Here is a 72089-nt window from a genome sequence, read left to right on the forward strand (position 1 = left end):
GATTAATCAGACATGTGCTCCGTAAATTCACAAATATATGCGATGTAGCTTTTCCTGGTTGTTTAATGTTTATTTTTTTTTTACAGCTTTTCTAGAGACCTTGCTTTTACAAAAGGACTCATGTATTTGACTGAGTATGATATTTATATACTTTTGAATTAAGCCATACATAGCAGATAACATATTAGGAACCTCCACATAACAAAATCTATAAATAACTTCAAGTATCACAGTGTTTTTAAACTGTTTATAGTTGTCTTTCCAAATGGCAGTGCACAATTCCCTATATTTTCAGGAGAGGATATTGAAGGTAAGTGGTGATTGTTTTCCCCCATACCTAAATCACTTTAGGCCAAGAGGTGATGGGTGTTCTGCAGCTACTTCCAGAAACATTGTTATTCCTGCCTCCCTCCCTAAACCAAACAAAGCAAAAGCAAACTCCTGTCAATTACCTGCTCTCCTTCCTTATTATAGTCATCTATTCACAGCGCCTTGTGATGTAAATAAGGCACCTGCTTACTAGTACAGTCAGGAGTTTTTGAAGTTATTGGTGATTACTCAGTTTTGTTTTCACCCCCACTTGGCCACCACTCATTGTTATGATCATTCCCTAGGCATGACTAATTGCTGCCTCCTGTACTTTGTTTCCACTCTCTACTACTTGTAGGTCAACTGTTGTTGTTTTTCCTTCCTCCACTAGGAACTGGGGTGCATTGATCCTAACTTTGCCTTGTCTATCATCTTCACGTTCTCATTTCATCCTTACACAATTTGGATTCCAGACCCTTCATTATGGTCACTCCCAAACACACAGCTACGCACTCCCAGTTTCCTCCCATCATATTCACCCGGCAAATTCCCAACACCGATGACCTTCAGTGTTTCCACCAGCTCAATATCTGTACATTAGAGTTAAAAATGGTTAGAGAAAAATACAGTGCAGCCATCCAACTGGTCCCATTTGAAATTGTGACTTCATACTCCAAGCGACCTCTCAATACTGTCAAGGCAATCCTACATCAATTCTCCATTCTTCAGACAGCCCATCACCACGCTGCCTCCCTCAGCTCTTAGTTCATGACTTTACTTTTTCCTTAAGACAGTGGTAGCAGTTAAAGTAAATTTTATATCAATCACTTCCCCCTCACATGTATCAACCAATCTACCTCCTACCTAGACCCATACATTCTTTTCTTCTCTACTATTAGAATGGGTGAACGTTGCCAGATTCTCTTTGAGGTCAGCTTCTCTATTGCTGCCCTCAGATCTGACACACACTCACATATTTTAAAAAATCACTGATGAAATTGTGTCTCCTCCTGAAACTTGAATTTGTTCCTCCTACTGTACTATTTTCATCAATATACAGGTGAGATATTCCATATTGTAATAGCCCTACTTAAACATCTTTTAAACTGACTTCCTCTGAAACAGGAACTTTTAGGGGTGAAAAAGACAGGTTTTAGTAAATTTTAGAAATTTTAAAAATTAAGGGGACCATGGAAGAAACACAGGTGTACAGAGCAGCAGAAGGTGTATTTTCATAGAATAGGGGAGCTGAAAAGCTGCAACAGATACATTTCCATAGACTAAAGAAGCTGGGAACAGCAAAAGGTTTATATTTAAAAAATAAAGGGAAGGAAGCCCTTCCTCCAGAAGAAGAGAGTAAAGCTCCCCCAAAACAAGAAAACAATAAGGAAGGGGGGGGGGAGGGGGGAGGACCTCACATGTCCCATGTGAGGTTCAACCTTTAAGCCCAGGAGTTACTATAGTAACCAGTCCAAGGGAATAGTGACCAATCAGAGGGGATAGCAAGGTACAAGAATCTGTGGCCTTTATAAGCCGTAGGGCAAAGAAACTCGATGGGACTCTTCCCCTCCCCACGTGGTAGTCTGTGCTGTGGACTCTCTCCCCCTCCCCACATGGGAGTCTATACTTGTTCTTTAATGAATTTCCACCTTTACTATACCACCTTCTGTCCTTGGGCAAAGAATCAGGGACATCCTGCCCAGTCCAAAAATTCTACTTCACCTCCTTGTCCCTTCATCTACCACCCCATTCTCTTTGTCCCTTTTCAGCAAATTCCTCCATTTATCTCTAGTTCTCCTAGTCTCTGTTAACCCACTCCAATTAGGGTCTGTAAATCTCTCCCTCTCCCCTCTCCCCTCTCCCTCCTCCCACCTCCTCTCTCCCCTCTCTCCTCTCCCCTCTCCCCTCTCCTCTACATTCTCATCCAGACCTTGCCCTATGTGTCTCTTCTTTATAATAGAACTGTAATCATACCGTAGCGCTCTCCAGAGTTCTGTGAGTCATTCTAATGAATTATTGAATCTGAGGGGGTCATTGGAACCCCTGAATTTGTAGCCAGTTGGTCAGAAGTGCGGATGGCCTGGAGCCCCCCAAAACTTGTGGCTGACATCTGAAGAAATGGCAGTGTTGTTGGGGACTGTGCCCTTTAACCTGTGGAGTCTGATACTAATCCTGGGTGGTCTGTGTCAGAATTGAATTGCAGTGTTTCTGTTTAAAGATACCCTAGTTAACATATAGTGCTGCTTCATTAACAGCACTACCACTAATACCCGTACAGATCTCGTTTAACAGGTATTTTTTGTGTCATGTCTCTGTGCCTTCTTCACTCAGCTACTTTCAACAACGATTCAGTATTGCACTTGGGGGGCCATTTTAAACAGCAGCATCACCAAAAAAGAAACCACAAAAATGTGAAAAATGTAGCACTAAATAAACTGCAAAAGATGTTTATATTATGAGAGCTAACACAAGAAGGCAGAGCGTTGCCATGGTCAGCCTCAGCTGGAACGCATGTATTGGGTGAGTCAAATTTTTTGCTGCTCTGTGCATGTCTGCAAATGACTGCAAAATGTCATAAGTATTGTTTGGGGCTACAGATAAATTTTAATGATATGTGAATTCACAAGTACAGAACCATGAATAATTAGGCTCAACTGTATACATATTGTGTGTGTGTGTGTGTGTGTGTGTGTGTGTGTTAGCCAGTGTACTAATAATTTACATATTATTCCATCTATAACCCAGTTCTTTTAGTTTGGGATATAAACAGTGCAATGTGCTTCCCCAGACTTCTGTGAAATCATAAGAAGTTCAATGTGCTTCTCAAGACCTGTGTTCAGTAAGAGCTAGCCCCGAGATGGTCTTCCTCCTAAGACTCTGAACTTGTTTGTCTCTGCAGCTGCTCTTTCTGCTCCACACAAAGCCAGGGGTGGGACTCAACTTCTTTGCCTTGATTTTCTCTGAAACTACTCACACAGGGCTTTTGTTTGCATAGCGGATTTTAGGGGAGGCTTGGGAATGAAAAACTTGGTTACGATACAATAACAAACAGATAAGAATAGAATATGAAACATCCTTGTCTTAAACTCGAGTGCTTTAGTCCCTCCACCCCAACCCCTGGAATTTGTAATAGTTGTTATATCTGCGTCTTTATTTAAAATAAGAGGCTATTTGCCTACTTCAGATTGTAAACTTAACATCACTGGCCAAGGCATTCGGACTTTGTTTGTTTCCTCTTTCCCAATAGTATCTGTAAATAGAGCACAGAGATTTAGTTTTACTAAATAGAATTATGATAACACTCTTTGAGAAGCATAATTGCCATGTAGTTTCAGTAACATTCCCCCCCCCCTCCCCCATGTTACTGATGTCAAACCAGTAAATCCCCACAAAATCTCTATGAGAAAGTTTTATTCCAAATTTACAGATTAGGTAAAGGGCCAGAGAGGTTAAGTAACTTGTGCGAGTTCATAGAGCTTATTACAAGTTCATCCTAGAACTAAAAATCAGGTTGTTGCAATTTCTATAGTAGTTTATAACTCAGGAAAAGCGACACTAAATATGTATCATACTGGTTAATTAGTTACATGTAGCATTATGCTGATTTTCTGATGTTGTCATGCCACTTTGAAAAGATGCTGATTAAAGGAATAAAAGTACAGTGGTCGAAGCATTTCAGATTATATAAATGAATTTAAAATTTTAACTTGTAGCTAAGTGGAGAGCTTTTTTCTGAATATGTAAAGTAGTATAAGAATGCTCTCAATATATACCATGAATAGAAAAGTTTATTTTAGCAATTTTTTCTTTTTATACTTTTATTCACTGTGATTCAAGGCTTTTTAGTAAGTTTGTGATTTAAATTTGCGAGTCGTCGGCACAATCCAATTTTAGAACTTTTCTATCACCCCCCCAAATTTCCCCCAAGCCTATTTCCAGTTTTTCGCTGTTCTTAATAGCCTCGAGGGAGGAAAACACAGTCACACACAATGATTTTACTACTGGAAGAGAAAAGAAAAATCACCTGCTACCACCTAGTGTTGTTTAAGTAGATAGCACGTTGATATTAGAGTTGCTGAAATTCCCATATGTGAGATTCTTCCTAGGGGCTCAATAGATCAGCTGCAAATACTTATGATTTACAATTGAAGTTCAACTTAAAAATATCCACAAGTTCAGATAAAATCTTTACCTGATAGAAATTTAAAGCTTTAATTTAAAAAACTAATGATACATTTTCTTCAAATGACAGTTTACTTGAAGCCCTAATATGTTTAGCTAATCAATGCTTAACTTTTTTAAAAAAATGTTTTTATTGATTTTTAGAGAGAGGGGAAGGGAGACAGAAAGAAATATCAATCGGCTGCCTCTTGCACGCCACCTACTGGGGATCAAGTCCACAACCTGGGCATGTGCTGTGACCAGGAACTGAACAGGCAACCTTTCTTCCTTCTTCTTTTTAAAAAATCTTTATTGTTGAAAGTATTATGTATGTCCCCATTTTCCCTCTATTGACCCCTTCAAGTCCCTTCCACCCCCAAACCCCAGACCTTCACCACCCTATTGTCTGTGTCCAGGGATTATGCATATATGCATACGTTCTTTGGTTGATCACTTCCCACCCACCTACCTTCCCCCACCTTCCCTCTAAGATTCTGCATTCAGAACAGGCTACCTTTAGGTGCAGGGAAGACACTCAACCAATTGAGCCACACCGGCCAGGGCAATGCTTAGCAACTTTGTTCGAAGCAGGGATGGGGGAAGGGGTCAGGACCTTGACCCACTTGTTCCCATACTTATTGCAATTAACTTTATAGAAAAGGCTATGGTTGAATAAACACAAATAGAGTGGTTGTCTTTGGGTATTGAAAAAATGAATTTTTCCTTTTGGCATTTTCCCCCTCTTGAATATGTATTTATAATGGAAAATACTTTATTTTTAAAAGTAAATATTAAATTTCAAAACATTGCAAAAATGCTAGCAAAGTCTCCGAAAGATAGTAATTTTCCTTGACTTTCGTTCCCCTCTTGGATTCCTCCCTATTGGTGGCAGTAACTCACAGGGTAAGATTGAAGGCAGTAATTAAGTGGGGGATCCTGCTTCAGTCTTTTTTTATATATATAAATATATTTTAATTGATTTCAGAGAGGAAGGGAGAGGAAGAGAGAGAGCTGGAAATATCAATAACGAGAGGGAATCATTGATTGACTGCCTTGTGCACGTTGGACCCAGCCTGCCCTTGATCCAGGCATGTGCCCTTGATTGGAATTGAACCTGGGACCCTTTGGTCCGCAGGCCGAAGCTCTATCCACTGAGTCAAACTGGCTAGGGCCTGCCTCAGCCTTAAAGTATGACTCCTTGCTTGGGACTCCACCTATTACCTGGCTTCATGGGAGCTCAATATCTCAAGATTAATTATATTTTAACTAACAGTCTCATATGGTAAAGTGCACATAATTCTGATAGTGTTACTAGAAAACAGTGCTTTATTACAGAAAAATTATTCAGAGAATAATTTTGGCAAGCAATTATGTAATTAGAGATGTCAAATTCAATAAAAATAATAGATGCCTAATTTATATTTTAATTCTGGCTCTAATATGTACTACCCATGTGACCTTAGACAAGCCACTTGACCTCCTTCTGAATTTCCCAACTATAAGCTGGGAAACTTACAGGGTTGTTATGAGAATTAAAGAAAACAATACATGTATCGCTTCTATTATTTTATATTACTAGCATTATTTTCTTAGAGTGATTTGTGAGAGATCTGACTTAACCTGTGACTTGGGGGAAATTTGATCACACAACTCCTGTAGGTGTAGATAGAAACGGGAGAGGTGGGACACGGGCGCTGTCCTTGGTTCTGAAACTACCATTACTCAGCAGTGCAAGCCTGTTTTGAAACCTCAGGATACTGGTGTTGCTGTCCGACCTCTTCCAAGAATTTTGAAGCAGGCGAGGGCAGAAATGAATGCAAATGCAGGCATGCGAGTGTGTGTGTGTGTGTGTGTGTGTGTGTGTGTGTGTGCGCACGCACACAACACACACACACACACACACACACACAGGGAGGGGAGAGAGAGAAAAAGGGCAGAGCACTTCGGTATTTCTTCTTTTAAGGACACTAATCCTGTCATGCAGATACCACCCTCATGACATCACCTAACCCTAATTGCCTTTGGGGGAAGTGTGAGAATTAAAAATTTCACTTAAGCATGTCATATGTGACAGAGCATGTTGGCTATCCATTCAGTACCTATTCTCTTTTCTTTTTACAGTAATAAGAACCTCAGTTTTCACCTGGTAAATGGGAGCCTTGCAACAAAGTATACATTTCCCAGACACTTGGAACACTATGAGATGTGGTCATGTGACCAACTTCTGGTCCACGGAATGTGAGCTGTGGTTAGGTATGTATCTTTCAGGCCATGCCCCTTTAAAAGGAAGGGTTTCCTTTTCTTCTCCACTTCCTTCTTTTTCTGATGGCAGGTTTGCAAACACTACAGCAACAACTAACTTGGGCTATTCGGACGCATGTAACAAACCAGCCTCTATCTCATTGTTTTGATTTACTCATCTCTGAATACTAGCAAAGTTGAGCATATTTTTTCATACACTTAATAGTCATTCAAGCACAGCATTGAACTAAATGAGTTGAAAAAGAAAAACAAAGCACATCCAAAGAGATAAGGAGGAAAGAAATAACAAAGATGTCTATTTTTAACCTTCATTAATTTCTAATGAGTACATGTAAAACAGTAATTTTTTCCTAAGTCTCTCTTAGCTATGTCAAACATATTTTTATATGAACAGTGTTTCATTTTATTCAGTTATAAGTAGATCTTAATTTCCTTTAGGATTTATTTTTAACCCTATGGCTTGCTTGGTCATATGTTATTTGGTTCTCAAACATATGAAACATCTTAATAGCTATATCTGTGGCATTAATTTCTAATTTTATTGCAATATGGTTGGAGTAAATAGTCTGAATTATATACAGATATATTTTTTTAAAAATATATTTTATTGATTTTTTACAGAGAGGAAGGGAGAGAGATAGAGAGTTAGAAACATCGATCAGCTGCCTCCTGCACATCTCCTACTGGGGATATGCCCGCAACCCAGGTATATGCCCTTGACCGGAATCGAACCTGGGACCCTCCAGTCCGCAGGCCGACGCTCTATCCACTGAGCCAAACCGGTTTTGGCAAGATATTTTTTAATTTATTGCCTATAATCAATAGGATTATTTCCAGGGCCTAAACTGATTTATTTGTATAAATGTTGCATGTGTATCCAAAAAGCACATACTCCTCATTGTAGTATGTTTAATAGATCCAATTTGATATTGATTTGTCATGTCTTTGATAAGAAGGTTTTTGACGAATAATAGCCTTAATCTTGTCTGCTTGTTATATCAGTTTCTGAGAGGATTATGTTATAAATCTACAACATAATTTTAGAATTATAGGTGTTCTTTTCAAATTTATCTTGACAAGCATCTGATACTTAATTTTGTTTTTTCAAACAATTACAGAAATTGATTGCATTTATAAGTTGTCTTGATTAGTTTTTTTCAGTTATTGTGGCAAAAAGCCTAATAAAACAATTTTGGAGGGACACAAAATTTTTCCATATGACTACTATATCCCCTATTTATTTAGATCATTACGAATGTTTCATATGTGTCATTTTACTTTAATTCTCAAAACATATCTATCAAATAGGTAGGCAAACAAAGACTGAATCTTGTTCATTTTCATACTTCTCACCGGGCAGAGCACTGTTTCTTCAAAAGAGGAGATGCTTACATGAACAATGGCATGATCGACAATTGTCACACATCTAATTTTATTTCAACTGGCTAGCACTCATAGAATGCCTGTTATTATTTTCAGAGTATTTACCTTGGGCTCTTTAAACATCTTTCAATAAATATTACTGCTACTGAGTATTATACCTGGAGAAATAGTCTTATGAATTACCTTCCATATATGAGGCATTTTTTTTCTTTGCAATTCAATAGTGATAAATCTTCACCCTATGAAAATGACTTGACTTCTATACATAGCCAAACTTCTGTTGAAATTAAGTCTGCTAAGTCTGGAAAGAAAGAGGCTGAAGGGTAGAAGTGAAATAAGAGGAAGTAGAAAGGAAATGGACTTTTATTAGGTTTTGTTAAAAAACCTACAAATAGGCATTATTATCTCTGGATTACCTATGGGACATTGTATGAATGGTCTGAGGATACAGAGTCCATGTTGCCAGGACTCAATCCCAGATCTGTCTCACTCCAAAGACTGGGCTTTTCCTTTCTATCCTTCTGACTCCTTACAGTTGACTTTATTTGGAATAGAAACTACTATAAAGGGAGGAGACTCATTCCTCTTGAGTTTTGTCAGGTAAGTGTCATGCCATCAGTCTGGAGCAAACACAAGGGGTAAGGTTTGTGACAAAGTGAGGATTATTGGGGAAGATTTAGCAAAGGTCAGCTCGTGAGTGTCGGGTGCTTAGTTTAGGCACAGCCGGATGCACCTTGGGGATGTGCTCCACGAGAAGAATCCTGCCTTGGTGCCACTTCACATATCTAGAGAGAAATCTGTGGTCTGAATGTTTCTGGCCCTCCAAAATTCATATGTTAGAAAGCTAATGCCCAAGGTGATGGTACGGTAAGTCTGTACTTAACATCACTGATAGGTTCTTGGAAATGGAGACTTTAAGCGAAAGGACATATAACAAAGCCAGTTTTACTACAGGCTAATTGATATAAGCATGAGTTAATTTCCTAGGGCATATTTATAGTCACAAAAGCATCACCAAACTTCTAAATAAAGATCCAAAGCCCTCCTAATGGTCAACATTAAAATAAATGTGAGCTGTACATACACTTAAGAAAGATGAACGAATCATTAATCTTCAACCCACTTATTCCAGTTCAGGGTCACGGGTGGCTGGAGCCTGCCCTGATAGCTCAGGGAGCCGCAAGGTGGGGTCCACCCTGGACAGGACGCCCTCCACCACAGGGCCCCTCACACCCACCCACACTCACTCAGACTAAACAAGGTAGGCACTAGTTCACCTCACGTGCACAGTTTTGGGATGTGAGAGGACACCAGAGTCCTCAGACAAAAACCATGCCCACATGGGGAGAATGTGCAAACGCCACACAGATGGTGACTCTGGAGGGAAGTTTTTTTTTTTTTTCTTCTTTTCAATGTTATAAGGAAACAACACTGAATACAACAACGTTATTTGAGGAAGTGCTGTATTTAGGAGGTGGGTTTTTGGGATTAGCCACAAATCTGGCTCAGCCCTCCTGAATGGGATTAGAGCCAGAATAAAAGAGGCTCTACAGAGCTAGCCCACACAGCGAAAAGTAAAAATGTTGGCCATCTGTAGCCCAAAAGCAGGCCCTCACCAGACCCTGACCGTGCTGGCCTTGACCTTGGACTTCCACCTCCAGAACTGTGAGGAACATTTCTGCTGTTTATAAGCAACCCAGCCTGTGCTATTTTGTCTTAGTGGCTTGAACGGACGGAGACGGTTCTTCTGGTCAGAGTGGCCTTGCTGAAAGAAGGGCGTGCCCAGAGGTCAATAGTTTGGGGAGTTCACTAGCCACACCTGAGCGAGCTGGTTACTTTAGTGTCGTCAGTGTCAGCCAGGCCCGCTCAGCCAGCTCCTTGCTAGACTGTCCAGAGGGCAGGCATGTGCGGGGCACAGAGGGCTCCGGTGCAGGTGGAGCCACCACAGCCTCCCAGCAGGCACACGGTCTGTCTCTTTTCAGCAAGTGTGTAGTTTCCTGACATGACTATTTTATTTGAATCAACATGTTTGTCTTTTTTGGGGGGATCTCATTCATTTTCATCTTATCTTTTTCTATTACTTGCTCGACATTGCATATTTCTAGGGTGTGCCTCTAGTATTAGATTCAGTTCTCTCTTGAAAATGAGCTTCTGGAAAGTGCCTCGGGCACATACTGTCCTGGACTCACCATTTGCTATCTATTTGAAAGTCTCCCAGGAGATCCAACAGAGAAAAGGAGTGAGTATCTCATTCCGACCTTGAGCATCAATGGGGATAATCAGTAGCCAGCACACCTCAGGGTAACAAAGACTCAGGGTTCTCTGATAGCATCGTAGTCTATTTACTTCTCTGACTAATCCAGAGACTGGAATAGAGGCAATGAGTCAGGTGTCCTGATGGGTGCACATGCTGTTCTCTGCAAATAGAGGTGGATGTTGTTGTTTAAAAGGACAGCTAGCACTCTGGGCAGGAGGCTTTCATTTCACCCGCTTCTTCGCTACCACTCGATGAAATAAATTTCCCAGTGGTGACTGGCCCGTGGAGCACTGTCACATTCTGTAACACTGTGTGTCTGCCTGCTTAAGAAGTGGCTGAACTTGTCTGTGATCCAGGCACGTAAAAGACAGCTCCTCTGTGGTGCCGTAAACATAAGGATGGGCCAGGCTGCTGCTGGGTTTTAATGCAGACCACCCGAAACAAGACCAGGGCCACAGTGAGGGCAGGGGTCTAGGCCAGGGGTGGGCAAACTTTTTGAATCGAGGGCCACAATGGGTTCTTAAACTGGACCAGAGGGCCGGAACAAAAGCAATGGATGGAGTGTTTGTGTGAACTAATATAAATTCAAAGTAAACATCATTACATAAAAGGGTACAGCCTTTTTTTTTTTTTTTTTTTTTTTAGTTTTATTCATTTCAAACAGGCCAGATCCGGCCCGCAGGCTGTAGTTTGCCCACGGCTGGTCTAGATGCAGGTAGTCGGGAGGTGAAGGGAGGGCAGATGTAATGTGCTAACAGGCATCTCTGTGGTTGCTTCCATCATTTCCTGGCTGTAGGATCCAGCACAAGTTACAGAACCTCTCTCCACTGAACCTACTGCAAACAGAGATGCAGGAAATTTTTGGAAGAGCTCAGGCTGCAGACTGTGGGTAGAACCGGAGGTGTTTACTTCAGGGAGAGATTTTAGGGCTGAGCAAGTCAAGAGGCATCACATGCCAGGCACACACGTCTGCAGGTAAGACCAACCCTTCACCAATGAGGAAGCAAGTCTTTTAAAGATCTCACAGCTTCTCTTCTGAGTCATCATAGAAGCATTCAGTAGCCTGTCCTGCTTGTCCCTCAGGCCCAAATTAAAGTTTGTTGGTTTGTTATTTCAAACCCCATGACATAGATCAGACTTGGAGATCTCACATTTTAATTTTTAAAAATATATGTTTTTTTAAAATTGATTTCAAGGAGGAAGTGAGAGGGAGAGAGAGATATAGAAACATCAATGATGAGAGAGAATCATCGATCAGCAGCCTCCTGCACGCCCCACACTGGGGACCGAGCCCACAACAGGTGCCCTAACCGGGAATTGAACCGTGATCTCCTGGTTCATAGATGGATGCTCAACCACTGAGCCACGCCAGGCAGGTGAGAACTCATGTTTTTATAACTCTTTCACAGAACAACACTGCCCAAAATTCACCTAATTTTCATTTGCTCGTGTCTTTCCTCCCTTCCTATAATACCATTAATTCTTTCTGAAAGGAACTTTAAATTTTATTTTTCAATTGCAGTTTACAATTAATTTCATGTTGTATTAGTTTCAGGTGTATAACATCACTTTTAAAAATCCCACATCTTTCTGTTCTCCACCAATTCAATTTACCTACTCATTTTGCTCTTATTTTGTACTCTTTGAAACTATGCTCATCTCTGAAGTGCTGCCGTTTGGTAAGTTTCTAAAACTTCATTTTAGCTGGTAAGCTAGATGGTAGAGCTCTGTTTTATCACTCCTGTCTCGCTTCTCTTACAACCCCTCAAGATTTGAATATGGCTCCTTGCAACCAGAGGCTACTGCCTGACGCTCTGGCTGCTTCAGGCTCCAACCAAAAACTGAGCGGAGCCCTGGCTGGTTGGCTCAGTTGGTTGGAGCATCATCCCATACACCAAAAGACTGAGGTTTGATTCCCTGTTAGGGCACATACCTAGGTTGTGGGTTTGATCCCTGGTCGGGCACATATGTGAGACAACCAATCGATGCTTCTCTCTCGCACTGATGTTTCTCATTCTTTGTCTCTGGCTCCTTCCTTCCTCTCTCTCTAAAAATCAATAAAAACATATCCTCGGGTGGGAATTAGACAAAAACCACGACTGAGGGGATCAATATGGCAGCCTACCCATGGCCCATGTGTAGCTCACCACTGCCTCTGCACAGGGATTGGGAATCTGGGTTTATGGAATTCTGGGGCAGCAGGGCTCCTGAGGGCAGACTCTCTTCTTCCTATGAGCCTGCCTTGAGGCAGGATTCAGCTCGGGGCAATCCTTAGATATACTAGTATCCACATTTCTCCTGTGTTCATGAGAATTGAACAGTCTACTGAGGATACATGGATGAGGATTTACATGGCACAGCAGAATAATCAAATTTTGTGTTTGTTGACTTGTTCTTTACCTTCACAGCTCCGTTATGCTCCATCCTTCTTTCATTTCTTTTAACCCATAGTCTCTCTGTGATCCTGAACAAGTCATTTCTCTCCCAACTCATTACTCCGCTCAGCAACACAGAACCCCTGCATGTAACTAAACAGTGACCAGGCACCTTGGGGGACATGGTTCAGTCCACAGCATCCGCAAAGGGAGTTTTTTTGTTTACTCCTGTTCTTTTTTGTTGTTGTTATTAATCCTCACCCAAGGATTTTTCCCCCCATTGATATTTAGAGAGAGTGGAAGGGAGGGAGAGGAGGAGGTAGATAGAGAGAGAGAGAGAAACATCAATGTGAAAGAGACACCCTGATTGGATGCCTCCTGCACGCATACACCAACCAGGGCTGGGGATTGAGCCTGCAACCAAAGTACATGCCCTTGAATGGGAATTGAACCCGTGACCCTTTGGTGTGCAGGCGGATGCTCTAACCACTGAGCAACTGGCCAGGGCTGTTTACTCCTGTCTGGCCGCTAGGCTTCTTAGTTTGACTGGCTATGACTCCAACTCTGGCAGGGTGTATTCTTCTGGGTCCAATCAAGAGACAGAAACCATAAAATGATTTAACCAAGGAAAGTATAATACAATGAATTATTAAATTATGATGAAAGAGACACTATAAGACAGCGGTTCTCAACCTGTGGGTCGCGACCCCTTTCGGGGTCGAATGACTCTTTCACAGGGGTCGCCTAAGACCATCGGAAAGCACATATATAATTACATATTGTTTTTGTGATCAATCACTATGCTTTAATTATGTTCAATTTGTAACAATGAAATTGGGGGTCACCACAACATGAGGAACTGAATTAAAGGGTCGCGGCATTAGGAAGGTTGAGAATCACTGCTATAAATATAAGAAAACCTTATAGGGTACCCTGGGTTGAGAGAAAGTGCCCAAGGAATGCAAACTTGGAAGGGGGGCTCACCCTGAAGGGTGGGTGTCAGATTTTGTTGGAGAAGGTGTAGTGGTGGCGGCCCACTTGGATGGAAGAGAATTGTGCTGGTTTGCATGGGCCAGAGCTAGTCTGCAGAGCTGGGCAAGCAGGAAGCAACTCTCCAGGAACTGCAGTGAGTGGCTGGGCCTGCGCTGTGCAGGGGGAGGTGGGGCAGCAGTCCGGGGTGCTGTCCGTGTGGAGAGGGCTCTGGGGGTTGAGTACTAGGCCAGGCCGGGGCTGCAAGGTCTTTGAGGGGCTGTGTATCTGGGCACATGGCTGAGGCCAAGCATTTCCTCCTGCCCTCCCACCAACACCACTGACTGACCCTGCAGTTACAGGAATCAAAAGGCCCCCTTCCTTCTACTGAAAAAGCTTAACATTGTGCTCATTGTAAAAGAGAAATGCAGAAGAAAATCCATCCCTTATTGCCGAGCATGTATTGGGGGGCAGGGGGCGGATTTAAAACTGAGAAGCAAGTACCTTGATAACCAGGGCTTCCTTGTCTCTGCCCCTAGTAAATGTTCAATAAGTGTTAGCTTGATCCTTTGTCCCAAGTTTGCTGATGAGCTAGTAGGTATTTGACTTAGAAAGAGCCCTGGTTTGAGAGCCAGGAGACATGGAGTTCTAGTCCTTTTGTTGCATTAATTTCGTAAACTTGAATAAGTCACTTTACTTCCCTAGGCCTTAGTTTCATCATCTGTAAAACAAAAATGGTGGACTAGCTAGGTCGTGCCAACGTCCATCTTTAAGATATAAACATAGTAAAATGCATTGTAATTTAAATAGCACAGTTTCTTTAGTGCTGCTGTGATATGATGTTCTATCAGTTGTCTAGTTGAACATCACCTTGTAATGGATGAGATGCTGATTTATTTCCTCCCACACTGAACATGCCAAGGAGTCCTCTTCACACAGAACACTACTGGGGTGGTTGTAATTGTGTTTCTTGCGACCATGGAATAAGAATTTTACTCTTTCCTTTTTATCCTTTTTCAATGATACATGCAGAAGAAGCATAAGGATATAATGCATTTTTTTCTTGGCACCATCACTCATCCATTGGTTACTCTCTAAGAAGAGAGATTTATTAAACAGCAAAAATTATTTAGAAGGGTTCCTTCCTCAACACTTTTATAAGAAAATAGCAAGTTAGGCCCTAGCTGGTTTGGCTCAGTGGATAGAGTGTTGGCCTGCGGACTAAAGGGTCCCAGGTTTGATTCCAGCCAACGGCCCATGCTGGGGTTGTGGGCTCAATACCACCCCCCAACGCCCCCCAGGGGTGTACAGGAGGCAGCCAATCAATGATTCTCTCTCATCATTGATGTTTCTATTTCTCCATCCCTCTCCCTTCCTCTCTGAAATCAATAAACAATATTAAAAAAAGAAAATAGCAAGTTAAATTTCCCTCCCTCTAGATGTGACTAAATATTCTTTATGGATTGCAGTCCACTTTTTTGAATAAAAGTATATGAAAGCGGTAATCAGATTTCCTGCTTGTCTTATAAAGGCATCTGGCAATATAGTATTTATGCTGAAGTGGGAAGTTTATATGGAAGAATACACTTTTGATGCAAGAGAGGAATAAATTTGAAATTTGGTGGAAGAATTTAACTTCTAAATTTTTGAAATTATAGTGCAAAATAGACTCTAAAGGTCCAAATGAGATATTTCTGTGAATCAGTGATCTTTATATGAGCAGGTCAATATTCCCGTAGGTGAAAATACATTTTCTTTTCCAGTTAATGTGTTTTATTCACCTTGCTTTTATGAAAAATTGGGTGATTTCCAAATTTTCCATTAAATCATATCTTGCTTGGGATGTCATTTCTCCACATAGCTTACGAATATCAATGCTTTTGCAGTGAGGCATATTTAAAAATGGCAGGATCAAATCTTTAGTGACCCTTGGTAAATATAATATATATAATGTATTGAGGCCACTTATTTCTATTAGCTACTAGGTAGACAATACATACATAATTGCTCTTAGTTAAGGAAAGTGCAAAAGAGCCCTGTCAGGAATTTAGATGAACTGGGTGAAAACATCTATGTAAATTGAATAAATTTGAAAAACAATTGTGACTGAATTGCAGTTGAATCTTTTCAAGTGCTAGCTTGTATTCAAAGCTTCCCAGAAGGCTTATTTTAAGAAATAGATAAGTTTGTGAAATCATAAGCCTAAATGCATTATGGTTACATTGTTTATATGTATTATAAATAATTATAAAACTATGTATAGAGTGTTTCCCAAAATGTATATACACACTTTGAATAATTATAAAGGCAATGTTTACTAAAATACATTTCATTTTTAAAATTGAGGTATCAGCTGTTAAAGTGTGTATACATTTTTGGAACAGTGAAGTTTGTTAGAGCTATGTTTCAGTTTTGACTAGAACAGTATGCCAACCTATCAGGACACAGTTCTCACCAGCCCAAGACCATCTCCATGTTGGTCAGTTAATTTCCTCTGTGTTGGGGTCCTTGTTCCTTACAGATGAGTCCTGCTGGTCAGTAGGAGACCCATGGGAGGAAATGAGAATGAGTCATAGTTCATTCACTACAGTGGGAGAAACTCCTTTCATGGCATATCTGTACTTTTCTTCTCTCCTACTGCTAAAGAACAGCGTATAGATGTTTGTATGTAATGACGCTATGGTGTTCGCTTCATTACTTTTTGCAAAAGAATTCTGTAAAGTTTTTGAACACTCTTTGTTTTTCCAGTTAAGAAGCACTCTCCCATATATGCTATCAATACCATTGATTTTCTTCATAAACCCTTTCTCCCCATAGACAAGCAAATTTAAAAACCAACCACCATGTAAATTACAATCAATATCAAGTTGGCCAAGTCAAGTTTGAGGCATGTTGATTGTGTGTCTGGTAGCTAAACATGGATGGAAGATGGTTTGTAATATCAGGAGGCTGTTGGTTCTATCCTTTGACATCAGAGTTGCTTCCTGGTGTAATGATTCTAGCTTTTTAAAAAATATATATATATTTTATTGATTTTTTACAGAGAGGAAGGGAGAGGGATAGAGAGTTAGAAACATCGATGAGAGAGAAACGGATCAGCTGCCTCCTGCACCCCCCACTGGGGATGTGCTCGCAACCAAGGCACATGCCCTTGACTGAAATAGAACCTGGGACCCTTCAGTCCTCAGGCCAATGCTCTATCCACTGAGCCAAACCAGCTAGGGCTCTAGCTTTTTTTCTTCTTGCTACTTTGCCAGTACACTCTGAAGCTCTTCATAAAAACATCCCTGACACAATTTGGGTGGAAGAATTTTGAAAGATGTGTTGACCTCTCTACATAAACCCTTTCTAGTTCTATAAAGAGTATTTATCTTTAAACTGAAAAAACTTGGACACATTTTTTAATGTGATATATAAACTCTGTTTCTACCTGCAGTATAATGGCGTTTGTATAAAGAAAGCTGATATAAAATAGGAGTTCAAAGTATTCTTATAGCAATCATTTTAGAAAAGCTGCTATTGATGTTTTGTGCAATAATTACATATAAAATTCACACTGAAACACATTCAGCAAAATTATGTGCCCAATGCACCTATCTTTGCTGGGTCAGGTGATCTAGTCATAGGCATAACCTTAAAAATTAGTGTGTGTGTCCAGATGCTGGCGAATCTGGCTCCACTTTAAAAAAATAAATGGGAGAGAGTCTTTTTTGTTTTGATCCCCACAATTCCTTTATTTTTATATTTCTAACCACTGGATCCTCCCTTGCTGTATCCCCTAGTCAGGATCTCCTAATGCCATCAGTGAGGTTTGGCAGCAGCAGTCCAGAAGGGCACCCTCCACAAAATACTTGCCTGCTTCCATTCTGCATGTGCCCTGACCGGGAATCAAGCCGTGACCTCCTGGTTCATGGATCTGTGCTCAACCACTGAGCAACACTGGCCTGGCTGTATCCACTTCTTGATTAATGGTGAACTGTAGTATGGGCATGAAACCTATATTTTTAAAAATTTAAGCAGGAAGTGCCAATGCTTAGTCAGGCCTTGAACAACTGACTTAAATTTGGGAGCTCCGCCTTCCTACAGCTTTGCAAGATCATGTCACATGGCATTTTGTTTGTTTGCGAATTCAAACCATAGCACGTTAGTCATTGATTTAGGTTGTCTGTAAAATGTTTGTCTTAAACGGCTTGAAAAACTGTAAATATTTGAAAATGTGTAAATCAACATGTGGATGCATTATTGTCTGACTGAGTAGAAAAGAAATGAAATTATTGTACAATGGCTGTGGCCTGTAACCAGAAGGAGAGCTGGGAGAACAGAGAGGTGACAGCCGACCGGGGTGCTGATGTCAGGGGTGGTCTCCTGGAAGTGGTTTAGTGGTTTCGTTCTTCATCATGGCACTGAGCCATGCTTTCAGGAGCCAGCTGTCAGGAAAAGTTATGCCACTGGGAGAGAATTGGACATTTCTATGATTTTCCTCTTCCTTTTTTTTTTTATTTTTAGGAAACGGGAACTTGTTTAGTTTCTGATTTACATTTAAGTAGTATCACATGGAGATATTTCCTTTTTGTTTCTATTGGGCTGAGAATAAGTTGTCAAGGGAGAATGGAAATGCTTTGTCACAGAGGACAGTGTGATGGAGTGTTTAAGGGCCCAGAATCTTAAGTGGACTGCAGACTGCCTGCGCTCAGTCCTGGCTCAGCCACCGATTGATGTTCTATTGACTTACTGCCCAAATAATGAAAGGTTCCATTACATTCCCAGATTTGCCTGATTGAAATTTCATGACATTGCTCAGCTCCTTCCCACACCCTCATATTTTCCATAAACTGGTAGTTAGATCTAGAAGTTTAGTTTTTAGGAAAGAATTCTTTATATGACTACGTTCTTAAAATTCAAAAGGAGGAATTCTCCTACAAGATGGCCTTTATTTGGAAGCTTCAGTTGTCCCTCAAAGAAAAAATTTTCTTTCATGAGATCTCTTGCCAAGAAATGTTTACCTGTGAAAAAACAAGGCAGCATAGTAGGGAAAAAATGAAAACAGGAACAGCTAGCTTTGATCCAAACTTAACCACATTTTAGGTAACCTTTGGTAAATTTTTAAAGTCTTAGAATATTGGTTTTTCGTGTACAAAAATGGAAAAATACTTTCTTTCTGGGGTGATTTTTAGAAGAAATAAAATAAAAATTTAGGACAAATAGAATACTATATATAAAACATCATCACAGAGATATGCCTGCATATCTTAGTTTCCTTTCTTCTACAAATATTTCTTGAACACTTACTTTACACTCAGCTGTCTGTCAGGTGCTATGTTGGGGGTTATAAGAGGTATAAGGCCCTAGCCGGTTTCATTCAGTGGATAGAACGTAAGCCTGTGGACTGAAGGGTACTGAGTTCGATTCCTAGTCAGGGCATGTGTGGGAGGGGAGGCAACCAATTGATATGTCTCTTTCACATATATATATTTCTCTCTGTCTCTCTCCCTCCCTTCCACTCTCTCTAAAAATCATGGAAAAATATCCTTGGGTAAGGATTAACAACAACAACAAAAAAGGTATAAGATAGTATGGAACATAGTGCCTGGCACAAAACAGATGATCAATAAATGTTTTTTAAATTTGAACTGGAAACATGATCTTTGCCCCAAGGTGCTTCAGTACAATGGGAACACACACACACACACACACACACACACACACACACACACACACACACTTTACTAGTGATGCCAACAATAAGGGCTGGAGGAGTTCTGTGGTCAGTCAGCACTGGGAGTTGACACAGTGGGGAAGTTCTCATGAGGGAGGTGAGACTAGAAAAATATGGGAGCATCAGCACAAGCAGGGGGTCGGCAAGTTCATTTAGAGCCGAGGATCATAGCAGGTAGGGAGCAGCGGAATGTAAGCAAGGACACTTTCTCACACGTAGATAGAGGTGCTGATTCAAAGGAAAGTTCATAAAGCAGAGCAGCAGGAAGGACTGAGCTTCTAGACTGTGGCAAGAGCGAGGAAAACCTCAAGTGCCACATTGAGCCGTTTCCATGTTATTCTAGGCCACAGGAGAAATCTGAAAGCTCGAACGTGTTTGATGAAGTAGAGAGGTAGAAACATTAATTTAAAGCATAATGAACTGGGGGAAAACCCTAATGGGCTGAGAAATGTCAGTTAGGAGACTATTGTTCAAATCCTGGCATGTGGTGAAAGGCTCTTGGGTGAGTTTTTGTTCATAAGGGTTTATATCATGAGAGTGTTGGTACCAGACTATATAAACATGATTAAGTAAGTAATATTGGAGGCATATTGGTTTGGAGTGCTCATAAACTCTTTTCCCCTAGTGCCTACAGCCAAGGTGACTTATGGTCCTGAGGATGAACAGATGCTGGAATTCCCTGGATGGTGGGAGGCCCTCTAGATCCCTCCAGTATGATGGGCGCAGGGTATTGGGAGGAGAAGGGGCTTTGGTGTCAGACTGTTAGTGCTACCTCACCGGTAAGATGGGAGTAGTAATGTGGGTAAACATGGTGCCTCGTACATTGTAAGTGCTTGGTTGATGCCTGTTAGTTGCCTTTGTAGTCAAATGCAGTAATGAGAGGAAGGGCCAGGTGTAGACTCCTTTCACAGTGGTGGCTGGATAAATTCCCTGGATGGCCCTTAGTGCCTTACTTGTTCCCAGTGGACAAATAGCTGGTTTATTTTTAACTTGGGTGAATGCAGAGAGAACAGACTGTATTGTAGAGGTGGAGCCATGAGGAGGAAAAGGCTGGTTTATCCTCACAGGCTTCTCTCTCTGAATCCATTAGCTGGTCCATCCCTAGTTGCAGTAGCTATCGTAAGGTTCCTACTGTGGCTGGGGAAAGGGCAGGACACCAGTGACTTTATAGTCTTCAGTGACTGAATGCATGAGTATGGGGTGCAAGTGTTTATGTTTTTTTTTTTAAAAAATAGGTTTTACTCAGAAATAATACCTCTCCCTACTACCCCAAACATCCCAGAACTGACCTTAGTTAAAGAAGGTAACACTGGTGTTGGCCTGAGAGACAGAAGCTGCTTTTCTGTGATGCTGACAAGGTATGTCAGGTACATCTTTGTTTCTACAAGAACTTTTACTCTTGCATATGATAGCTGTTCCTGAACACCTCATTGTGAGCAGGTTCAGGCTTATTTTCCAGCTGAGATTGGGAGGATGTGTCATGTATCATAATCACCTGGTGGACAGGACAGTTCAGCCCACTGACCCATGAGCCCAAGCATTTTGTAGGGACAGAACATTGTGAGGTGAATTGTATTGTGTGAAATGTGAATTTCAGCACCAAGTATGGCAGCCTTCATCAAGGTTAATTTCTTGTCATGTAAATTACTGTAATGGGACAGACCACCTTAAGTCAATGAGGAGCAACACTTCTCAAGGTTATAGATACGCACAGAAACCACAGATCACTCACTAGGCAAGAGTCTGGCTCTGCAAACAGCAAGATCTGGTTGCCAATGTTGTGAAGGCAATTTAATGATAATGAGGGTCAGGCATATGGATTGTGACTCTTTTTTTTTTTTTTTTTTTTTTTTAGCTTTCTTTCTTTTTTTTTAAGCTTTCTTTTAAAAAAATATATTAAATTGATTTTTTACAGAGAGGAAGGGAGAGGGATAGAGAGTTAGAAACATTAATGAGAGAGAAACATCGATCAGCTGCCTCCTGCACACACCCTACTGGGGATCGAGCCCGCAACCAAGGTACATGCCCTTGACCGGAATCGAACCTGGGACCCTTCAGTCCACAGGCCTACGCTCTATCCACTGAGCAAAACCGGTTAGGGTGGATTGTGACTCCTTTGATTAATTTTTATAGACTTCAGTGACTGAATGATGAGTATGGATTGCAAGTGTTTTTTTTTGTTCTTGTTTTTGAATAGGTTTCACTCAGAAATAATACCTCTCCCTCCTACCCCAAACATCCCAGAACTGGCCTTGGTCAAAGAAAGTAAAACACAAGTCAGCCTGAAAGAAAGGAGCTGCTTTGCTGTGATGCTGACAGAATTTAATGCGGGCTTTGAACACTGGGTGGCAGACGTGCTCCTGCTAAGATTTGGTGATCACAGGAGGAGAGCGACTTTGTCCTAATGGGGATGATGCACCCTCCTAGTTAGTCACCCCCTCACACACAAAGGCCACACGGGATGTTCCCATGGAAATAGACATCTATTTTGCAATCCCTGGGGAACCTGTTTTTTACATTATTGATGGCTTGGTTGGGGATGCTTTCTTGAGGCCTTTCAATCATGTTAGCAATGGAGTGAAGTCAGTGGGACCTCAACCAAAGGTGAGTATTAGGAGAAGATGAAATCTGATTGAAAACCTGGGTCACCTTGGTACTACTTTTTTTTTTTTTTTTGCCTAAGAAGCTCAGGTCCTAGAAGTGGTTAACAGAACAAACTATGGGATGTAGTTTTCCCTTAGGAGGGGAAGAGAGAAATGTTTTCACAGAACTTCAGGTTCAGGTTGGTGCCCAGGACTTGTCTAATGACTGGACTCCCTTTGGGAGGGCGTCAGCCGGGCTGTGGCTGGAAGTCACCTGCGTGTTTTCAAAAAGTACAGATGCCTGGACACAGAGACGCTGAGGTGAGGAACAGGCACGGGCATCTTCCGTCGGAAAAGCTGCACAGTTGATTGTGGAGTGAAAACTCCCTCCTTGGAGTAACATTAATTTCTTAAGCATTAAGTACACGCTCTCAGGATCAGCCTTCCCAGAGGAGCAGCCCACAGCGGTGGCTTCAGGGGCACAGAAAGGGCCCTGGGGCCCGGGTCCATTCTCCCCTTCAGCCTCCTGGGGGTTGGAGAGTGTTGTCAGTGGTTCCTCCTTTGTGTCTCCTGGGCTGAGTGTAACCGCAGTGGGGGAGAGGGGTGACATTCATTAACAGCCTTTAGCTTTGTGGTTCTGAGTTGTTTACTATGCAATCAAGAAAGCACCATGTGGAGGTGAGAAAGGTTTAGGGTTAATGTCCTCGGGAGGGGCAGGCCTGACTATGGGAGGCACAGACATGCCCTGGTCACCGGAGTGTAAAGGGCAGGAAAAGGGTTCCGATGAGCAGGTTTAAGGTTCTCCGAAGCCGACTTTGTACGTTTTCCGATTTCGGGGTGCTGCCCAGACTCACTGTTTAGTGTGGAGGCATCCCTTGCAACGGTGTGATTCTTCCCTGGGCAGGAGCAGAGGAGCTGGGTCTGGCGGCATCAAAGACAAGCTCTGATCTCTGAGCTGGGATGGAGATGAGGTCAGGGCCCCTGGTCACGAGCACAGGGCCTCTCTTTGTGGAGATTCTGGTGTTTGATAGAGTTGTGCTGAGGTTGTGTCTCAGATACTGCACTAGTAGATTAAAAAGTGAACATTTTGTCTATCAGCCAAATGCATGAGGACAGTCTACTTGATCATTATTTTTCCTCTGGGGTGATTGGTTATAAAAGTGTTATATAAACATTTCTTGAGTAACTAGTCAATTTGAGTTAGTTGTGTCTAAAACTAGTCAGTAATGTGAAAAAAACCCCACACAAAACCACCCACAAAACCAGTTGAACCTTTTATTTGGCATGCATGTAGCATAGTGTAGAGTACTAAAGAATTCTGATTGATTCTAGTTTTTACTTTTAGCATTGGAATGGCATGGTAGGCAGTCTAGGCTGTAAAATACCTAAAATATGACCCTGTATTATTCACTTTAAAATGATTTATTTTATGTTATACTAGAGGCCCGATGCATGAAATTCATGCACTGGGGTGGGGGGGGTGGCGTGTCCCTCAACCCAGCCTGCACCCTCTCCAATCTGGGACCCCTCAGGGGATGTCCGACTGCCGGTTTAGGCCCAATCGGGATCAGGCCTAAACCCGCAGTCGGACATCCCTCTCATAATCTGGGACTGCTGGCTCCCAACTACTCGCCTGCCTGCCTGCCTGATTGCCCCTAACCGCTTCTGCCTGCTAGCCTGATCACCCCCTAACCACTCCCCTGCCAGCCTGATCGATGCCTTAACTGCTCCCCTGCCAGCCCAATTGCCCCCAACTGCCCTCCTCTGCTGGCCATCTTGTGGCTGTGGGTGCCACCATCTTTGAGGGCAGGGCAGTCAATTAGCATATTCCCTCCTTATTGGCTGTGGGCGCTGCCATCTTTGCATGAGGGTCAATTAGCATATTCCCTCTTTATTAGATAGGATAAGTTTCTTCTCAATTAAAAAACACACACACCACATAGAATAACGAGAATAAGCAAAATTTCCTACTCGGGAGAAAACCTCCTATCTATCAATTTTAAATTAGTCATCCATCCCATTAGAGTCTTTCTCTGTTGTGGCTTTATTACCGCAGGAACGCGAACGTAGACCAGGAACTGTGTGCTTGTGACATTTGATATTCTCTGGTTGCCCATGTGGTTAATCAATCTCAGAAATAAATGCTTTGGGAACAGACTTGCTTAGCCTCCCCATGTTGACAGTGATCTTGTTCCAGTTTCTAGTCCATGGACAGGTTTTAGCCACAATAATGAGAATCAGGATCTACCCGGGAAGCCTTCAGTCACGGCAGCCAAACAAGCTCTCAGAGCAGCCAAAGCCTCTAAGTTTTGCGTGTGGCACCTGGGCAGAGATCAAGTTTGGACAACGAGCCCTAGGGCCTCTTGTACCACCCATTCCAAAGTTTTGTGAAACCTGAAAGAAACATGTGTTTCCCACACTCTTGTTTTTTTACAACAGACATTTTTGGAGATTGCAATTTTTTTCCCCCGGGGAAAAATAGCTCATAAATATTCCTTCAGAATTTAGTCAAGTATTTATGACTTTAGCTCAGAGACAGAATTGTTGGCAACACTTTATAAATATTTCTGACATTGTGTCTTAACGCGTCTCCTCTTCAAAGTCACAGGAAGTGCAGTCCAGTGCTCATGTTCTCTTTGAAAAGAGCAGGACACAAAGCCCATGGATAGCACGGGGAGTGCAGGGGGATGCTGGATGTGTGCAAAGCTGGCTTCTGACTATTAGGCTGAACTCTAAACTAAAGCTAAAACCATCAGAAGGTCAATAGCCACAGATAAGATGAACCAGATGCCTGAAAAATCCTCCTCTTAAAAAAATATGAAGGCCCGGCCAGGGTAGCGCAGTGGTTGAGCATTGACCTATGAACCAGGAGGTCATGGTTTGATTCCTGGTTGGAACACATGCCCAGGTTGCTGGCTCGACCCCTAGTGGAAGGCATGCAGGAGGCAGCCGGTGGATGATTATCTCTCATCGTTGATGTTTCTCCCTCTCCCTTCCCTTCTCTGAAATAAAGAAAAACATATTTTAAAAAATATGAAGGTGATTTACTTTATTTGTGGAGAAAACAAATTTCTCTCCTGTTTTTGATTTTTCAGTGACTAATCAGTTGTAAATAAATTAAATAATGTGGGCATTTTCTATTTCCTCATGATTGATTGAATGAAGAGTTTAGCTTGGCTTTAGGTCTTCACAGTCAGGCTCCTTTGCTTAATGAAAGGTACTTTCAATGATTAACTGACTGAAATACCACATTTGACAGAAAAGGTTGAAGTATTTGCATAGTTCCTCGTGGCTTTGCCTGATAAATGTGAACCTCTTTATCTGGTTTTCCAATAAATAATTTGCCCACATTGTAATGAAAATGATAATGGAGAGTCCTGAATGTTATGCAAATGCCCTGCTCATCATGAATTATCTAGGTAATTGCAACAGTTCTTTGCATTGTGTGAGCGGTAGTGATCGAGCCAACAGGTGTGTAGCAAAATGGAAATTTGCTAATATAAGTTGACTGGAACATAGGGAAAGCTGATGATAAATAGTGAAAATCTCTCTCCCTTAAATGCCCATAAATCATAAAGCACATTATGGCCTGAGAATTAATTTGAGCTGAGTTTTGAAGTGAGTCAGAAAGAAAGTTTCCTATGTTTTGCATGACTTTGTTAATTTCATCTAGTTTCTAGTTGTTTTATATGCCCCAATCCCCCTACAGATGGTTCTGCTTAGCCTTCCTGTTATTGTGTCACACAGTTTCCATTTATTATCACCTTGCTTTTCTCTAGCAGAGTAAAAAGGAAAATGCAATTAGGTCTTATGAATATTTTTCCATCAAAAGTGGGACAGTAAAACACAAATCTAGAAGGTAATAGCTCTTCTAGAAAAGTCAACATGTGTGTGTGTGTGTGTGTGTGTGTGTGTGTGTGTGTGTACCTGAAGAGTAGATTACATGCAAAGCGTATCTTTTCAAAAGGCTAAAGTTCAACTACCATCATGTATCAAACCTTGTCTATTTCTTTTCTTAATAAAAGACCACATGTCATTTTGGTTTGAGAACACGACTTTAAACAGGGATGGGGTTTTCTCTTGATGTTTTGTACTTTCCTCCTGTTCTTGCTTTCTTCTACTTGTTTGTTTCTTTAGTAAAAAGTAATCAGTCAAAAACAGCGTCTCAAATAAATTGTTTTTTTCTTCCTATGCCTAGGCTGCATATAGTTGTCCAAGGTCCTGAAGCACTGCTTACAGCAGTGATTTTCAACCTCTTTCATCTCATGGCACACGTAACGGAATCACTAAAGTTCTGCGGCACACCAGTTGAAAATACGCTGGCTTAGAGTATTGAATCTTAATCTTGGCCTAATATTGAAGTCCTCTGGGGAGCTTGATGGATCCGCCTGCTTAACAAAACAAAACAAAACAAACAAAACTTCATATGTGGGTCTCATCCATACAGAATTTGGTTTACTTAATCTTTAAGAAGCTCACCCGGAGATTGCAACGTTTGAACTAAGTTGAGCGCCACTTTCTGTGGTCATGGCTGTTTCGTTCTGATACTGCTGTTTAACTTCTCTCTCTGTGCATAATTTATTATTATTATTTAAAAATTTCCTTCCTTGGTGAAGATAATTTGCGATTTTTAAATAGTTATAGGTCAAAAAAATAGTTATAGGACCATTGTTTTTTGTTTCATGGTGCACCTAAATAGATTTTTTGGCTGGCCTATTATGTTTCTGTCAGATACAAACATTTCCTCCTGTTGGAAGTGTTTCTCTGATATTTTAAAAAATTATTTCTGGTATTTCATGGAACCATATCATAATTAGATAGAACCTGTTTCCAGCTCAAGTGTTGCTGAAGACTTGAGGGAATCGGGAAAGAGCATTTATTCTAATTAGAGAGAATGCGGCCTCTGCAATTTGTGACAAATATTATGGGGTAAGAGGGTGAGACTTGTATTTGACCCAAACCCTGGAATACGATTCCAGTTTAATCATTCAGAGTCCCCAAAGGGAATATATAGTGACAGAATAAAATGGTAGAGCCAAGGAGCATTTTTTATTATGCCCTGGCTCTAAAAACTACTGTAGAACTTTAATGTTCTATGTGCTGAGCCATAAGGAAAACTTATTTTTTTCCATCTTAACCTGTATGAAGACCATTCCCCCCCCCCCCCCCCCAACTATTTTCCTAGTTGCCCTTTGGAATGATCTGGGATTAAAAAAAAATACTGTTGCCCTGACCTGTTTGGCTCAGTGGATAGAGCGTCAGCCTGTGGACTGAAGGGTCCCCGGTTCGGTTTCGGTCAGGGGCATGTACCTTGGTTGCAGGCACATCCCTAGTGGGGGGTGTGCAGGAGGCAGCTGATCGATGTTTCTCTCTCATTGATGTTTCTAGCTCTCTATCCCTCTCCCTTCCCCTCTGTAAAAAATCAATAAAATATATTTTAAAAAAATACTGTTGCTTGAGTTCTCTTCCTTGCCACCAGAGATATTGGCCAAGTTGGAATAATATGTAGCTTGACCAACGGAATTTTAAAATTCTAACAAGGTGGATTCTAATGTGTAGCGAAGGATAATAACAACTAGTTTTTTTCAATTAAATGCACCCCCTGAGTCTGAGATCCTTGTGCTTCCATGGCAAGGCCTGAGCACCAACAATGATTTAAAAAATGAGAAGTTCTAGAAGCCCGCAGGAAGCAGTCATCTCCAGACTCACCTTCCCTCAGGCAGAGGTAGGTCTAAAAAGGGGGAAGGGGGTCAGGAAGAAACAGAGACAACAGATCTTCCCCCAGGACATAGAAGGGCCTGCTCCTATCTTCCTTCTCCCGATCAAAGGAATCAAGAGGTTATGGTGAATAATAAATAATAAATATAAATACATAACAGTTGAATAATAAATGAAAATATCTATATCCTAGCACTCAGTGTAGAGCCTAGCACATAGTTAAGAACTGGGTCTGTGCTAGATGTTTCTCCTCCTGCTCTACCCCTCCAACCCAGCTCACCACATAGTGTTTTACTATTTGCCCTAGAGCAAAGTTCAGAGAAAGGTAATAATAATGGCTTCTAACATTTATTAATTATATGCTAGGCACTTTTCAGGAATACCGAGAAAGAACATACATTTATGTACATGATCTTTAACTCCCTTGCAAGTGCATATCAAAGGTGGAGGTCAATCCAGAGATAAAATTTTCATCCTTAAGAGTAGAATGAGATGTGAAGGTCAGGAAAATATCAGTATTGATCCCTCTTTCATGAGACCCGTTGCTCAGTCATTGCCTCTACACCTGTGACCGTGAGATGGGTAGTTTAGTCTCTCAAGGCTCTCATGAATGTCTGATGTTGCCCTAGGAAGCCTTTTGGAGGTGAGCCCAACACCACTCTACATTACCGGAAAAGTGTTTGCTTTAAGAGATTCTTTTTAAATTGATTTCAGAAAGGAAGTAGAGGGAGAGATAGAAACATAACGATGAGAGAGAATCATTGATTGCCTGCCTCCTGCATGCCTCCACTGAGGATCGAGCATGTGCCCGACCAGGAATGGAGCCGTGATCTCCTGGTTCATAGGTAGACACTTAATCATGCTGGCCAGGCAAAAAGCCATTGCTTTTTATTTTTGACTTGAATTTTGTTCAAAGGTTTTTTTTGGTCCTTGTCAAGATGATATACCATGTAGTCATATTGCCTGAGTTTAGTATCCCATGGTCACTGATTACTATCCGTGTGGACCTTAGTAAAATGCTTGGTCTTTCTGAACCTCAGTTTCATCATTTTTTTTTAATATATTTTATTGATTTTTCACAGAGAAGAAGGGAGAGAGATAGAGAGTCAGAAACATCGATGAGAGAGAAACATCGATCAGCTGCCTCCTGCACACCTCCCACTGGGGATGTGCCCGCAACCCAGGTACATGCCCTTGACCAGAATCGAACCTGGGACCTCCCAGTCCGCAGGCCGACGCTCCATCCACTGAGCCAAACCGGTTTCGGCAGTTTCATCATTTTTAAAGTCATGTAGCTACTCCATAAGGTGTGGTGAATAATAAATTAAAAATCAATACATAGCAGTTGAATAATAAATAAATTAAAAATATCTATATCCTAGCACTCAGTGTAGAGCCTAGCACATAGTTAAGAACTGGGTCTGTGCTAGATGTTTCTCCTCCTCCTCTACCTCTCCAACCCAGCTCACCACATAGTCTTCTACTATTTGCCCCAGAGCAAAATTTAGAGAAAGGTAATAATAATGGCTTCTAACATTTATTAATTATATGCTAGGCACTTTGTAGACATAATTTAATGCAATTTTCACATTAACAATCTGGAATGGTTAGTATCATTGTATATCTCATTTTATAGGCAAGAAATCTGTGGCTCAGAGATGTTAAGTAATCTGCCAAACAACCTGTTAATAAATATCACATGATCTCACTCATTTATGAAATATAATGAACCACATAAACTGATGAACAAAAACAGATCCAGAGACAGAGAAGCATCGATCAGACTGTCAAACCTCAGAGGGAAGGTAGGGGAGGGTGGGGGTAAGGGAGAGATCAACCAAAGACTTGTATGCATGCATATAAGCATAACCAATGGACACAGACAACAGGGGGTGAGGGCATGAGTGGAAGGGGGTAATGGGGGGATAAGGACACGTATGTGATACCTTAATCAATCAATAAATTATAAGTAAAAGAAAAACACACACACAGAAACAACCAAGAGGCAATTAAAAAAAACAACAGAAAACAACAACCTGTTAATAAATATGGACATAGGATTTTTTTTTTTTTATTAGTTAAGGTATTACAAATGTGTCCTCATCCCCCCCATTAACCCCCAACCTCCCGGACATAGGATTTTAAACCCAGGCTTAGCCACGTTATAATTCTTTGTTTTATCCAAGAAATTAGATCTCCTTTCTTCTTGTTGCCACAGAAATATTACAGCCCCTAAATATTATAAAAACAGCAGTTCCCCCCATGTTTTTCTTGGTTGACCTGCTCTCTGTCAGTGGTGTCTTATTTGGATTCTGGGTTTCTTGTACAGCAGCTGCTTTCCTCTGGTACTGCTCCTTCAGCACTTCCAAACATGTGAAAATTTGGGTTAATGTAATTCCACTTCCACGTGTCTTCTGGTTCTTAAATCCCAGCAGTACAGAATACATAAAACAGCAGCAACAGATATCCCGGCTTTAGCAGTCGGAGCAGCAGTTTCCTCTGAGTAACGGGTCCTTTGATAAAGAATTGGAACTTAACATATATTGTATCCTAGATCTACATCCTTGATAAGGGCTGTAGCCTAAGGCCGAGTTTTCTCTGGGAGAAGTTGATTGATAGAGGAGAGCAACAGGAAGATTTCTTGGTTCCAGCTGTGCCAGGTGGTCATCAATCTCTGCCAGTTTTCCAGTGTGGAGGACCTGTGAACCTACAACTCAGCTGGGAGGACTCTCCCATCAGGAAGTTAATTGTGACACGATAACTCTTGTACTCGGGAGGGTTACAAATTGTCTTCTCTCCACAGGTGGCATCTAAAGCTCCTGTCTTTTTGCTCCTGTTTACAGCTCCTATAGTGGCATTGCCCATCCTCAGATCTTTCCCCAAGTCTCTTTCTTCCTTTTGCTGTTTATTTTGTTTCTTTCAAACTCCAACATTTTCTTTCCATCTCCCTTTTGGGTTTATGGGTTCTATTTTGTATTTCTGCCTGATTCTTTATTCTCCAAATTCCCTGGTTCTGAAAGTATGTTTTAAGGATTAGAGATATGGATGAAGACTTCATTGTGTGGTCCTAGAAGCAACACTAGACTAGGGATCTAATGCCCTGGGCTGTGCCCACCTACCAGTAAGTAGCTTTGGAGAAGCAGATTTGGAGAGATGATGTTGTTGTAGTCCAAGCAGGTCAAACTCAAAAGCTAACACGGGCCTAATAAACAAGGTTTAAGTGTATGTGGGCCGCAATAACTGCACAAATTAATAAGTGTCATGCAAATAAACCTATTTTTCTTGTTCTCCGAAAGCAAAATATTTCCTGTTGTGCACACCAAACAAGTCAGTCCAAGACTAATGACGTGACAAGCGGCTGCTAAAATATTCGCTGCTAGTATTAGTGGAGAGAAATGGTGTGCCTGGTAAGGTGCGTAAAGGAAGTGAATGCAACATGATTATAGTAATCAGTCATTAGTGAATGTTGCAGTTCATTATTAATAATCTATAATAATAAAAGCATAATATGCTAACAGACCAAATGTCCTTCCGGATGACCTTTTGGATGAAGCTGGCTGCGAGGGAAACCCAGGTCCCAGGTGCCAGAGGAAAGCCAGTGCTGGCAGCTGGGGGAAGGAAGCCCTACTCTTGCACAAATTTCGTGCATCAGGCCTCTAGTTATGTATAACAGGATATTGTAAAATTTAAGTTATGAAATTTTTTAAAAAATATATTTTATTGATTTTTTACAGAGAGAAAGGGAGAGGGATAGAGAGCTAGAAACATTGATAAGAGAGAAACATCGATCAGCTGCTTCCTGCATACCTCCTACTAGGGATGTACCCGCAACCAAGGTACATGCCCTTGACCGGAATCGAAACTGGGACCTTTCTGTCCGCAGGCCGATGCTCTATCCACTGAGCCAAACTGGTTAGGGCAAGTTACGAAATTTTTATTAAAATGTTTCTTACACATTGTTATATTGGCTGGGCCGCAAAAATATTTGTTGTGGGCTGCATGCAGCCTGTGGGCTGCGAGTTTGACTTACTTGTTGTCGTCAGTTTGTTCATGGTATGGGACATGAGGTACTCTGACTGGGCCTGCCTTACTTAATCAGTCAGCTGTAGTGTCATGAGAACTGTTGTCCTTCTGGGATGGATTCAGTTGTCCTGGACTCTGTTACCAACCTTGGCCAAAAATGAAGTTAAAGGTGTGCATAGTAGTTTTCTAGGCACTTTATGAGTGTATCTTTCAACCTTTCTGAGCAGAGGCAAATGACTGAGTTGTGTATAAAATAAGCACCACAAAAATGGATAAAATAGGTAGTTTTTCTTCCCCTGACAAATTCTGTTTTATTTTCTGCCTAGAATAATATTAAGGACTAATTGAATTTTATTCCCATCAGCTGGTGAAGTCCCTTTCTTTGAAGAATTTATGCAGCAGAGCAGTGGGGACCACACCCATGTTTCACACGTGGGTAAGCTCCATAGGCATAACCTCAAGATTGTCCCTTGGTGCCCTAGCTGGTTTGGCTCAGTGGGTAGAGGGTTGGCCTACAGACTGAAGGGTCCCAGGTTCGATTCTGGTCAAGGGCACATGCCTGGGTTGTGGGCTCGATCTCCAGTAGGGGCCGTGCAGGAGGCAGCCGATCAATGATTCTTTCTCATCATTGATATTTCTCTCTCTCTCTCCCTCTCCCTTCCTCTCTGAAAAAAAAAGAAAAAGAAAAAGAAAAAAAGATAGTCCCTTGGTGTCCAAATGGTCTGTCCCCCCGGCCCCCAATTATAAATCAAGATGATATAAAGTGATGACATTATAGGAAAACATTCACCTTCTCATTTGTGCAGAAAGGCAGGCTTCATTTTTTTCATGGATATTTACAGAGTATCAAACATGCAAAAATTCATGTGATGCTAGACAGAGTAAGGGCTAAGACTGAAGAACTGTTCATGTTTTTGTTTATGCTACTTTCCATAACTTGTGGGAATAGGCCAGCCTAAACCCCATGGTATCATGCCCTCCTACTGAACGTTTCTCATATTTAGGTGCTCCCAGATGAAGGAAGCTTCATGATACAACAGCCATGGCCTCAGTAAGCTGAAACAGATTATCCAAAGGCTCCCAGAAATATCACTACTAGAATCAAATTTATCTCCACCCAAATGCTTAACTGGCATTTCTTGTTCATTATATGAGTCCAATATTTGACTAGTATAGGATGAGCATTAGTAGCCATGGCATATTTTAATATTCAAGAGTAGTTTCATGGTGTTACATACAAAGTATTGTGTTTTTTGCACAATTAGGGAATTTGTTTTCTGTTGACTCCAGTTGGGTTGTGACTGCCCACTGAAGTACTGACATGCCAAAGTACACTGAGAAAGTGGTGTTGAGTTTAAAGAAGGGCAGCTTCAGACAGACAAACCCATGGCATTCCTTTCCTGGCAAGTAAAGTCATATTTACAGGAAATAATAGGGGAAGAAAACTATTTATAGGGACTCTAAAGAGAACTTTATGTATTTGTAGGTCCAAAGTCTAAGAATTGTATACAAAGAATCACAGGAAATATGAAACAACAAAAAGGCCTCCTCACACCAAACATTACTAGGAAAGACTGGGAATACAGAGGGTGATAATGAGGAGGACATCAACTTGAAATTTCCTTATCAACATTGTCATCATCATCATCACCACCACCACCATCACCACCACAGTGACCTATTTAGTGTTTACTGTGACTCAGGCTCTGTGCTAATTTATGTGTTTTAGTTTACCTAATTTTTCAAAGAACTATATGAGATTGTTCCTCTTATGCTGGTTTTATAGATGGGAAACTGGAGAGGTTAACTACTTTGTTGAAGATCACACAGCCATATGTAGTGGAGCCATTACTCAACTAGATTGTTCTGCCTTAAGATCTATCTATCATCTATCTATTTATGGATATAGATATATTTACATATATATAGAGATAGAAACATCAAGGATGAAAGGGAATCTTTGATTGACTGCCTCCTGCACTCCCCCACTGGGGATTGAACTGTAACCCAGGCATATGTCCAGATTGGGAGTCGAACCATGACCTCCTGGTCATGCTCACTGAGCCACACCGCCCGGGCTGCCTTAAGATCTTATCAGACTACACAAGCTTATCATTAAATGCTATATATATATAGTTTCCATTTCACCATTTGGGCTCATCTTTCCCAACAAATCTGTTTGTCACCTTCTGTTTATAGTTAAATATGCCATTCAGGTATATTTATGTATAGCTACCCACAATGAATGGACACTTTTTACCCATTGCACTCAGAATTCTGGTAACTGGAGTTGATACACACAACATTTTCTATGGAATGGTCTGTTTACAAGACTTAATTATTTCTGGACATGCTGCTATTATAGTCTTTATTACAATAATTTGAAGCCCTTTTCCATTTATAAAGGAAACTACTAAGGCAAACATGTAAGATCAGCCACAAAGGCATTTCTTCTGTTGAAGCAATAGAAATGTCTTTTAAAGTGAGAATACATTGAAAATCTTCAACACTTCCTCTTTATTGTTCCCTTCTCAACTGGTTGGATTGTCATTACAGAGTTTGGGTTCTCTGGGAAGAACTGTCTTGTATTAAACCAGTGATGGCGAACCTTTTGAGCTCGGCGTGTCAGCATTTTGAAAAACCCTAACTTAACTCTGGTGCCGTGTCACATATAGAAATTTTTTGATATTTGCAACCATAGTAAAACAAAGATTTATATTTTTGAAATTTATTTTATATATTTAAATGCCATTTAACAGAGAAAAATCAACCAAAAAAAAAAGTTTGCGTGTCACCTCTGACAAGCGTGTCATAGGTTCGCCATCAAACTATCTTGATAGCAGGGCTCTTGTTGCATCAGCAATGACAGCCTGCCAGACTGTTTTCTTCTGTTTAGAATGCTGTTGCTAGCTTTTAAATCATCGTTTTCTTCTAGAGATTATTCCTCTTCTAAATAATAAAAAATAAAGAATCCAGTTTGTTTTTGTGGACATAATTGTATTTTGAGTATGGTTTTGGATATTTCATTTAAATATGATTCTATTGAGGTGATTATCTTTGTATCTTTATGTCAGAAATAGTGATGCTTGACTGATAGTCTAGTTCTTCTGGTTGCTCTTCTCTCTTCCCATCATTTTTAAATCATGCATGTTGTGGTCTAAAAACATGAAAAAATGTTCCTTTTATAGCATATTTCCCCTTTGGAGCTTTGCCTTCCACTGAAGGTTCAGGGACAAAATGATCCACCTTTCTCTTTCTGTACTTTGTAAAAATTATGAAATAGCTCTGGCCGGTATGGCTTAGTTGGTTGGAGCATCGTCCTATGCACCAAAAAGTTGCAGGTTTGATTCCCCATTGGGGTGAGTACAGAAGGCAGCTGATCTATGTTTCTCACACCGATGTCTCTCTCTCTCTCAATGATAAAAAATAATAAATATTATAATAAAAATTATAAAATAGCCATTTATTTATTTATTTATTTATTTATTTATTTATTTATTTATTTATTCATTCGTTTGCCTGTTCAGATTTTCATATCTAGGATTCATCTTATTGAATTCATCTTATTCATAGATAGGTATCACTGCTTTTCTCTTAGGTATTCAGAATATTCTTTGTTATTTTGAAGCATGAGAGAGAAATAAAAAGGGATGTTTATCAGTGGAATTTGAGGTCATTTTGAGCAATTGCTATTTGTGGTTGAGGCTAAGTTTAGCCTTCTGAAAGGCAAGAGTTAAGTTTGTCCCACTTAACACCAATGATTCTATAATATTTTATACTGGTTTACATGTGTCTATGTATATGCATTTTATTTTAGAGTATCATTTTGGTAATTTTTCTTAGCATTGTCTCTTTTCCCAGAGTTGTCTTACTGTCTCTAGAAGACAGTTCTACCCATCCAGGGGCCCTCTGATTGTAGTAGGAATATATTAGGGGAATACTAACCCTTTGACTTTGAGAATTTGACAAACCTCATTGAAACAAAGTACCTGTAGGTATTTCATACAAATTATGACTGAGGACTGCTATGCCATCAGTTACCAAGGCAGCTACTCTTTCCTCTCCCTGTTGAACCACAGGCTCTCAAGTGTCTGCCTCTTTCTCTATGTTGCTCCATTCTCTTCTTCTACAGATTCGTATCATCTATTTACACATTTATCTCCACCCAAATGCTGAACTCAGAGTCACATCAATTATATTATATTTTAGTTCAGTTATATTCTACCCACTGAGTACAACTGAGATATCTTTTAATTTAAATTCTTGAAAAGGTACTTGATTGGTTGTTGGCTAGACGATGGATGGCCAGGGCTTGGCCCTGGCGTCTAATATTGATCCAATCAATCTCAGCAATGTTGCAATGGGTAACTTTTGAACTTCAGACTGCTTTGGGGTTGAGGGCCGTGCAGGCATATTGACAGACTAGAAGTAATAGGAACGGTGACTGGCTAAGGAGGCACGTGGTCTTGAGAAAACCTATTTTGTTTACAGACCAAATCACCCTTTTTGTTTAATTTATAAATAAACTCAGCCCTGTGTTTTAAGAAAAATACCTCATCATCTCTGTAACCTACTTTCACTGACCTTTTAGCCCCTTTCAATGACATTAAAAACAATTGTATAGGACTCTCCTTGCTTTCTCCCTATTTTACGCATTTTGTTTTAGAGTATCTCCCTGCTTCTGTCTGGCTTTGGCCTTCACCTTCTCGCTCATGTAGATACCAGTGCAACCCCGTTGGTTAGACGGCAGATCTGTTGGCCTTTCTGGACCCTGACTCTTTCCTCTTCTAATCCCTCAGGGCGTTTATCCCACTTTAACTAAGGTTTTTCAACCCAACTCCAGTACTAGATTATTTGGACCCCCCTTTGAGGAGATATCGTTTGAATGTTTAGCTTACTTATGCCATTTTCCAATTTCTGAGAAGAGTGTATGGAAACTTTTAACTGGCAGAGCAGTTTCTTATAACTTTTTGGTTATGTCTCAAAAGTAGGAGATAAATTATTTTCTTAAACATAAATGAAAAGTAAATTAGCACTTAGGCAGGAAGCAGACAGGACTATTACAGGGTGAAGTCTAGGTCAGCAAAGTCATCTTGTTGGAAGGGCATCCTAACCAGGACGACATCGCTTCAGGCTACAGATATTAGTTAATTGCACTTACAAATTCCTCGTGTTCAGATTTTTGACATTTTATCTTGGCTACCTTTGAGGCCTATATTAGAGTTTTATTTGAGGTGCAGAGAAATCACTCACTTCACAATTATCTCGCAGGCCTCTTGATAAATTCATCATTGGTCTTTCTATTCAAGGACTCAATAATAAATCTGCATCCCTTAATGGCAACATCAAAGCGCAGATGCTCTTCCTCTCCTGCCCAAGATCTATGCCCTGACACAGGATATTGTGTCACATCTAATCCCAGCACACCAAGCAGTTATTCAGTGTGTACAGCAGCCTGAATGAATCACTTTATCAGCCTTCAAAGTCAGAGTTAGGAGCAGAATTGCTTATGGAAGTTTCAGCGCTCAGCCGTACTGCACAAAATGATTTAAACTGGAGTCAGAGGGCAAAATTTGGGGACTGATGTGAGCAATGATGAGGTGTCCTACATTCCTCAGGCTGTTTCTACCTGTGCTCAGGGAACGTGGCTAGAACAGGGGATGATAGGTATGAGGAGGAACAAACAGTGAAGTTTCTGTGGCACCTTTGGTGAGCCATTTGGCCTCTTTGGAGCTCCATTTCCTCAGTAAAATAAAATGTTGGGTGAGATTAGCAGTTTCTAGCTCAGGCAGTGGGTTGCTTGGGTGTATTGTGATTGGTTGCAATGTGTGTCACAGGTAATTTGTTACAGATTACATTAAAAATGGAGGGCTCTGGATGGTGTGGCTCAGTTGGTTGAGCATCATTCCAGGCACCCAGAGGTCACTGGTTCAATTCTGGTCAGGGCACATGCCAGGGTTGTGGGCTCCATCCTTAGTAGGGGGCATGCAGGAGGCAGCTGATTGATGATTCTCTCTCATCATCATCGATGTTTCTCTTTCTCTCTCTCCCTTCTTCTCTCTCTCAAATCAATTAAAAGTATATTTAAAAAAATGAGTGAAGTTTGGGAAATAATTTGGTTTTTAAAGAGTGAATTCAAGGCTATTCCTATATTATGATTCCTCTCATTTGCTTTCATTAAGGTCTGTTTTCACAATTAAAAGAATAGAGGGGTGCATTAGTTTCCTAGGACTACCATAATAAAGTATCACAAACTGGGTGGCTGAACATAATAGATATTTATTCTCTCACAGTTCTGGAGGCCAGAAGTCCAAAATCAAGGTTTTGGCAGGGTCCTGCTCCCTCCGAGGCCTGTAGGCTGCAGTCTGGGGAAGCATGAATCCTAAATGACGTCAGTCTCCTCAGCAGCCATTGGGGAACTGTCCGGCCACTTGAAAACAATTAGCTAAGGCAGGTGTTTGCTTTCTTGGAGACACAGCTGTCTCTTGAGAAATCAGTCAAACATTCTCTCAGTTGAGGACATGACCTCCTCTGCCTTCTGGATTATTTTTGGGGGAGTCCTTCATTTGGTTTTGGGGTCCAACTGGCAGAGCTGTTTCGATGGGCCTCACTGGGATGTATCCCATCTTCACGTTTTCCAGGGAGCGCATTTTCTTTAAGACCCATTCCAGTGCGCATCACTCCCACTCCCAGTAGTTTTCGTTCAGAATTTAACGTTGAACATGGTAGACTAAGAGCGTTTTCTGCGGTTTGTGCTCAGAGAGAACAGTGAACTGCATTTCAGACTCCTTAAGAAGTCTGGAGGAATTCCCTGCTTTTATTTAACATGCGGAATACAATTCAATGCAGACTTCTGGAGGAGGGCCCATCGCGATTACAGGCTGGTGACCCTGCGTGAGCCGGCTGGGAGGGGCGCCCGGCCAGGAGCAGAGGCGAAGTTTCTGGGAAGACCAGCAGGGGAACCAGCGCAGCGCAGGGCTGGCAGAAGCTGTGCCCCAAAGGGCGAGACCCGTCTCCTCTCCCCCCAAAACCATTCCCAAGACTTTGTGGCGCGGCTGCTTCCCCAACAAGCCGGCCAGAGGATGGTTGAGATTTTTCTGCTAAAAGGCGCCGCCCTTGCTCCTTGCTGGCGCTGAGGCCTGGCTCACCACCCCCCCCCCCCCCCGGACCTCCCGTTGGGTTTGGCAGCCCTGGTCCAATCGCCTCGTGCAGCCAGCGGGCTATGCCCCAGCAGCTAGCTCAGGCTGTTGTCCATCAGATCACCTCAGCTATCAAAGCCTCGGCGGAGGCGGAGAACACCTTCTACGAGGACATCCAGTACGTGCAAGTGCCCGTGGCCACCGCGCCCATCTCGGGCCTCTGGGCTTCCCGGGCCCGTTGCAGAGCTCACCCAGGGCGTGGAGACGAAGGTGGGCCGCCCCCTGCTGGGCTGCTCGGCTGTCTCTTCTCGGAGCCTCTGGAGGCATCGGGAGGCACCGGCCAGCTCCCTGCTGGACCCCCCACCTGGACCCAACCCTCACCGCGGTCACATCCAGGTCCAGCGACGGCTCGCCCACTTAGGATTTCAAGCTGTTTGCCAAGAACACCGTGCACATGATCAGTTCGCCGCTGGGGAGGATTCCAGATGAGTACGAGGAGGAGGTCTGTGAGAAGGACGTCTCTCTATGAGAAGGAGGTCCGTTCGATGGCAGCCAAACGGAAATCGATCCCGGCCACCCGCTGTCCCCGGGGTCAGAGGTTCGGATTTGCCGTTGATCCCACAGCAGGATCTGAACTTGAACATTCTACTCCAGCTGATACAGAAAAGCTGACGAAGGCTTTTATAAGGACCAGAAAAAAGGGAGGGCAATTGCAGTTTTTAACCTTATAAATCCATATCTCTGGAGAATAAAACAGTAAATGGAAGGTGGTGAAAGTGTTTCCTACCATGTGAGTGACAGGGCAGAAGGGCTGGGGCCAGGCCAGAGAGGAGCTGAGGCGGTGCCCGCTCGCTGCTCCATGCATGGGGCAGGCCTGGAGCAAGTCAGCCAGAACCCCACCTCATTCTTTGGAACCCAAAGCCAGAACCTCAGGCCTCATGGCACCTCCTGTACCGCTCACAGGAAGTGCCAACCTCCTGGATAGGGAGCCTCAGCCACCTTCCTCAACCTTAGCGGCCCAACTCTTGAGTTTTTGGATTGGGTTTAAACGTAGGATAATTTAGAAGAAAGTATTTCATTATGTAAAATTAAAAGAATTTTTTTGAGCTGCTCCAGATAGCGAAGTCTCAGGCTTTTGGTGAAAGGTGGCATTAGTCCCTTTCTCTGGGAAACGCACTTGCTGAGAGAGCAGACCTGACCTCAGGCTTCAGGGTTTCCTCTTCTAGGCATTGGCTGGAAGGTCGGAGCTATGGGCGGGGCCCAGCTCTGTCACCTCTGTCACTTCCCCTTCAGGTAACCTGGGACGTCTTGGAGGTTCAGTTTCCCCACCTGTTAAAGCAAGGACAGCCTTTCTCTCACAGGGTTGTTGTGAGGATTAAATGATCATTAGCAGCGTGCCTGGTCCATGGCCCATGCCTAAGAGTAAAGGGTGGCTTTTGTTATTGCTGATGCTCTCAGGCAATGCTGGTCCAGGGTCAGCACACTCATTCTCAGCACAGCATTTGCTCCATCTGTGCACAGCTCTTTATTTACAAAGTGCTTTTCCGAAGAATCATTGTGTGGAGGAGAAAAAAGTTTAAGGTCTAGCAGCCTTTTCAGAGTTCTCCTTGTGTTTAATTCATGTGTGTCCATGGGTAGTGAGGCAAGGAGCATGATTCCAGCTCCCCCTCAAATGCCTTGTTTGGAATCGCTGACCATTAGGACCAGTGCATCAGTCTGGCTAACCCCTGAGACCCATGGGGGCACGTGGGATTCACGGCTAGGCCTTCGAATCTGGGGCGCCCTGCCAGGAGCAGAGCCGAAGTTCTAACTCCCCAGGTACCTGGGGATGTGGCTTGGGTCCAGCTATTCTGATTGAGAAGTCTGTAGAAAGACAACATAGGAGACAAACAAAAGCACAACTGCTCCAGGTGACGCAGAGCTCAGGGTCCAGAGCCCAGTGGAGCTGAATGCTCTTTCTCTCCAAGTGCACCCCTGCCACTGCCACAAATGGATTGCCCCATCCCCCCTTTATTCTTTTCTTTCCCAGTTAATAGAACAAGAATATACTATCAAATAGGGACTCACCCTCTAGAGATAAAAAGAGGCCAGAGCTGAGAAGCTAAAGAACACCGGTTTCTACCACCTAGTAAATAAGCTCTGGCAATTGGCACTTTTAAGGTTGTGTCTAAGTCACCAGGGAGTCTGGCCATGTCTGACCTATAAGGATTATCAAGATATGAGGTGACATTTTAGGGAGCAGTAAACTGCCCTTCCCTTTAAATTTCTCCTGCCTCCTCACCACTATGATTGTATGTGGTTACAGTGTTATGTAATTTTCCAAGTTATTTTATAGCTTTTAAAATCTTGAAAGCCTCTTTTTTTGACCGATTGTCATGGAGTAGTGCCTTACTTTCCTAAGGCTGTCATAATAAATTACCACAAACTTGGTGGCTTCAAACAACCGACTTATTCTCTCACAGTTCTGGAGGCCACATGCCCAAAGTCAAGACGTTAGTAAGGTGTTTCCTTCTGAGGCTCCAAGAAAGAACCGTGCTGTGCCTCTCTCCTGCCTCCTGGTGGCTGCCAGCAATGCTTGCCATTCCTTGGCTTTTAGATGGATCATTCCAATTGCTACCTTCATCTTTACAAGGCCTCTTCCCTGCGTTTCTGTGCCTTCACTGTGTCCCTGTGTCTCCTTTTGTCTGTGTCCTCCCTCATAAGGACACTGGCCATTGGATTTAGGGCACATCAAGATAATTCAGGATGTTTTATTTATTTTAAATATGTTTTTATTGATTGCAGAGACAGGAGGGGAGAGGGAGAGAGAGAGAAACACTGATGAGAGAGAAACATCCTCTGGCTGCCTCTTGCACCGCCCCCCCCCCCCCCACTGGGGATCAAACTGGCAACCCAGGCATGTGCCCTCACTGGGAATTGAACCAGTGACCTGACTGGGAAGGAATCGAACCAGTGCATAGGATGATGCTCAACCAACTGAGCACTGCTGGCTGGGCAGAATGTTGCTTTTTTTTTTTTAAATCTCAAAATCCTTAATACCATCGGCAAAGACCCTTTTTCCAAATAAGACCACATTCATTGGTTCCAGTTAGACATATCTTTTTCAGGCATATCAACCCACCATAGGTAAGATATGCCTTTGGTTAGTATCACCCCTTGTGCTTCTGTGAGCCAAATACTTTCTGTATTACTAAATAACTAGAGGCCCGTTGCACTAAGAGATTCATGCAATAGGCATTCCTTCCCCTGGCTGCCGGCACCAGTTTTCCTCCGGCACCCGGGACTCAGGCCTTTGGTCTGGCCACAGCCAAGAAGCCAAGCCTCTTCAGTCTTCATTCTTTAGTCTTCACTCTGTGCCTGCATATGCAAATTAACTGCCATCTTTGTTGGGTTAATTTGCATAGTCACTCTGATTGGCTGGTGGGCATAGCGGAGTGATACCAATTTGCATGTTTCTCTTTTATTAGTGTAGACTAGAGGCCCAGTGCACAAAAATTTGTGCACTCAGGGGGGAGGGGGGGGGTCCCTCAGCCCGGCCTGTGCCCTCTCGCAGTCTGGGACCCCTTGGGAGATAACGACCTGCTGGCTTAGGCCTGCTCCCGGGTGGCAGAGGGAAGGCCCAATCCCTAGGTGCAGCCCCTGGTCGGGCTCAGAGCAGGGCCAATTGGGGAGTTGGGGCGCTGCCCCTGTCATGCACAGAGCAGGGCAGATCGGGAGGTTGCAATGCCACCCTCAGTCACGCTCAGGGTAGGGCTGATTGGGGGATTGGGGCACCGCCCCCTGTCACACTCAAGGCAGGGTCGATGGGGAGGTTGCGGCGCCACCCCCGTCACGCACAGAGCAGGGCCAATCAGGGGGTTGGGGCGCTGCCCCCTGTCACGCACAGAGCAGGGCCCATCAGGGGGGTTGGGGCTCCGTACCCTGTCACGCACAGAGCAGGGCCCATTAGGGGGTTGGGGAGCTCCTCCCTGTCATGCACAGAGCAGGGCCCATCAGGGGGATGGGGAGCTCCCCCCATCATGCACAGAGCAGGGCCCATCAGGGGGTTGAGGAGCTCCCCCCTGTCACAGAGTAGGGCCGATAGGGCAGTTGGGGCACCGCCCCCTGTCACACACAGAGCAGGGCTGATCAGGGGGTTGGGGTGCCGCCCTCTATCACCCACAGAGCAGGGCCGATCAGGGGGTTGGGGCACTGCCACTGTCACACTCAGGGCAGGGCCAATGGGGAGCTTATGGCTCTACCCCATCACACACAGAGCAGGGCCCGTGGGGTGTAGGTTGGGGCGCCGCCCTCTATCACCCACAGAGCAGGGCCGATCAGGGGGTTGGGGCGCCGCCACTCTCACACTCAGGGCAGGGCCGATGGGGAGGTTATGGCTCTACCCTGTCACACACAGAGCAGGGCCGATCAGGGGGTTGGGGCGCTGCCCCCTGTCACACACAGAGCAGGGCCAATCAGGGGGTTGGAGCGCCGCACCCTGTCACACACAGAGCCACAGGGTGATCGGGGGGTTGGGGAGCTCCCCCTATCAGGCACAGAGCAGGGCTGATCAGGGGGTTGGGGCGCCTTCCCCTGTCACAAACAGAGCAGGGCCGATAGGGAGGTTGTGGCCCCGCCCCCTGTCATACACAGAGCCGCAGGGCGATCAGGGGTTTGGGCGCTGCCCCCTGTCACACTGATCCTGGTGCCGGGAGGCCTCTCGGCTCCGCTGATCCCGGTGCTGGGAGGCATATTACCCTTCTATTATATAGGATAGAGGCCTGGTGCACAGGTGGGGTGGCTGGTTTGCCCTGAAGGGTGTCCTGGATCAGGGTGGGGGTCCACATTGGGGTGCCTGGCCAGTCTGGGTGAGGGGCTGAGGGCTGTTTTCAGGCTGGCGGGTGACTGAAGCTCCCAACCGCTCCTTTTTTTCTTTTTCTTTTTTTTATTCTGGGCTAGCTTTAGCTCTGGCTCCAGCTCTTAGGCCTCCGCTGCTGAAAGCAGGTTTCTGGCCTTTGTTTACCTTCTGTATTTGCAACAATGTTGTGGTCCTGCTGGCTGAAGCCCGGTGGACTAAAGCAGGTTTCTGGGGTTTTGTTTAGCTTCTATATTTGTAACATAGTTGCTTAGAGTTGCAGCTCAGAGGCCGGCAGTGGCAGGTGGGGAACGTTGGAGTCCTCCGTCACTGAAGCAAGCAAGCCCCATGTTTGCTTCAAGCTGCCTGGCTGCCAGCCGCCATCTTGGCTGGCAGTTAATTTGCATATCGCCCTGATTAGCCAATGGGAAGGGTAGCGGTTGTATGCTAATTACCATGTTTCTCTTTTATTAGATAGGATGTTGTCTAGTCCTCTAGGGGTTATGGCCATAGTGAGGGATGAATCTTGGACTCACTGGTGTCCATTGGTACCAGCTATGCCAACATACAAAAGCTGACTGTTAAACTTTCAGGAATTTTGCAAGCCAGTTGTTTCACACAGTCATTATTAAAATTTAAATTATAAAAAGTTAGTTAAATAAGTTAAATTAAACTAAAATGACATTCACTCAAAACTCATCACTTCCTAATTATTTGGCTACATTTAACTATTGTGTTCTCTTGAGGTTATTTACATCTTTTGTATCTGTGTGGTGGGTTAGTGAGCATCTCTTCCTGAACTCCAAGTGCAGTCACATTGATAGCTTGAAATTAGTCATTGTGGGAGTGTTTACACCGTGAAAATTGGCAAGTGCTACACATAAGGGCCTACACTCTCCCGCAGAGCTGGTTGTTAAACAATTCTCAGCACTCTGCTGATCCTGGTAACCATGACAGTGTACCCTGGAAACTTCTGAACAAGAAATCTGCCTATGATTACAGATACAATGTGCCCTGGATGTTTAAAGTTAACTATGGTTTCAGTAATAAACTTATGAAATATGTGTAATTAAATGTGATTTACAATTTTTATTTTTAAAAAATATATTTTTATTGATTTCAGAGAGGAAGGGAGAGTGAGAGAGAAACATCAATGAGGAGAGAGAATCATTGATTAGCTGCCTCCTGCGTGCCCCCTACTGGAGATCGAGCCTGCAACCTGGGTATGTGCCCTTGACCGAAATTGAACCCAGGACCCTCCAGTCTGCAGGTCAATGCTCTATCCACTGAGACAAACCAGCTAGGGCAACAATTTTTAAAACTGCATTATGACTCCAGCTATTACTAAATTCACAAGTCGAAAAAAAATCCTTTGCCAATCTACAAGTCCTCACTTTTGTTTTGGAAAATACCTCAGATGATAACAGATGTTTTCAAGAGTGCAAAGTTGATAGTTTGTAAATACTTGCAAACCTTTTATTTGGGCCAGCTCAGGGGTAAGATTCCAAAGATGCTCCGTGAAGCTTGGAGTTGGCCAGGCTTTTAACTTGCTGTGATCTAATGAAATATTTTAGTTTTATAGACTTTTTCTGTTTCCTTTGTTATGCACTGGCACCCCAGGCATTAGCTGGAAGTGAATTAAATGGCCCCAGAAGCCATGATTTTGCAGCCAGCAAGATATTAGAATTGAATTGATTACCTGGAGGTGTTTGCATATGGAAGCAGCCCTCCTACCTATTCATTTCCATTTTAACCTGAGATGTATGTGGATAGCTGGTTAATACCCTCAGAGGGTTTGATCCCTCTGCCCATGTGGCTTCTGAATCTGGGATGAATACTTAAAACCCATAAAGGGGAAATCATAAATAAAAGCAAATGTGACAGAGGAGAAATATACTTCTAAATATATTGGAAACTATAACCTTAGGCAGTGTCAAATAAAAAAACCAAATCCAGACTCAGGTAAGGAGAGACTTTATTTGAAAAGACTATTATAGTTAGAGGAGGGGATTATTACAATAGGAGGAAAGGAACTATTGTGATAGGAAAACACACTGACCATAATATGTATAAGCGTCTCAAAGACCAAGCAGAAAGGTCTTTTCTTTTATAGGGAAGAGTAAATAAGCCTAGAAGGAACTGGGTGTGGGGAGTGAGGCGAGCAGGTGGTGGATTGAACAGGTGAGCAGGAAATGTCTTTTTGGTGGTTAGCTGATTCTCAGGAGAAGCTGTTAAGGCCTCCCCCGACTCCCCACTTCCCAGCGGTTCCTTAAGCTCCCAATGCTTGCTTAAACTCAAGGGCAGGCCAAAGTTCAGGGGCCTGGGGAAGAGAAGCCTGAGGAAAATTTGCCTGGCCAAGTTAGTGGGCATTTCTCAGATCATTCAGTGGGGGCAAACAGATCAGGTAATTATTTATAAGACAAAGAATGAGAATTTGGGGGGCCTGTGTCTGGACTTGTCATGGATAAACATTGGGGTCATCTGTGGGTCTTTCATAAGTCACATTGTTCCCAGTAGAAGTAGAGTTCTTGGGGTACTGTTACAATAAGAATTTCCAGAGGCCCCCATGGAAGGATGAGATAGTGCAGAAAGCTTTATTTCCATGGAATTACATGCCTGAGTTTCTAAGGTCCCTCTCCTTCTGTCCCGCCATAGAAGTATAGCTGGGGCTTCTGTAAGAGCTAAAATCAGAGCCAGTGTTCAGAGTTTCCTTTCCATATTGAAGCAAGTCCAGCCCAGCCCCAGGCTAGCTTAGCTTATGTTTCCCACTGCAGTCCATTACTCTATTGTGTGTGGGATCCATGTGGCCCATGGCCACATGGGTGAATACAAAGAGAGCCGGGGTCACATGAGTCATAAGTGCAACAAGATCCCCAAGAGTGAAGAGAGCATTTCTTTGTTTAGGGGATTATGTATTCCCAAATTTTTTCGGGCTTGCAGTGGCCACACCCATTCTGGCCAATGATCTCTGTTCCCAAGTGTGACTGACAAACACCTTTCCTAGTCACCCCAACTTCACTGGGCATACATCTGTCTCCCCTTAGTTGGACCCCTCCCCCCAGTGATCTGCAGGGGATAGGCTGGTGTTTCCCTGGGGAAGGTGAAGTTGCAGCTTCCTGGTGAAGCTGCCCAAATGACATGTCTATCATGTCTGACCTTCCCTTTGATCCTTTCCTATTATTAATAACTAGCTAAGTATAATGGTGTTAATATATGGAAGAATGCTTCTTTACAGTATTAAAAAATGAACTGAGGCATATTAAAAATGTTAAGCATTTATTTGAACAAAAATTAATTTGAACTGGAAGTGCCAAACCAGAAGAGTTTAGGAGCGCTCTACCAAAACAAGCTTGGGGAGACTTTTATAGAGAAAGGCACACAACAAAGTAAGGAAATTATTAATTGGCTATAGCTTAAAGCTTAGTTGGCTGTTTATCATTGATTGTCCTTAGGTTTCAATATTGTAATCCTTAAGCATTTATAGGTTTTGATTTTAGTTTGCTAATGTAGGCTCCCAAGGCCTTAGGGCCACCTCAGACTAATGGCCTCTTTAATTAATTTAATAGCATTAAGCTGTTTTCTGATATGCAAAAGGGTGATGACGGTAGTAGCTGTGGAATTTCTTGATCTCCCTGTTTTCCAAGAGTGTAGGGTTCCAGTAAAGTTCAATCTTTTCAGCAGCTGATTCAATTCACTCTGTATTCTACATTGGACTTTGGCTTTAATGCAGTGCTCTATTTGAGGAACTGTATCAGATATCTATGTATATATCTATATTCTCTCTCTCTCTCTCTCTCTCTCTCTCTCTCTCTCTCTCTCTCCCTCTCTCTCTCTCTCTGAAAGGGGCATTGCTAGCAAGAAAAAAACCTGGTCTTGGGGCATGACTTCTAAACCACCAACATTATAGAGCATAACTTAATAGTTCTTGATTCAGAAAGCACTAAAGAAACTTCTTGCCCATATATACAGGGTGTCCCAAAAATACATACACATTTTGAATGATTATAAAGTCAGTGTTTATTAACATACATAACATACAGTTCCTTTTCAAAATTAAGTGAGTTATCAGCTGTTAAAGTGTGTATACAATTTTTGGGGAGACACTGTATATTTTATATTAACCTTTTATTTTAAAAAATGCCTCTGGAATTGCTTGGTGGGTGGAAGTACAAAATTTGCATGGGTCAAATAGAGCTTGTAACTTCTATTGCTGTTACAAAGAATCTGTCCTGTCTTCCAACACAGAGTTCCTACTGCTACCTCCAAGATGTGTGATCTCACCAAGATATTTTTGTAATTGGAAACTGCTGTCATTCAGACTTTGCAATGACCTCACAGTATTCTGAAACCTGGGTAAGTTTCCTTTCTGAAGCCAGCATAAAATCAACCTTTCTTTCCTCCTTCCAGTTTCTCCCTCTCTCTCCTTCTCTCTCCCTTCTACTAATATTATCACTTTTTATGTTGGAAGCATGATAGACAAATTATCTTCTCCATAAAGAGTTGCAGTACCTGGACTACCCATTTTCAATGAACATTACAGCAATATACTAGTAGAGCAGAACTTAATACTGCTTGATTCAGAAAACATTCAATAAACTTTTTGTCACCCACACGGACACCCACATCCACATTTTGCATACATTTGAAATGAAATGAAATGAAATGAAATGAAATGAATATTTAGGAGATTGGTTGGTCCTGTTGAAAGAACATGGTTGTAAAACAAAATTTTTTTAACCTGCATGGCTGAAAGCTTTTTGAATAGAAAGGGCCATTGCTTGCAAGAAAAAGACGTGGTCTTGGGGCATGAAGTCCAAACTACCAGTAGGGCTGGCTAGTGGAAAAGACAAACATGCCTGGAGGCCTGCATCTGAAGGGCGTTTTCATTCTTCAGGGAGGAGGAGGATAGGTGTAGGTGGTTTTGAAAGAATTTGCATTGGCTACAGATAAGGTGGGCGGGAGAGGGTGAAGTGGGGGAGGGCAGTTCTGGGATAGGTGCACCGGCTGTGAGGAAGACGGTTTGCTCCTTCGGGTTGTGGATAGTTCACGCGTAAGTAAGAAGTGGAGGCTCCTGGGATGTGGTGGCACCTGGCCCTTGTCTTTTTGATATCATCTGGAAATTAATTCAAAGTCCCATCATACACTCAGGAATGTAAGTAGTTTTTGGTTGCTTTTGCCCTGCAGTTAACCAATTAACTCCTCCCCTCGTCCTCCCTCTCTCTGGCCGGCTGTAACTTAATTTAGGACATCTCAGAATTTTCTCCTTGTCCTGGTCTTAGGGTGGGGCACATAGCCTGCATCTGAATGTCTCTTCTCTCACTACTGTTTACATCCTTGAGCGTGTCACTAAAACTCTCTGAGCACCTTTCCACTTGGGCAAAATGCAGAGAATAGGAGGTGCTAATGTGTTTGTGGTGAGTATTAACCTGAATGAATTTCCATATGCCAAAGAACACAGACTAGATACTGAGCAAATGTTAGTTTCCTTCTCTAATTTATTGAATGTTAGTACATGCAGAAAACTAGACTAGACACTCTAGGGGCCCTACTGTTAAAGGAACGAACACTTTAATTGGGGAATCAGATAGATATATTAAGATATCTATTTGCATATCAATTCACACTTTCGGAAACCTCACCTACAACGACACAATTTTGTCACCATTTGAAATTAGTTTTATAACTTCATCCGGGAGCTTACTCATAATTTAAACTTAGGTGGCTCCTTTTATCACCGTCCCTCTGCCTTGGGCACGTAGTCCCTTTGCATCAAAGTTTTACTAATGGAAACACTATGCCCCTCCCCACTAGCACTGCATTAGTTGTCTTTACTGCAGTTGCATTGTATGCAAGGAAGAGATCTGGACTGGACTCTTTGTCTTCCAGGCTGCCCTTCTCTTTCTGCACCTGCTTGTCTCAGTTGTCTAGCACAGACCAGTTTTAACTCCTTAGTGGCTGCCAAACACCAAGGCAGTCAAATGAAATCCCCTGCGTCCCTCCCTGCCTGAGTGGGAAATCATGATTAAAAGATAAAAAGCATCCCATTGACCCTCACGGGGGCCACCTAAACCCACAAGGGGAGCTGCCTCAGCGACATCACCATCGAGGAGCAGGTCCATGTGGGCGCGGGAGCCGGGGACACCGGGCTCTCGGTAGGCAGTGCAGTGACAGCCAGGCGGTAGAGGTGACCTGATTCTGCTCTGCCAAGCTCCCACGTCTCTTTTCTCTTGTGGGGGTCGGGGTGGAGCTGTAGGGCGAATGAGGCATGAACACCACAGCAGACACTCTACAAATGATTCTGGTTTGCACTTGGTAAAGGTCACCCCGTCGATCATGACCATGAGGGGCACCTGTGAATTTCTTTCTAGGCTCTGTGACTCTGAAAGAGTTTCACTTTGGAATCATGAAAACTGGGGTCAGTTCCTTCAAGAGGCAACACAAGGATTTTGTAGACTTATTTTAAGTAGTGAGAGAGGGACTCACTTGCCACCTTGTGACTGCAAAATACCCTGATGAGGGCCATTCTTAGTCCAGCAAGGGAGGACCGGTTCATTTTTAAGCTCTTCAGTATATTATGGTATTTGCTAGGTAAGTTTAGGCATGGATTAGACCTGCAGAACAGAGATTTATGGTGAGAAACTTCTTTTTTGTGTGTATTTTTAAAAAATTCTTTATTGTTTAAGTATTACATATGTCTCCTTTTTTCCCCATTGACCTCTCCCCAGCCGTTCTACCCCTCTAGTGTCTGTGTTCATGGGTTATGCTTATATGCATGCAAACAAGTCCTTTGGTTGATCTCTTACCCCTCTCCCCTCTCCTGCCTTCCCTCTGAGGTTGGACACTCTGTTCAATGCTTCTATGTCTCTGGATCTATTTTTTTTCGTCAGTTTATGTTGTTCATTATATTCCACAAATGAGTGAGATCATGTGGTATTTATCTTTAACTGACTGGCTTATTTCACTTAGCATAATGCTCTCCAGGTCCATCCATGCTGTTGCAAATGGTAAGAGTTCCTTCTTTTTTATAGCAGTGTAGTATTCCATTGTGTAGATGTACCACAGTTTTTTAATCCACTCATCTGCTGATGGGCACTTAGGCTGTTTGAAAATCTTAGCTATGGTATATTGTGCTGCTATGAACATAGGGATGGGTATATCCTTTCTGATGGGTGTTTTCTGATTCCTTGGGATATATTCCTAGAAGTGGGATTACTGGGTCAAATGTGAGTTCCATTTTTAACTTTTTGAGGAAACTCCATACTGTTCTCCACAGTGGCTGTACCAGTCTGCATTCCCAACAGCAGTGCATGAGGGTTCCTTTTTCTCTGCATCCTTGCCAGCACTTGATGTTTGTTGATTTGTTGATGATAGCCATTCTGACAGGTGTGAGATGGTACCTCATTGTTTTGATTTGCATCTCTGGGATGATTAGTGACTTTGAGCATGTTTTCATATGTCTCTTGGCCTTCTGTGTGTCTTCTTTTGAAAAGTGTCTTTTAAGGTCCTTTGCCCATTTTTTGTTTGGATTGTTTATCTTCCTTTTGTTAAGTTGTATGAGTGCCCTATAAATTTTGGAGATTATACACTTATCGGATATGACATTGGCAAATATGCTCTCTCATGCAGTGGGCTCTCTTGTTGTTTTGTTGATGGTTTCTTTTGCTGTGCAGAAGGTTTTTTTTTTTTTATGTAGTCCATTTGTTTATTTTATCCTTAGTTTCCATTGTCCCAGGAGCTGTATCAGTAAAGATATTGCTATGACGTATGTCTGATATTTTGCTGCCTATGGATTCTTCTAAGATTTTTGTGGTTTTCCCATCTCTGTTTAAGTTCTTTATCCATTTGAAGTTTATTTTTGTGTATGGTGTAAGTTGGTGGTGGTCTAGTTTCATTTTTTTTGCATGTATCTGTCCAATTTTCCCAGCACCATTTATTGAAGAGACTATCTTGACTCCATTGTATGCTTTTGCCTCATTTGTCAAATATTAATTGAGGATAATGACTTGGGTTGAATTCTGGTTTCTCTGTTGAGAAACTTTTTTTGGTGCCTGCAAATAGGGCTGATTATGATTAATGATAGAGAGAGAGATACCTGATCATTTGCCTCAATCGGGGATTGAACCTGTAATCTGGGTATGTGCCCTGACTCCCTGACTGGAAATCAAACCTGCCACCTTTTGGTGCATGAAGTTCCAACCAATTGAGCCATACTGGCTAGAACTGTGATTAGTTTTTTAAAGGTTTTGGAGAAACATTCAGAGTCCCATGGATTCTTAAAATGGAGCACAAAATTGCCAATAGAAAGTTTATATAATGTAGTCGATGTATAGTGAGCAAGTCACAGATACTGGTGGATAATTTATTTGGTTAGGTACAAACTCAAACTAGGAACACAAAACAATTTCACACTCATGCACTTTTTAAAACTTTTAAATTTGAAATGATTGTAGATTCACAGGAATTCATAAAAATAACACAGATGGGGCCTTGTATCCTTCACCCAATTTCTCCCAATAGTAAAAGATCTTGCATAACCATAGTACAATATCATGACTATGAAAATGGCATTAGTACAATGCACAGAGATTATTCCAATTTTACCAATTTTGAGTGCATGTGTGTCAATAGTTTTATGCAATTTTATCACATTTGTAAATATGTATAGCTACCACCACAATCAAGACAGAACTGCTCCGTTACCAAGAGGGTTCTTCCTATTACCGCTTTATGGCCGCCCATCCCCTCTCCTTACTCCGAACTCCTGGTAACCACCAATCTGTTCTCCATCTGGATAATTTTGCTTCTGTGTTTTTATATTTGGGGAAATGTCTATTTATGCCCTTTGCCCATTTTCTAATTGGATTTGGCTTTTCTTTTTTTATTGTTGTGTTTTGAGAGTTCTTTAACTATTATAGATATAAGCCCTTTGTCAGCTATGTGGTTTACAAATATTTTCTCATAGTCTGTAAGTTGTCTTTTCATGCTTTTAACAGGATCTGTTCAGAGCAAAAGTTTTCAATTTTGATGAGGTCCAATTTATCATTTTTTCCCTTTTCTGCATTGTGCTTTTGGTGTCAACTCTAAGATATCTTCACCAAACCCTAAGTGCTGCAGATTTCTCCTAAAAGCTTCATAGACTTATGTTTTATATTTGGTTCTATGATATATTTTAATTTTGTATAAGGTCTGATGTTTAGGTTGAGGGTTTTTTATTTATTTATTTTTTATTTCTAAGGTTAGACAGAATCCTTAATAAGTGCTCCAGTATCACTTGTTAAGAAGGCTAACCTTCCTTCATTGAATTACTTTTGCACCTTAGACATATTTGTGTGGATCTGTTTTGGGGTTCTCTGTTCTGCTCCATTGATCTATATGTCTCACCCTTTGCCAATATCGTACTCTTTTAGTAGCTATGGCTATGTAGTAAGCCTCAACATTAAATAGAGTGATTTTGCCAACTTTATTTTAGTTTTTCAGAATTATTTTACCAATTTTAAGTTCTTTGCCTTTTTATATAAATTTTAGAATACGCTTGTCTATGCCCAACAAAAAAAAGCCACATATTGCCGAAACCGGTTTGGCTCAGTGGATAGAGCGTCGGCCTGCGGACTGAAGGGTCCCAGGTTCGATTCCGGTCGGGGGCATGTGCCTGGGTTGCGGGCATATCCCCAGTGGGAGATGTGCAGGAGGCAGCTCATCGATGTTTCTCTCTCATCGATGTTTCTAGCTCTCTATCTCTCTCCCTTCCTCTCTGTAAAAAATCAATAAAATATATTTTAAAAAAAAGCCACATATTATTTAAAAAGCTTTATTTAATTCTGTTGTGAAAGCCATATATGTTCATCATTGAAAATTTAGAAAATACAGATACTCTATAGATACCCATAGGAAGGTCATTAAAGTGACCAAAAGCCTGTGGAACTGCCCTGTTCTTCAGATTAAGATAACATTTCCTGATAACATCTCATGTTCTAGGTGCCACAGTAATAACTTAACCAAACATTATCTCATTAAATAATTAGAACACTGGGGAAATAATCTACATTTGACTCTTAAGGAAGCTGAGACTCACAAAGTTCAACTAGTTTGTCCAAAGTCACCCATTTAACAAGTGTTAGAGCCACAGTTTTAACCAAAATCATACAAGGCCCATTGTAATTGAGCAGCTGCCTCATCTCCCATCACCCTCTCACATTTGACTTGCTCCCCAAGCTGGATCACCTGTTTCTTGCTTCTGTGATTTTAGATGTGAGGTTTCCTCTGCCAGGAATGCCCATCTTTACCCTAGGATATGTTTTGAGAGAGTGAGAGAGCAATTTAATGTGATAAACATTGATCAGTTGCTTCCCAAACACACCCCTACCAGGTATTGAACCACAACCTGGGTGTGTACCTAACCAGGAATCAAACCCATAACCCTTTGCTGCACAGTATGATGCTCCAACCTACTGAGCCACATTGGGCTACATTTCCCTTTTGATTGCCTAGGAATTTATTTTTCAAAACATAGCAGGTATCACCTCCTCTAAGAAGCTTCTACCCCCCACCTCCACCTCCCACCCCTCTACTTTGGCTTTGTACAATTAGAGCTATTACTTGTATATAACTCTAACTGCACCCACTAGGGTTCTAATTTATTTATTGCACTCACTAGGGTTCTAATTTTTTTATTTGTATGTGCGTCTCTAAGAGGCTTTGAACTCCAACAAAGGCAGCGACTGTCTTTTATTTGTGCTGCTACAGCAAATAGCACGGTGTCTGGCCATTAGTGACTTTATAGACTTACCATTTAGAAAAAGAAAGGCTAATCCTTGCTCATAGACAGAAGGCATACTTTGAATGCCCATAGAGCTCAGGCAGGTAACAAATATGTGAGTTGAATGAAAATCATACAATAGAGAATGGTGGGGCCTATTGTGAATGGAGGAGCTTCACAGAGTCACTTAGAGACATTCAAATTAAATCTGAAAAAGCATCATGCCAGGCAAGCCAAAAATACCTGCAGGCAGAATAGGCACATGCTTTGCAGATTTCAAATCTTGCCTAGAGAGTTTATAACCTCATTAGAAGAAAAAAAATTCCTAAGAGAAACAAAACATGACTTAATTAAAAAAAACAAAAACAAAAGGCTGTTCCGGAGAGCTCCAGCATTGAGCAGAGGAAATTACTGGGAAAGCCACAAGTCACATCTTCTAAGTGGTTTCCCTAATCACAAGCATGGGCATCGACTTTATTATTATATTTATTTTATTAGAATATTATAGTCCAATATTACTATATTTACTTTATTAGAATACATAATAAATATATAGCATATAGTTTATAGACTTTATGATATTTATTAGAATATAAATACTTATTTATATTTTTTTATTTAGGGTGTGATACATTATTGTTTTATAGATCTCTACATATACTGGATACTAATCTTTTTTAGTTGTATGGGTTGCAAATATCTTCTCTAAACTGTAGTTTGTTTTTTTTTACTTTGTTTATAGTATTTTTTGTTGTAGAGAAGTTTTAAAATTTTAATGTACTCAATTTAGCAATCTTTTTTCTTATGGTTTGAGTTTCATTGTATTTTATTTAAGGTCAAAAGGGTATCCTTGTATATTTCCTAATTTTTTTTCAAGTTTTTCTTTTACATACTAAGTCTAAGTTAAATTAAAATCCACTTGGGACCTGAGATAGGGATCTAGTTTTATTTTCTTTCTATAAGATAATTGCATCATCGGGATAAGCTAGTTAAATTGCACTACCAAATTACGCTGTAAAGCTCAATGGCTTAACAAAGATTTGTTTCATTCACTGGTGGCCAGTCAGGGGTGGGGTGAGGACAATTGGTTCTCTCAAACACCAAGGTGGAAGTGGCTTTGCCAGTTTCTTCCAGAACACACAGCCTCCTCTCTTAGCTGCAGGAGAACAGACTGCAGAGGGGACCTCACGACTGCTGTCCTAGTAGCTCATGTCACTCTGTGCACAGGCCACGGCCATACCTGTCACGTGGCCTGACTAGGAGGTACGGAAGGGTGCACTTCAGTCTGTCGGAAAGTAGAGAAAAATCCAACATTGTTGAGCACTATTAATATCTACCAGATTAACAGTTCCAGCATCATTTATTGAATAACCCACCCACTCCCTTGATTTGTGATGTCATCTCTGTTACATTATGCAATCTTGTGTGCACTAAGCAAGAATTTGTTTCTGAGCTCTCTATTTTGATCCATTGCTCTAATGGTTTATTCCTGGCAAATATTATACTTTTAAAATTACTATCCTTGCATAATGTCTTTATATATAATTATGGTGAGTCACCTATATTGTCCTTTTTCCTTAAATTGTCTTTTTGCCCCCTATATAAATTTTAGAAGCAGCTTGTAAATTTGCATGAAAAAAAGCCCGTTTGTTAGATTTTGACTGGAACTACATATAATTTATACATTAATTTGATACTACATGACATTTTTAAGATTTTGGGTCATGCCATCCATAAATTCTTAAATTTTAAGTCCTTCCATAGAGTTTTGTGTTTTTCTCGATAAAATTCTGGCACATCTTTTGGTAGATTTATTTCTAAGTATCTTATAGATTACTTTAAATCACTTAAGTAGTTATCTTTAAAAAATCACATTTCCTATTTGTGATTTATTTATAGGAAAGTAATTCTTTTAAAAAGGATTAATTTTATACTCAGAAAACATCTGAACTTCCTTTTTGTTCCATATTTTGGTCTGCAGAGTTTGCTAAATTTCCTGTGTAGAAAATTACACTATTTGCAAAGAATGCTGCTGCTCTTTTCCCCCAAATCTTACACTTTCCTTCCTTCTCTTACCCACTCTTTCCCTCTCTTCCTTTATTTTCTCCTCCCACTTTTCTCTTTCTTTTCCCTTTACTTCTTTCTGCACAACCTAGAACCTTCCATTCAGATTTGTTCAAACATGAGCAGCAGGTCTCCTGTCTTCTTACTGACTTAAAAAAGGATGCCTCTACTATATTATTTCGTGAGCTGTAGTATATACCTTTGCCATGTAAAGGAGTTCCCCTTGTTTTTATACTTTGCCTAGAGGTTTTGTTATCAAAAATTTGTGCTGAATTGATTCCACCCAGATTTTGACCAAAAAACCCCCCAAACTGTAACTTTTACTTTTCTTCCAAAGCTTTTGTATTTGGTCCTTCCATTATCCTGGAGCCGATTTCCAGAGAATGCTTCCAGCTACATATGATTCTTTTAACAACAAGCAGATGTCTTAATGGTTTGATGACCATGGACCACTTTTTCTATAACTTTGATTCTTCCTGTGTCCCTATATTTAAAAATCTGCCTATATGTGTGAATAAAATCCATATAGTCCCATGAAGTTTTTGGCTGATGAAGAGTGCGAGGGACCAACTCAGAAGACAGAACAATAAGTTTAGGCTGATCTATTTATTTCAAACTTATGACAACTCAGTAATTGATTTTCATAATATTATCAGGAAGTTTTAACTTATCCCCATAAGATAAGTCTCTCAGGATTCAGAATACCATTTTTTTTTTTTTTTTTTTTTAGTAAAAATCCACAGAATGAGCCAGAAGGGGGTAATTATTTTCCGTTTCTTTTGCAATAGTTGCAAATACCTCTCAGCTCCTCCACCCTTGAGGCTCGCAGATTAACTGTAACTTCTCAAGGACAAGAGCACCCTTTTCTAGGATTCATTTGTCAGCAAAGATTATAGTGCTGCACGGTGTCAGTTCCTCCACGGCTACTCTCACACGGGTGGTTCTATAACTGTCAGTAAGATTTCTTAGTTAGCCAGATAGCTATTGAAGTTTGTCAGAAGAACAGATGGATTTTCTTTTATAAAAAGAATTAAGGTTACACCAAACCAGAGCTCTAAATCTAAGGTACTGTCTCCTCAGGGTTTACGTCCAGACATTTCGGTTTGAAGGGCAGAAGCTTCTTAGACTGGAGTTCCTGGCTGGTTTACTGATCCGGTGGGATTATGTGGGTGATAAGCTGCCACTGTCCTTTTCTGACTGAGAGCAGATTCTACCTATGAATATAAATTGGTGACTGTACGGCATTTAATCCTAAAGATTTCCTGGGTAATAGACGTTCCCCTCCTGAAAATATAGCCAAATGCCCATTTGTGCACTTCTGAGGTTTCATGTCAAATTGCTACAGCACAGAGTGCGTTGAAAGCTTCCAAACATGTCATAAAAATAGTAATCCCCAGTGATTTTCTTGAGAGAAAGGGAAAAGACCATATATTAACCACTTTTCCTTTCATAGGAAGTTGAAAAATGAACTCCTAAGAGAAGTGGATCTAGCTGAGAGTTAAGATACTTCCCCACCCAATAGATTGAGGAACGGCCTGGGAGCTATATCCACAGTAGTTTTATTGTTAATAACTCAGCAAGACATCTGCAGGTTGCCTTCTCAGCTCTATTTTTTTGTAAGTGAACTGTTAATAGAAGATATTGGGGTGTTGATTATACATCCTAAAGTGATTATTGAAGTAGAATTCTCGTGTCTCAGCAGACAAGCAAGGACAGTGGCTTATTTCGGGCCAGCAAGACTGTAAATCACCAGGCTTGAGAACTGCTGGTGACACTGTTCATGATAGAGTCTTGCAAATCTGAAAACCTCAATTATTGCTGCACCAATAATTGTATATAACAGTCCTGATCGTTGAACAGATTTAATGTCCATGTATCTATGAATAATATTTTTTTAATCCAGTTTTCCATTCTTCTGTAAGTCCGTTTTTCCAAAAGTACTATCACATTAAGTAAATTATTTGTTTGGTTCTACATTTTCTAATAGGCTCTGAACTTCCAGAGGGTAAGCACTTTGTTATGTTCATTTCTGTATTTCCAGTTCTTGAGCATATAGATCACACTCAACAAATCTTGGGTGGAAAAACGTTATACATATTAATAGATGCCTCACCTCTTTCCCCCACCAGTTATTACCTATTGGTGTCACTCTTCCTTCCTTTGGGCAGCTGAGCAGTCTGTTAAATTGTGTATACATTTTTTGGGGACACTGTATATATACTTGAAAAAACATCTTATTTCTGAGGTCAGAGAGTGAATCTTTTCTTGTTGAAATAAAGATGTACTTAGCCCTGATTTCTCAAGCTGTCAGCTGTGGCCAGGGTGAGTCTTTAGCAAAAGAGATGATGTGACCTAGGGATACTATAGTCAGGTGGGGTCTTCAAGGAGCAGATTCAAGACTCTTTCAAGAAGCATTCTCTTGACTCCTCTTTGAGTCAGACCTGCTTTGCTCACCTATGACAGCCCGTTTACATTTCTTTACAATATGGTGCAATGACCTGTTTATGTGTACAATGAACTTGGGACGGTCACATTTTAGACTATAAAGCAACTCTTTTCTTTTTAAAATTGCTGCAGTTTAGAGAATAAAGTTTGGGGTCACCGTATTTATGCAGCTATTTGTAGCATTAGCCCAGGTTCCTTCAGGGCAAAGCCCTGTCTGCATGTTGAACAGAGAAGCATATTGTGAGCACTCAAAGAAAGTTAACTGATTGGGCAAAAAACTTCATGAAATCTCAAATATAATTCTGTACATAAGCCAGAGTGAAGGAGAAATTCAAAGCGGCTGTATCAGTCAGGGTCCTTGCAAGAAACAGGTGGCCCACTCAAAATGTGTGATTTAAAGAAAAAAAGAGAAAAAAACAAAATGAGTGATTTGAGGAGAGTTTAATAAAGAACTAGTTACAAAGGTGTGGAGAGATTTTGCTAAAACTCTAAGGGGTAACACAATACCAGGGGCAGGACTGTATTACCATAATCTGGAGTGGGAGGAGAGAGAATTTGGGGGGTTTAGGAGAAAGCTGTATGGAGAGGGTTGCCTGGTAGAAGCTGTGGTCTTCAGTTGAGGGTTGCAGCTACCACCACAATGATGCTGAGGGAGAGAGTTGGTGAGAATACCTCAACCTTACTCTTTCTTTTTTCTTTTTTCTTTTTTAAAACCTCTGGTCTGTGCTCCCTTTAACTGCACTCAACAGGAAGCCAAGGTCATATACTCTGTACACATCCTGAGACACAACATCATGTGGAAAGGTGGAGAGTGGGTCTGAGGGCAAATGGAAGATTTGCAGCAGTTTTAGGGGAAAAAAATATAGGGCATGGGGGAGGGTAGAGGAGTTTAAAATACTCTCTGGAGTTAAGAAATGTGACAGTAACAATGATAGAATTTTTTTGTGGCTCCTGGAATTACTGAAAGCAATGACCATAGTTTGTACTTATATTGTCTAAAATCTATATCTCCCAGCAGACTGTAAGCTCTTCAAGGGCAGAGACCACCAGCATCGGCACCAGCAGTAACTACTGACTGAATAAATAAATGGAAGACTCAATGGGAAGCCATGTGGCCACTTCAGAGAGGTTGCAGCCCAAGGGTTGAGGAGACTTCCGACCTTAAGCCATTGTAAGCCCAGAACAGTCCTTCAAAGAATGGAGATTTTCAAAGATGGAGAAAATGCTCAGGGAAGAGACTATATTCAGGCAATCTAATTTTCTTTTTACATGAAAGGGGTTAACTTTAGGAAGGAATGACTCTCCAGAGTTCATCATAATGTTCCCATTACAGACTGCCTGAATTATAATGAATTACTGTGCATTATATATAATTTTCTGTTAATTAAGTTTTGTAGCAACACTATTCCAATAATTGTGTAACAAGTCAGAGGATTGGACAGGTATGTCTGACCCAGAGCTCATATACCCTCTGGAATGCTGGGCCGATTGGTGGGGGGCAGGGGTGGGAATGGGGTGGTGTCTCAGTGTATTTTAGCAAAGGCAAAATTCTGTGACACTAAGTACTAGGGGACTCAGGGAAGGATGCACTAACACAGGTGTTTCATTGTGTAGCCCTGCACAGCACTCGGTCTACTCAATGATCAGGGCCAGGTTTTTATTGCAAAATTAACCAGAAATAATGGTAAACAACCAGCACCTGGCCAAGTGAATGGGCTCAGTAAATAGTCCTTGCCTGTGGTGAGGAAGAGCCAATGGCACTGTACTACTGTTTAACTGTTATTTTTTTCAGAGTCATATAGGAACAGCTTAGATGAATCATTTTTATGTGTTTTTATTTTTTCTGTGATCTTTGAAAGGCAGTAGGGTGTACTAGAGGGCAAGGTTTAAATGCCTGCTGTGTGATCTTGGGTGAGTTGCTTAATCTTTAGTTCTGTCATCAGTAAAATGGAGATAAGAGTAGTACCTACTACTTAGCATTGCTGTAAGGATTTAATACACAAACATAAATATAAGTAAAGGCTAGCCCATAGTAAGTACTCCATAAATGTCCATTATTAATATTATCTTTGATCAATGAACAAATACAAATTCAACACACTCAGTTCATCTCAAATCTTGACAATGGTAAAATCTAGTCATTTTTAAGGGGTCACTTTGAGCCTGGAAAAAAACGTTGGGAAATACCTATCCTTAGTATTTAGTGTGAAATGAATACAAGGAGAGAGGATAGCCTTAGTAGACCACGGAGGTACATTAATAAAAACGTTTGCTTAATTCTATGTTGAAGTTGTCAGTTAAGTAGACTTACTGGTGGATTTTGGACGGAGCTAATGGAAACTAACCGATGGGAGAGCCAGGCAGTAGGTTGGCATTTTTTCTTGGCTGTGATGCTGAAACTGCTCAGGAAAGCTGCAATAGCAGTGGTTCTGCCTCACAGACTTGTGAGGTGCTGTACTCACCCTTTTAATGAAAATAACACAAGAGAGAAGAGCACAGTGAATGTTCCAAAACATGAGAGAAAATAGAGTTGTAACAGTGAATAAAGATCATGAAGTGATATTTATCAGTATAAAGAAAATGCCATGTTGATTACTCTACATAATCTCATTTAACCCTCACAGCAAGCCTGATTGGCAAGTATCTCCATTTTATAGTTGAAGACATGGCAGGTAAGAGAAGATAAGTAACAGGGCACTAAAGGAGTACTGGTATCTAAATAACTTGGTTAAATAACAGCCGGTATGGTAGACTGGCATAAAACACGTTGGTAACACTGGACTAAGGTGAGTTCCTAAGCGGTAGAGTCAGGATGGGCACTTCAAAAGCCCTGGGTCCTTCTGCCAAAGTGGCGTGGCGCTCCTCTGTCACTAAGAAAGATTTCTGAGCATGTGTTACGGGGGCAATTTGCTAAGTGCTGACGGTAGAAACGGGGTCATGGCGTGGTCCAGGTTGTTGTCACTGATTTATTTATAGCAGGATCTGCAGTCTTTGGCTTTGTTTCACTTGGTTCAAACAGAGTTCATTTGTGGAATTGAAAGGGGTGCTATTCCAACCACAGAGCAGAGTCCTCTGTGTTCATCACTACCAGATATAATAAATAAGTTGAAGCAAAGTGGTGGATGGAAGTGCTAGGAACTACCAGCTTTTCCACCTCGGTAGCTTCCAGTTAGAATATATTTGGAAGGAGGCATCCCAAGAGCCCCTGACTACTCTGTGTTTCTCTAGCTCACCAACATTGAAATCACTGCTATTAACCACCACCTATTGAGTATCTGTCTACTATATAATTAACACGTATAAGGCAAAACTTCCAATCATTATTTCCAATCCTCACCATAATATTGTAAAGAGCTAATTTTACTCCCATTTTATAGATGAAGAAACGGATAATGAGAGGAGTTACATGGAAAGTCATTAGCAAACGTGAGATTCAAACAAAGAAATGTCTGACTGTGAGACATCAGCTTTCATGTTGGCTCTGCTCATTTGACTTGGCATTTCTAAGACCGTATGTCATGCAAGGAGGTGGAACACAAACCTAGGGTCTCCAGAGTACAGGCTTTACAATGAAAAGCAGCTCTTCAAAGGGTGTGGATCATAGAGAAGAGGATGAATTGAGAGGCTATGGCCCTGTCATAAGTCAAGTTGGGCTCCAGTGTTGACTTGGTGGTCAAGAGAGTCTGTGTAGAAAGCAGATGGTCAAAAGTTGCTTGAATTAAATGCCATGGCCTGGAACACATAAGAAACTTATAAATCCTAACTCATTAAATTTCCTCAGGGAAAGATATTGAACCCCGCCCCCTAAACATTTTATTTTTAAATGTGAATTTCTGGGTTATTGTGCTGTACCTTAAAAAAAAAGTTTTCATTGATTTTAGAGAGAAAGGGAGGGAGAGGGGGGAGAGATAGACTAGAGCAGCAGTTCTCAACCTGTGGGTCGTGACCCCTTTGGCGGTCACCTAAGACCATCCTGCATATCAGATATTTACATTACGATTCATAACAGTAGCAACATTACAGTTATGAAGTAGCAACGAAAATAATTTTATAGTTGGGTCACAACATGAACTGTATTTAAAGGGCCAGAAGGTTGAGAACCACTGTACTAGAGAGAGAATCATCTATTGGCCACCTCCTGCATAACCCCTAATGGAGATTGAGCCCCAAACCCAGGCATGTGCCCTGACTGGGAATCGAACTAAGACCTGCTGGTTCATGGGTTGATGCTCAATCACTAAACCACACTGGCCAGGCGTGTTGTACTTTTTACTTCCTGGCCCATTAAAATAAATCGTGAGGAATAAGTGAAGGGGAGAAATCCTATTTAAAAGAAGTGCCAGCAGCAAATGGGACAGCAGGTGCAGTTGGTAATTTTAACCTAATGGTGGGAATGCAAGTGGAAAATTATGCTGAAAACTTCCTATTTGATAGCATTTATTTGAATTACAAAACTAAGGACTTGTTGACAAAGTTCTTTAACCCCAGCTCTCATGTAATAGACTTATTTTGTGGAGATAACAACCAAGATATTCAAGTTGACGTGCTAAATGTTGTATGTTTCTCTTTGATTATTAATTGTGACTTTGGCAAGGCACAATTACTTGCATGATTTTGGTTGTAGTTAAGTAGGACTCATTGGCTTGGAAATAAATAGCACTATATTCGGGACCATGTCCAAAGCCTCTGTTTTCCCACTGATAAATGAAGCAGTGTCATAATAGATAATGCCTAAAATTCCTTCCATTTTCACATTATAAATTGTTGGTGTAGAAAAGAATAATTTCAAATATTTTTGGTGGAGTCAGGGCCATGTTTTCTATTGGCTTAGGAGTTTTTCAGAAACATATTTTTCATTTAGTTTGAGCAGATAAAGTTTAGAGAGGAAACTGGAAATATCAATGATTTTCCTTTGGGTAATGGGTGTCCTGTGGTATTCTATCAAAATCACCCGGCCAGCGTGGCTCAGTGGTTCAGCATTGACCTATGAACCAGGAGGTCACGGTTCCATTCCCAGTCAGAGTACACGCCTGGTTGCGGGCTTGATCTCCTCCTGTGGGGCGTGCAAGAGGCAGCCGATCAATGATTATCTCTTATCATGGATGTTTCTATCTCTCTCTCCTTCCTCCTTCCTCTCTGAAATCAATAACAATATATTTAAAAATAAATCTATTTCTTTCCTTTAAAAAGCAAGGATTTCTTGACAGAATGAATGGTCTTTTCCCTCATACAGAGTGGTGTCATTGGTAGTTTGATGTCCGGGGGTTCAAGATCGTCCGTTTCAAAAATGGATGTCAAGTAGTTGAGGAGCAATAGACCCTGGACTTCCCTTCCCCCACTCTCCCTATCACTCCCTTGCCCCAGTCCCACTTTTTGAAGAAGATGATATTGATATGCCATGGAACAAGTACATTTTGGGAGATTATACATACACTAGAGGTCCAGTGCATGAAAATTCATGCACTAAGGGGTGGGGGGTGTCCCTCAGCCCGCCCTGTGCCCTCTCACAGTCTGGGAGCCCTCAGGGGATGTCCTACTGAGGGAGTCTAGCCTCCCTCTGTGGGAGGCGACTGGGTGGGCCGATCAGGAGACACGCCGCCCCCATCACCCTGCCGCTGCCAATGCCCTCCTCCCTCCCGCCGACACTGGTCACTGCTGCCCCCTCCCCCCCCATCACTCTCCTCTCCCTCTGCCTGCTGTCATGTACCTTGGCTGGCTCGGCACCACCTGCTGGCTGGCCCTGTCCGCCCCTCCCCCCCCCTGCCATTCTGCTATTTGGTCGATTTGCATATTATGCTTTTATTATATAGGATACGTGTACTTTAGCAACAGATATATGATAATTCATATACTTCTTCCTCATAATGCATAATTCACCAAAGGCTAGATGCTGGAAAATTATAGGCCCAAAGTATTATTTACTATGTACCATAGGGTTAACCAAATAACTCACTGCAAACTAAATTGGTTATAATGATATAAAAGTAATAGTAATTTATGACTTATTTACTTAGTAAATTTTTTTCCAGCTTTATTGAGATATAATTGACAAATAACATTGTGTAAACTATAATGGATACAATTTAATGATTTCATATATAATGACATGATTACCACAATAAGGTTAACTAACACATCCATCACCTCACATACATACCTTTCCCCTCCTTTTTTTTTGGTGGTGAGAACTTTCAAGACCTATTCTCTTAGCAAATTTCAAGTATAGCATACCCATTGTTAACAGTAATTTATAATTACAAATGGAAGTACCAGCAATGGAAAACAATGAAAAACAATACAATGGTTATTTTGTTCTGGTGAGAAACTTAGGAATTCTAGCGACATTCAGGTGTCTAGTGAGAGGCTTGCTATACTGAATTCAGTTTTTTGGTAAACTTTTGTTAACATGTGGCATGGGAATGTCAAATTCTCTTAACAGCCGCAGATCTGGAGGTGCCCTGCCTGCACCGCCCAGAACCTCTTGTATCTTCCTTTCCTTTGTGCACCCCTTCCCTGGCTTCTGTGAGCTCTTGCTCCTCTTGCCCACACCTGTGGTTCTCTTAGGAGGCCTGCCCTCCAGTCCTAGAGATGCTTTTCCTGTGCAGAAGAAACACCAGAGAATTTACCTGCACACAGGGTGAGACTTAGCCCATGATGGACAGGTGCCTCATCAGTCCCAACCTTGCCTGGAATCAGGACAAATTCTGGGATGCAGCTTACACTTCTGGGTTCCCTGCAGGATCAGGCTGAAGCGATCCTCCGGGGAGCTGTGCCTGAAATCCCATCCTCGCTTGGCTTCTGCTATCAGGTCCTGCTTCTGCCATTCCTGATTGGTTACCATGGGAAGCACTTCCCAGATGAATAGTTTGCACACGAGTTCTTTTCATCTCAGGGTCTGCCTTGAGAGAACCCAATTCAGAACCCTTTTATAACTGATCTAGCAGATTACAAAAAAGTGGAATGTGGTTTCACATAAAAATAAAAACTTGTTCTTGGCCACAGAAGCTCTCACAGATTTCCTGAGATGTCGAATCATACATATGCCTTTAACTGTCTTGATTTATAAGCAAAATGAGTAGTAAGTGGATCAGCATTTTCCCCCGGGGCGGTGGGTATAATCTCTAGAGTGCATCCCAGGCTGTAGGCATTGAAGGCTAAATCCCATGCGTTCAATGCTTCATCAACCCCAGCTGCGTGTTATGGAGTAATTTGCCACCTTCGGGTTACCCTCGCAGTTTAATATTTGCTTTGATTTCAGTGTCTGCTTATGATGTTGGTTAAATATGATACTGTGAAAGTAGCTAGTTCTCTAAAGGCAAATAGAAACTATTTCAAGGTTTTATTTCTTAGAAAGTGGGTTTCGATAGAGCAACATCTTGACAAACAGTGTCCAGGTCTACAGTTAGGCCCCTCTTCTTCCAAACTCTAGTTTTATTTCACTGGAGAGCAATGGACCCAGCGTCATGAAGAAGTTTCCCGGGGCTCCTAAAAGAACCTTTCCCCTGAGCCTCATGCATCCAGGCATCCAAGTAATGTCATGTTTTCTCAGCAGGATCCTCCGCACTTTGAGTGATGTTGCCTTTTGCTGGAGCTCTCAGCAGTCTAGCTCTTCCACCTAGTTGCACCCAATTTCACTGATCAGTAGCTCTGGCTTAGCTTCACCCTCATATATTCAATAATTCAGTTGGCAGGTGCAGAACAGACACATTTAAACAGGAATTGCAACATCTTGGAAGAACTGGGAAAATACTGTTTACCGTCTTTGGATTTTGACATTTAATTTGGACAGAGGAGGATCAACAGTTTCAGCATATTCTGGCATTAGAAATATTTAGTATTATTTTTAAATTAATTAGATTTTGCTTGGCTGGTGCAGCTCAGTAGGCTGAGCATCATCCCATGCACCAAGAGGGTCGCTAGTTTGATTCCCGGTCAGGGCACATGCCCGGGTTGTGGGCTAGCTCTCCAGTAGGGGGCATGCAGGAGGCAGCCGATTGATGTTTCTCTCTCATTGATGTTTCTAGCTCCCTCTCCATTCCTTTCTGTTTCTGAAATCAATAAAATAAATAAAAAAACATATTAAAGGTAAAAATAAATTACTTAGATTTTTATTCTTTTGCAAAATGGTTTCAATCTGTTGATTCCTTTAATATATCAGGATATTGGCAGGTTGTTCCAATGTGGGCAGTCACTGGCCACAGAGTTGGGCTCATCCAGGCTGGGAAGAGACCAGAATTTGAAAACGAGTGAGCATTCCCCCTCAGAGAAACATCTTTCTGAAACTGTACTCATGCTTGGCAGCTGTGATCAGAGGAAGACATTTTTAAAAAAAAGAGTTTAAGATACTTTTAAATCTATAGAAAAGTTGCACAGATAGTAGAGAGAATGACCCTTCACTTAGCTTCTCCTAATGTGAACATCATATCTAAACCATGCTCCAACCTTGTCAAAACCCAAGGAATCCACGTACAATAGTAAATATAGGCTTTATTTGGATTTCTGCAGTTTTCTCTGACTGTTCTTTTTCTGTTCCAGGATCCAATCCCAGTCCCACAATGTATTTGGTCATCACATCTCCTTAGTCCATACAGATACTTTAAAAAAAGATCTCTTCAGATGATGTATATGTGGATCTGAGCATCTGTGGAGCCAGGCTTTTCTGGGTTCCAGTCATGGTTGTGCTTCTAATTAGCTCGGTAACTTCCAGCGAGTTATTAAACCTTGTTGTGCCTTATCTGTAACTTGGGGATGCTAATAATACATAATCTGTACTTGAGGACTCTGATCATATTAACCTCATATGGTGTTGTGGGGACAGATCAAGTGAGGTTTTGCAAAAGAGCTTAAAACAACACCAAACCCTTAAGAGTTTGGTACCCATTGTCACTTTTTTTTTTTAAATATATTCCACTGATTTTTCACAGAGAGGAAGGGAGAGAGACAGAGAGGCAGAAACATCGACGAGAGAGAGAGACATCGATCAGCTGCCTCCTGCACACTCCCCACTGGAGATGTGCCCGCAACCAAGGTACATGCCCCTGACCGAAATCGAACCCGGGACACTACAGTCCACAGGCCGACGCTCTATCCACTGAGCCAAACCGGCTACGGCCCCATTGTTACTGTTATGGTTATTATTTCACCCTATGTAAGCCTCTAGCTAGCATATTAATTCATGTCTTGTGTGGTCACAGATTATTCTAATAATTATTTTCTTGAGTAGAAAATAATGCACATGGTACAAAATATTCCATCAATACTAAAAAATGTAGAGTAAAAACGATTTTCCCTTCTCATTCCCCCTCCTCTCCTCCACCCACTGCACCAGATAACCACTTTTACAATTTCTTATACGTCTTCTGGAAAGGTTTGATACAAAGAAATATCTTTCTTTAACTACATCTAGAACTCTTAAAAAGGTGATGAATAATAAAGGCTGAATATTATCCAAAAGGGCAAAACTAGGTTTATCTCATATGTGTTTTGACTCATAATAATATTAGCTGTACTTTATTGAGCACTTGCTAGGTGGCAGGCATTCTGCTTTGTGTCCTATCTGTCAATATATTACCTCACTTAACACACTAATAATCCTATATAATAAAGAGCTAATATGCAAATGGTTGTCACGCCCTCACGCCCTCACACCCTTGCGCTGGTCCCAGGGGGACCTGAGGCTGGGCTGGAGGACCTGAGGCCGCACCCCCTGCCCCGGCACCGGGGCTGGGGGACCTGAGGCTGCACCCTCCACTCTGCGGGGATTGATAGGGCTGGGGCCGGCCAGGTCTGGGTCTCGCGTGATTTCGAGGTGCGTGCAGGTGGGCGGGGACTTGACTCTGGGCCCCACGGTGCACCCCAGACTCTGAAAGGAGGGAGATTTTCATATACATTTTACTAATTTTCTTTCACCTCTGACATTTCTATTATAGAGAAAGGGCAAATAGCAATATGAAAATATTTCCTCTAATTAATTCCCTTGTAATATGCATGAATTTTGTGCACTGGGCCACCAGTAGTAATAATAATAATAGTATCTGTGCAGTAGGTACTCTCAGCATCCTCAATTTACAATTTAAGAAACTGAAGGCTGAAGAGGCTAATTAGCTTCCTCAAGGTAACCCAGCTATAAGTGACAGAGCAGGTGAAAATGTTTTAGGAAAACAAATCAGAGCCCAAATACATTGAATTTCTTTCTTTGAATTCCTCCTTTTATTTTACCTTTCCTTTCTGTCACCATCTTTGTCCTCTGGAAACAGGTCATAATTTGGACTCTTTGCCCAGACTTCACTTTAGTTCACCCTCTATCTTCTTCTCATCTGCTCTTTCTAAAATGTTACCTTCATCAAGCCTCTTGTTTGCTCAGAAAGCCTCATTAGCTCTTCACCTCCCTAGATCAAGTACAAATCATTTATCCTTGCCTCCTAGGCCTTCGTCATCTGGCTTCATCTAAGGCAGTGGTTCTCCACCTTGGCTGCACATTAGAATCACCTGGGAATCTTTTTAAAATCCTGATTTCTGGGCCTCATCCTCCGGAAATTCTGTTTCTTTGTTACTAATGCTGTGGCCCCACCCCATAACAAAGAAACAGAATTTCTGGAGGATAAGGCCCAGAAATCAGGATTTTAGAAAGATTCCCAGGTGATTCTAATGTGCAGCCAAGGTTGAGAACCACTGCCTTAGAGGGAGGGCATCTTTTTATCTGTGTTGTTATTTCCAGTGCTGCCTCTGCTTCAGGAGACCATAATCATAGGTCACATGGAGAGGAGGGAATCACCTAATTGCCCTGAAATTATCTGGAGCACTTAGGAGTTGTTAAATGTATTCTTGATAAGAATCTGACAAAAACGGATCCATTTATCCACGAGGCCATCAACCAGCTTCATGGATGATGCTGGCTGCAGTTCATGCAGAGTCTATTAGCAGTTAGATTCCTGGTATTTGTGTGTTTGTTTTCTTTTAATCTCTTGCAAACTGGGGCTAACTTATGGCACTGTGGTCTGGGCTGATTTTGCTGGGCAAGCCTCTGTAAAATGGCTTGTCATTTTCCACAGCAACTGTACAGTTGCTGTAGAAAAATATTCTAAGCTCTGAGCATATTTGATGGTACTGATGGGTTGCCATGGACACATCTGCACAGTCTCACATGTCTTACCCTTTATATTGTATTTCTATACTTACAGGATTACTTTAGACTGAGATTCATTCAATCTGTGCCAACTTAGTAAATGACAACACAATTCTTTTACTTGTTCAGGTTAAAACATTGGGGTTGTTTTTGACTCTCTCTCTCTCTCTCTCTCTCTCTCTCTCTCTCTCTCTTTCTCTCTCTCTCTGTCGCGCGCACACACACACACACACACACACACACACACACACACACACTTCACACCAAGCCCTTCAGAAAGTCCTGTCAGCTCTTCTCCAAAATATATCATCACCTCTACCTATTGTAACCTGTAATTGGCTTTTGCTTGAATTGTTCCAGTATCTTCTCAACTGCTTTCCCTGCTTGTACTGCTATGGTTGTTTTCTACACAGTATCAAGTGGGATCCTTTTAATATGCAGTTAAATTATTTCCTTCTATATTAAGCTTCCCAAGGGTTTCCCATTCCCCTTAGTGGGCCATGTATGTGGATGTTGTGACCAGCTGACTTGACCACTCTGTGAAGGGAATGAACAAGTGTGCTCGGTGCCTTGCATGGCTTTCAGATGAAGAAAAGATCATTTCAACTTCTAGACTCTAGATGGCACTCTGGGATTATGCAAAGTTTTGCTTTGCTTGACCTCTCTCTCTCTCTCTCTCTCTCTCTCTCTCTCTCTCTCTCTCTCTCATTATGGCCCCCAAATTTCGCAGTCATTTCAGGCTGAGGCCTTTATGGAGCCTGGACTGAGATGATGACATTTCATTTAAAAATGTTAGCAGGTAAACTATAGCTTAGACAAAATAAACGGGAAAGATTCTGGATTTCCTGAGAAACACTCAAATGTCTGCTGCTTGAAATGTTGAATCACCCGAGTTTGGGGGGTCAGAGTTGGGTGGGGTGGAAGAAACATCTGGGGGCTCATACTCCCTGTTGGGGCTTGTGTGCACAGCTGAGGGGTGTCTGGGCAGAGGCTTTGGCATTTGGGAAAATAGTCCAAAGTCTTAAAAAGTTTTATCCAAATTCATCATATTTACAAAATATCTTATATTTTCTTTTGCGGCGGAGGATGAGCTCATTAATTATTTAGATACTGTCCGTAGATGGTCAGCAGGTTACAAGTGTGTGTGTGTGTGTGTGTGTGTGTGTGTGTGTGTGTGGGCATTGAGGGTGAAAGGAGCCAGCTCTTCCCTTTGAAGTTGTGAGAATTAAACCGTGTGTATATATGAGTGTGTGTGTGTGTGTGTGTGTGTGTGTGTGTGATAGATAGATAGATAGATAGATGATAGATCGATAGATAGATAGATAGATAGATAGATAGATAGATAGATAGGTTTCCTCATGACTCTTAGGCCAGTGGGGATAACCAAGTGAGAGCAGCTCCAGCTCTTCTGGAAGGCCAACCCCCCCTCCCCCGCCCCCTCCATGCTATAAGCCCTGAGGGAGCAGCTGGCTCCTGAAGGGGCCCCTGGGCCCCTCTTGGGGCTCTCACTCTGGAGAGGCTGCCACCTTCAAGGCTCTGGGAGGACTCAGTAGGAAGGCCAAGAGAGTGTGTCCTGCCCCATGTCCTCCCAGGTCTGCACATGGCACATATGGCCAGTCGCAGCTTGGAGGGGCGGGTGAAATCAGTTATTCATTGTGCATCTAAGGATGTCTGGGGGCATCAGGATAAGCCAGTCTGAACTGTTCATTGAAGCACGCGTTTGGTTTTCATCTTGTGAAGGAGAGAGGGCTCAGAAAGTTCCCCCTGGGCATTTCCTTTTGCCCTTACTGTAATGAGGATTGAGTTCCAGCCCCGCAGGTAAGGTAGTCATATGGGGCAAGTTAACAAATACAATGTTGCACGGGCCAGTTTCTTCATCTGAACGCTCCAAGAAAAAAATGTATTGAACGGAGTTGAACAGGCATGGAAAAGTTTCTTTGAGGTTGTTGCAGTAGGGGAGAGAGACTGAAC

At 41.9% G+C, this 72089-nt stretch overlaps 1 long non-coding RNA gene across 1 annotated transcript; it reads left to right on the forward strand.

Moving 5' to 3' along the window:
• The first annotated feature begins 2434 nt into the window (after positions 1 to 2434).
• On the forward strand, positions 2435 to 48263 carry LOC132214539 (uncharacterized). The gene is made up of 4 exons (XR_009448307.1): positions 2435 to 2829; positions 6592 to 6723; positions 11169 to 11347; positions 47974 to 48263. It is a non-coding gene; the product is annotated as an uncharacterized LOC132214539 (long non-coding RNA).
• Positions 48264 to 72089: the final 23826 nt, after the last annotated feature.

Source organism: Myotis daubentonii, chromosome 13, assembly GCF_963259705.1.
Source record: "Myotis daubentonii chromosome 13, mMyoDau2.1, whole genome shotgun sequence".
NCBI lineage: Eukaryota > Metazoa > Chordata > Mammalia > Chiroptera > Vespertilionidae > Myotis > Myotis daubentonii.